At 33.5% G+C, this 69,766-nt stretch overlaps 7 protein-coding genes and 1 pseudogene across 18 annotated transcripts in view; 5 read left to right on the top strand and 3 right to left on the bottom strand.

Moving 5' to 3' along the window:
* Positions 1–2,149, top strand: part of LOC100786786 (pectinesterase 31) — a 3,640-nt gene extending 1,491 nt beyond the window's left edge. The window contains exons 5-7 of the mRNA XM_006587672.3: positions 141–328; positions 1,304–1,477; positions 1,756–2,149. Of these exons, the coding sequence (XP_006587735.1) occupies positions 141–328; positions 1,304–1,477; positions 1,756–1,918 (525 nt within the window). The 3' untranslated portion in view covers positions 1,919–2,149. The remainder of the gene's footprint in view (positions 1–140; positions 329–1,303; positions 1,478–1,755) is intronic.
* Positions 2,150–2,728: 579 nt separating this feature from the next.
* Positions 2,729–5,446, bottom strand: LOC100786259 (vesicle transport v-SNARE 11). Its single transcript, XM_003534385.5, has 6 exons — positions 5,324–5,446; positions 5,068–5,173; positions 4,804–4,862; positions 4,513–4,707; positions 3,195–3,371; positions 2,729–2,904 (listed from the first exon to the last, which is right to left on the bottom strand). Exons 1-6 carry the CDS (start codon positions 5,429–5,431, stop codon positions 2,755–2,757), a joined length of 795 nt encoding a protein of 264 aa, XP_003534433.2. The 5' UTR covers positions 5,432–5,446; the 3' UTR covers positions 2,729–2,754.
* A 2,197-nt stretch (positions 5,447–7,643) lies between these two features.
* Positions 7,644–10,391, top strand: LOC100777886 (CSC1-like protein HYP1; annotated as a pseudogene).
* Positions 10,392–16,327: 5,936 nt separating this feature from the next.
* On the top strand, positions 16,328–17,713 carry LOC100785744 (uncharacterized). The gene is made up of 4 exons (XM_003534384.5): positions 16,328–16,864; positions 16,929–16,982; positions 17,064–17,189; positions 17,271–17,713. The coding sequence occupies exons 1-4, from the start codon at positions 16,499–16,501 to the stop codon at positions 17,445–17,447; spliced, it is 723 nt and encodes a 240-aa protein (XP_003534432.1). The 5' UTR covers positions 16,328–16,498; the 3' UTR covers positions 17,448–17,713.
* A 300-nt stretch (positions 17,714–18,013) lies between these two features.
* Positions 18,014–31,147, bottom strand: LOC100777360 (phospholipase SGR2). Its single transcript, XM_003533480.5, has 20 exons — positions 30,754–31,147; positions 30,566–30,666; positions 30,125–30,466; positions 29,593–29,664; positions 28,901–29,053; positions 28,413–28,463; positions 28,094–28,264; positions 27,092–27,241; positions 25,466–25,531; positions 24,874–25,380; positions 24,254–24,332; positions 24,048–24,136; positions 23,767–23,839; positions 22,584–22,686; positions 21,943–22,036; positions 21,790–21,852; positions 20,957–21,005; positions 19,813–19,910; positions 19,060–19,106; positions 18,014–18,475 (listed from the first exon to the last, which is right to left on the bottom strand). Exons 1-20 carry the CDS (start codon positions 30,932–30,934, stop codon positions 18,220–18,222), a joined length of 2,745 nt encoding a protein of 914 aa, XP_003533528.1. The 5' UTR covers positions 30,935–31,147; the 3' UTR covers positions 18,014–18,219.
* A 3,122-nt stretch (positions 31,148–34,269) lies between these two features.
* LOC100784852 (TATA-binding protein-associated factor BTAF1) lies at positions 34,270–53,472 on the top strand. 8 transcript variants are annotated; one of them, XM_041005133.1, is made up of 31 exons: positions 34,276–35,210; positions 35,298–35,417; positions 36,014–36,024; positions 36,110–36,201; positions 36,287–36,381; positions 36,982–37,196; positions 37,728–37,782; positions 37,916–37,997; positions 38,558–38,892; positions 39,236–39,344; positions 39,474–40,080; positions 40,270–40,402; positions 40,601–40,669; positions 42,110–42,321; positions 43,556–43,778; positions 43,924–44,097; positions 45,156–45,581; positions 45,665–46,099; positions 46,240–46,359; positions 46,444–46,923; positions 47,968–48,506; positions 48,734–49,226; positions 49,296–49,364; positions 50,226–50,330; positions 50,405–50,632; positions 50,714–50,977; positions 51,071–51,120; positions 51,359–51,468; positions 51,565–51,647; positions 52,376–52,588; positions 52,968–53,472. In XM_041005133.1, the coding sequence occupies exons 4-31, from the start codon at positions 36,153–36,155 to the stop codon at positions 53,136–53,138; spliced, it is 6,144 nt and encodes a 2,047-aa protein (XP_040861067.1). In that variant the 5' UTR covers positions 34,276–35,210; positions 35,298–35,417; positions 36,014–36,024; positions 36,110–36,152; the 3' UTR covers positions 53,139–53,472. The 8 variants fall into 8 exon arrangements, with proteins under 8 accessions (XP_006587733.1, XP_040861067.1, XP_014617842.1 ...); XM_041005134.1 differs by having other exon boundaries at positions 34,288–34,416; XM_014762356.3 differs by lacking the exon at positions 36,014–36,024.
* Positions 53,473–54,488: 1,016 nt separating this feature from the next.
* On the top strand, positions 54,489–58,520 carry LOC100784319 (probable adenylate kinase 2, chloroplastic-like). Of its 4 annotated transcripts, XR_005886260.1 has the most exons (8): positions 54,489–54,847; positions 54,927–55,013; positions 55,108–55,236; positions 55,321–55,602; positions 55,696–55,770; positions 56,264–56,401; positions 56,831–56,883; positions 58,448–58,520. XR_005886260.1 is itself a non-coding variant. In XM_006586609.3 (7 exons), exons 1-6 carry the CDS (start codon positions 54,671–54,673, stop codon positions 56,366–56,368), a joined length of 855 nt encoding a protein of 284 aa, XP_006586672.1. In that variant the 5' UTR covers positions 54,489–54,670; the 3' UTR covers positions 56,369–56,401; positions 56,831–57,287.
* A 2,468-nt stretch (positions 58,521–60,988) lies between these two features.
* Positions 60,989–66,544, bottom strand: LOC100781647 (RNA-binding protein 24). 2 transcript variants are annotated; one of them, XM_003534376.4, is made up of 6 exons: positions 65,914–66,544; positions 65,546–65,678; positions 64,749–64,884; positions 63,970–64,006; positions 62,327–62,612; positions 60,989–62,250 (listed from the first exon to the last, which is right to left on the bottom strand). In XM_003534376.4, the coding sequence occupies exons 1-6, from the start codon at positions 66,094–66,096 to the stop codon at positions 62,225–62,227; spliced, it is 801 nt and encodes a 266-aa protein (XP_003534424.1). In that variant the 5' UTR covers positions 66,097–66,544; the 3' UTR covers positions 60,989–62,224. The 2 variants fall into 2 exon arrangements, with proteins under 2 accessions (XP_003534424.1, XP_006587725.1); XM_006587662.3 differs by having other exon boundaries at positions 60,989–62,230; positions 65,914–66,469.
* Positions 66,545–69,766: the final 3,222 nt, after the last annotated feature.

Below are 69,766 nucleotides of genomic sequence, written 5' to 3'. Positions count from 1 at the left end.
AAAAGAATGGTATCTTAAATTAACTTGGGACCTTGATCAGCAGACTAGCCGGTCTGACGTTGAATCCCAGAATTCTGTTTCGTTAAGGACATTCTATCAAAGTTACAAGAGGATAAATTTCTTCCATGATTATGGTGCAGGACACACTATACTTACATTATGGTAAACAATATTTGAAAGATTGCTACATTGAAGGAAGTGTGGACTTCATCTTTGGCAACAGCACTGCTCTTTTGGAGCACTGTCATATCCACTGCAAGTCTGCAGGCTTCATAACCGCACAGAGCAGAAAATCATCACAGGAAACAACTGGTTATGTATTCTTAAGGTGAGTAACTGATTACTTTCCAGTGTTAACAATCTCATCTACCACCTATTGCTGCACTTTAGTCTTTAGAAGTCTACAATCCAGTGTTGTTCTTAAACTGTCCAATGAGGAAAGAGTTAGTTCTTACATCATATGCTTTTATTCAACAATGGGAATTGAGTTTTAAATTTTAGGTGCAGAAGTCTACTGAATGGTCCTCGATTTAGGAGTATGCCGGAGGAAAAGAGAGAAGAGTGAAACAAGACTTTGAATAAAATTAAGATGTTATGGGGTGTGATAAACAATTTGTCTAATACTCATATGTATACTAATATCTTTGGTCAAGTAATAGTGCAGAGTAATAACTTTTGTATTCTAACATCAGTATTTAATGAGAAAATTAAGTTTGTCCTTTTTAGGTTTAGGAGTTGGTGCTTCTGTAAATTTACATTAAATTAGCCTTCTTTTAAGTTTGTTTTAGGACTTACTTTTGATATTGAATACAGGGCTAAAACTTTTCCATCGCCACAACCACCCTTCTAAAACTACTTCTCTGCATTTCTTTTATAGAAAAAAGGAATACTGAATTTAGCATTAAACTTGTTCTTTTCTAAGACTATATTTGGGAGGTGTGGTTTTGGAGGGAAAAGGAAGGCAAGACAATTTTTCTATTTTTAAATAAAGACAGTTATATAATGTTTATAAAAATAAATAAAAGATTAGGACATTAAGTTTATGTTAATTTATCATTTTATGTATTTCATTCATTCAAAAAAAGATTCAAATTTTTTTGGACTAAAAGAGAAATTTATTAAGAGAAATGATATTTGGAAAAAATTTCTTTTTAAATCGGTTTACTAATAAAATCTTGTTAGGCTAAGACTTTCTGTAAATTATTGGTTGTAGTCCTCCCTGATCAGGGCATCTTTTTCTATGTTCTGGACCATCTGGTTCCTTGTAAATATTTTACCTGAGTAGTCTCTGGTGCCATTGCAGATGTGTTATCACAGGCAATGGAGGAAATTCATATGCATATCTTGGACGACCGTGGGGCCCTTTTGGAAGGGTGGTCTTTGCATACACTTACATGGATCAATGTATAAGGCATGTTGGCTGGGATAACTGGGGGAAAATGGAGAATGAAAGAAGTGCTTGCTTTTATGAATACAGGTACTTCATTTTTGCATTGTTTTTTGCTTTGCAGGGTATGAAACAGTTCTAGATTTGTGCAACGATTATAAATGTGAGTTTATGTTATACTCAGATAGTGAACTGCTTCTTTATGTTGCCAGAAGATTCAAAATTAAGAAGTTTGATTTGAATAAAGAATGTTATGTGTTATACTAACACCGTGAATATGCTGATGGAAACACTATTTACTTGCCTTAAATTGCAAAGTTTGTTAGTTGAGTTGAAGAAGTTTAAAGTAATTTTTATCCTAACTATAGGTGTTTTGGACCTGGTTGCTGTCCATCAAAACGAGTAACGTGGTGTAGAGAATTGTTGGATGAAGAAGCTGAGCAGTTCCTCACGCATCCTTTCATTGATCCAGAACTGGAGAAACCTTGGCTTGCTCAAAGGATGGCCCTCAGGATTCCATATTCTGCTTGAAAATCACTTAGGGCAGGGATTGATGAGAATGTTCCAAACAGACAATCACAGTGTTTCTACGCTTAATATCTTGTTTGTTTGGCACTTTGGCTTAAGAAAATATGCCATGTTTGCATCCGTGTGAAGTGCTAGATGATGTGTTTTGTATGAAATCTCCCAAGAGGCTATATTTCCTTCATTGAAGAGTTTTGTGTGTGTGTAATAAATAGAGTAAGAGCTTCATATCCAAAATATAGATGAGTTAATGGTTAACATTGTAGGAATTCGTTCTTGAGACTCAGGTTTCATACTCGTATCGATGGAGTTGATGTTTATATACTGCAAAATCAATTATGGCCAAAAATGAGCATCAGATCAGAGTCAATTCAAATCATCAGTTCTTGAGTTTGGATGATCTAATGTTATTCAGACTGATTATCTGGTCAGCTCATTGGTTGAACCGTCTAGTTAGTTTAAAGCTAGTTTAAATCGGTTCATAATGATTTTTTAATTTGGTCGATTTAATTTTATTAATTCATTGGTCAAAGGGTCTGGATTTAATAACACAAGCATTAATATCTAGAGACATTAAGCTGTAAAACAGAAGGATAGATTGGTAGGTGGAAATAATTTCATATTTTTGCACATTTTCTGTTGGTAACAAATAGCTTAGAGTAGAATCGAATTGGTAATTGAGGAAACAAGGGAGCAAAACATCCTCGGAGTGTCTTTTCTAAAGGAACCATTCTGTCCCTGCTATTATGTTCGTTAGGTTATCGCTGCCAATTTATTTGTAATACAAAATTGAGTATGGACCGCTTCTCATGATCATGGGAGAAATGATATGGTATTAGCTACTAAGAAAGTTTGAAGTACACAATCAAGATTATAACAAAAATCAGGAGCACAGCAATGGTGCTCAAAATCCATTTGCTTTTGTCCATCCTTCTTGACATGTTAGACAAAATTTTCTTGCTCTTGTCTGTGTTATCATCCACTCCATGAAGCTGCATGATGGAATATAACCATCAGTGGATAAAATGCAATCTACAGGTGCAAATATATGTGCAGAAAATATTAATAAACCTATATGCAGAAAATTTTTAAAATATATGAAAAGCAATCTACAAATGATATAAAACTTTAGATAAAACTGAACCGATTTCTCGCATTACTCAGTCCAAAGGTACAACTCCAGAAACGCTGCATGCTAAAGAAGCTAGTAAGTTATCACTATAGGAAAGTAAAATCCTGAAAAGCATCTTATTAATAACTAACAGGAAAGAGAAAGAGTTACCGTGTCATGTGTATGCAGTAGAGATTGTCTCTGTGAATGCAAATCTTGAAGAATCGAAATGCCAAGGTCTTCTGTTTCCAACATTGTTCCTCTACTGTCGTTAATTCTGTCACTGGACTTGTTCAACCTTTCGGTTGATATCATTAATCTTTCTCTTTCTCTATGATCAGCTGATGCCTTTGTAATCATGTCAGCAATACGTGTCAGATATGGCGGTGTCAATCCAAAAAACATGAGTGTTCAGAAATGAAGATTGAATCACCTCAATACCTCTAAATTAAGGTTTATATTTTTTTGTTGTGTATGCTTCACTAGAAGATGTACAATGGAAAAAACACAATTTATTCTTTTCAATTTTTACATAATTAATAGATTACTCCTATTTTTCTCTTTTGGTCTTCTTGGTGTTGAAACCAATGCATATAATTGATCTTCTAGGGGATATAAGGTTGACCCAGTAATTGGAAAAGAGGAAAGGAAGAAGGGAGGGGGCAGAGGTCATAGTTCGAATCTCCTGACATTTCTAACAAAACTAATAAACTAACTTTTGTTAACAAAAATATAAATAAATAAATATAATTGATCTTCTGTTTTACTCCTCGAATAGCTGCAGTTCAAACATTAAAAAATTACTGCAGAATGTTTATAAATGTTTAAAACTTTCATTGAACATGTGTAGTCTTAACTTCATCCATTTTGTTGCATCCTTAATGAAAGGATGGCTGCATCTATAAAACAGTGGAATTCAAGCAAGAGCATACTTAACAATGCAAATGCAAATATAAAACAAAAGACAACAAATACAGACAAATTGGTTATTGGTAAGAGAGTATTAAGTATTATCTAGAATATAAACATGCAAATAGTTTTAAAGAAGTCCTTTAATTTATATAACAACTACAATATTTCATCTCAATTCTTATTGGCCGCGAGTGAAGGATTAGTAATGCTAGTGTGTCAGTAACATGGATTGCTTGAAAGCTGGAAAGGAAAAGCTACATTAGCAAAAGTAAGCAACTACTTAGTGCATGTTTGGTTTGCCGTTGGAAATGTTGAGATGCACGTTTCATTGCAAATCCACCAGATAAAAGAATAAACGCAAAAGCAAGAGTCCTGATGTGCTAGCAAAATTACTTTGGCCATTGGCCTCAAACATAATTTTGCAATGGATTCCCAAACATGCTCTTAACCAATTAGTGCATAAGCATAACAATAAAGGAAAAGGGGGACCAAATTGTTGCTTCATATAGTGGTTTCACAGGACAATGAATTGTCCTTTAACATCAGCAACAGATGTTAAATTAAAAATGAACCTTACCTTCATCATAGCATTTGTCATGGTCGATTCCAACAACTCATCCCTTGCAGAAGAAGGGTTTAAGTCAGCAGATATAATTTTCTTCACTTCTCTTTTAATGTTGTTCAGATCTGCTTTGTACTCCCTCACCTTAGCAAGAAGCACAGCCTTCAAGTCTGGCTGTAAACTTCTTGCATCAAGGTCCATTTTTCGAATCTACAAATTCATAAGCACGACCATATCAGAAAGCTAGAATACAGAAAAAAGAAAGGAAGCTTTCCAACTAAAAGAACAAAAAAGTGAAGAGGATACCAAAGCTTCTCCCTCCTCAATTCCCTCCTTTATTTCAGATTTTTTTTGTTTCTTTAGCTCTGTAGATTAAACAGAAAATATACAAATTAAAAAAACTATAGAAATAAAAAATAATATATATATATATATATATATATATATATATATATATATATATATATATATGTCTATACATTGCTCTAGCATGAAATCATAAGTTTCAATGATTCTTCTTATCTTTATAAAATTTTCAATGGTTTATTTATCATTTAGAATTTAGAGTACCTCCATTAAGAGGAGCAGCTACATTATCAATGCATGCTTTTGATAGATTTGCTGAAAGCTCGCAATACTGCCGCTCATATCCCTCAAACTCCCCACAACTCATTCTCTGTTCAACATCAAAATTTCAATGCAATCCAAAAAATGAAAACACAATGCAGAACCTTCTCATCGAAGGTTAGCCACCAATACAGAATTCGGGTAATTAATCAATTAATTCGAGTGAGACAGAGATGAAATTGAGCATGAATACATGCACCTGAAGTTGCTGGAGAAAAAATTGAGTGGTAAACGTAATAACAAAAGGAGCAGAGTTTTTAGTTGAAAGGACCAACAGGTTACAGGACAGGGTTATGTAGGGAACCATGAGGATGACGTGGATAGCGCTGCATGTTACTTTTCTACATGAATGCATATCTAGATAACACGTGCAATGGTTGAATATTTGGTGCCTCCACGTTCATTCTTTGATCATCAGCATTATTATATTTATTATTTAGTTTACTATTCAAATATTATGCTATAAGAAAAAGAGTTAAGTGTAAAATAATTCTAAATAATCATTAAATCACAAGTGAATTAATTGGTGTGGAATTATTTATCTTAAAATTGAATTTTAAATATGTAATTGTTGTATTAAATATTTGGTGGAAAAATTGTTATTACTCAAATAAAATTGTTTTCAATAAAAATTAAAAAATACTTATAGTGTAGAAAAAAATATAATACATCACAAGTTATCATATATAAAGTTAATTTAGCAATAAAAAAATAAAAAATCATGATCTTATCACTAACAAAAAAACTAACAACCAATAAACTACCATTTGTAAAAAAACTTACATATAATAAATTTATTCACATTTATGATACTTATATTAAAAATTATATAAATAACAATTTTTTATTAATCAAAAATTTAAAATTGTTACACTAAACTCTTGTATTATTGTAATGTTATTCATGTAAAAAAGTACACATGTCTATCTAACAAAAAATTAAACTTCACATGTTATCTCCCCAAAATCACGTATTGTCCCCAAATATGGCTTTAAGGAACTTTCCCATTTCCTCTCGAACACGTAATGTGTCAAAAGCACTGAATCAGTGTTTATAAGGAAAAAAATGACGAAACCAACAAAAACGAACAAACGAGGCATATATTGACACGTGGACGTGGGGTTTCATGATCACCACCAAAAAAGGCGGGAGAACAAACTCGATCGGTACGTAGTTTATTTTGTCTTTTGTTTTTCTTGGTCCCATGTTGTTGTTGTTCATGTGATCACACACACACATAAATTCCTTCCTTGTATCTGTATCATTAATTTTCCCAGCAACTGTACTCAGTGATGCTTCTCTCTATTGCTCCATAGTCAGGTTCTCTCTCTCCACAAACTCTTCAGTTTCTATCATTTGGCCTATACTCTATAATATATTTGATCTTTGTTTCATTTATGAATCTACCTAATTGATGCTTGTCTCTTGTTATCATCGTTCCTAACAAAGTCTTGTAAAGCAACGTTTCCTTGCATGCTATAAAATGCATGGTTACAACAAAGTCTTGTAAAGCAACGTTTCCTTGCATGCTACCTAATTTGGATTTTGATATAAATCGCATCCAAATTTGGATGTAGATCCGTTTCATGATATGTCAATATATCTGACCAAACCTGTTGAAATTTTTGAAATCGCAATCTTGTATCAACCTTATACAGTTCTACACCTTCACGCTGGATTAGTGGATGTGGATGTATAGTTTTAAGATTGCATTTGACAAAGATTTCTACATTTAATGGAGTTCTTGGGGTTTGTGACATGATAAACTTTAATTTCTTTTTGGTTTTTGGTAATCTATAATGATCATCGAATCATTGTGATGTAGTATTTGCCTAGAATGAGAATTTATCAAAGTTTTGTTTGTAGATTTTCAACCTTATAATTGAAGGGTTATGTGTAAGCTACCAGTAAAAGTTTAATAATTGATCAGTCCATTGCATTGCTTGTGTACTGTATAGGCTCAAATGTTGGCGATTAGCAAACGTGATAGCTGATGCACTAATGCTGTTTATAATACTCTAACTTCTGAAAGTCCAAAATTTCATCCATACCGAAATAAAATTCTCTGCTATCTTATGGACTTTGTCTATCCTCCATGTATAGCAGACAATGACTAACCCCATTTAAAAATGCCAGCTTTTTAACGGCGAACATCCTAGATTTACTGAGTTGCAAAATTACATACATTCAGATGACTGATGAGATTATCTCAGACTACCAGGTTTTGTGTTGAAAGCTCAAAATCCTTTTGCTCATAGTGCATTGGATAGCTAGCGTTCTTAAATTTTTTCTAAGTGACTGGTTGTTTTTTTTGGTTTTCTCCTTCTTCTGTGAGGTGACTTTGTCTTCTTGTGATTCCAGTTTACTAAATTGGATTGGTTCAAAGTGTTTATTTGGACATGCATTCCTGATTCAGATTCTATTGAGAGTTCTGTTTTCTTTAATTTCAGGAGTCAGGACTACAGTTGTGTTGTTAGGTGTATAGAGTTTATCTGCTGGTTTTGAACTAGATTTCAATAATGATTCTTGCTGCTCTTCTAACTTCACTTGGAACTAACCTTGGTCCTTGTTTTTTTATTTTTCACCCTCTACTCTATATTGAGGAAGCAACCTTGTAATATTACTGTATATGCACCGCACTTAGTTTCTGAACAAAAATGTCAAGAGGGTGTTGAATGTAACTTGGAACGTTTGTTACCTGCTGCTACTGCTGGTTGGGTGAGAAAAGCATGGGAGACCTCTGAAGAAGAGTTTTTATCAACTGCCGCTTAGATGCTTTTGTTTTCATGCGCATATTTGTCTTTAGGTGATTTAAATTATTCAATGGTTTCTAGATTTAAAGAACTATATATCATGTCATTTCCTTTTAAACTCAGATATATTATATTGGCTAACCAAGCCTCTTTTACTGATTTTGATGGATGTTCCTGCATTATGTATGTAACTGACCTATGTTTAGGCAAGTTTATATATGTCTATATATAAGTAAATATGCAAAGGTGGTTTCTGCAACAGAACTGGACTCCCTTTGTCATTGATTATACTCAATTGTAAATTTGATTCAAACGTATATTCATTTGGTTAACTTTTACTGAATTTTAAATAAATAAAAAATTGTCAATATGATATAATATATCCATCTTTAGCCACTGAGTCACTGACTACTTATATATCTGCATTTCTTCAAAATATATATCGGTCTTTCTATTTTCTGTCACCATGCTGTATGTTGTTTGAAGGCATCACTTTTTTTGTTTACTTATTTTTCCCCTCTTTGATATGTGCAGTTTAAAAATATTTACTTTTGGTAGAATCGTGGGGCTCCTCATTCTTCTTCCAATTAATTGTGCGGGAGTCAGCTTCGTGATAATTCTGAATTTCAAAACAAGTCTTTGGATTCCTTCAGTATTTCTAATGTTAACAATGGTTCAGACAGGTGAATATTATTGATCGAGATTATCTTAAATCTTTAGGTATTGTTTATTCATTATAAAGATCAGCGCATATATGATATATGAAATATTAATTTAATTTATTGTTTCTGTTTTGACATCAAATTCAAGAAGTCTCATTTTCTTATATTGATGAATATGCATATATGTGAAGTCTTTAGTATATATGAATTATTGGTCTTTGTGATGAGTAGAACTGACATATGATATATTTTTACGATCTTCAAGTGAATTACATCAAAGTATACTCAACCTTCACTTTTTTCTCCACTTATCACTAAATGCTGGAAGGTGAAAACTTGTAGGTATGTTAATGTCAAGCTTATTAAACAGCTATTTCAAAGCTTTTCTACTGTCCATACATATATTTGTCATCCCCAAAATATGCAAGCCCATCCTGGCACTTATGACAAATTTTCATTTTTTGCTGTTGTAATTACACAATTTGTGTGAATGGAAGATTTCCTCATGAGTGTTATTGATTTTTATCAAAGTTATAACATGGTAACTCTGATCGCTAGATTTGGCCTTTCTCAAGGTTATGGATCCATTTTTGTGCCGCATATGTTTTCACTGGAGTTGTCTGCATTCTTCTTTATTATGAAAGTTATTTTTGTTCAAGTTTGCTTCTTACATGCATCAGATTTTGCCAGCTCTGCTAAATTATAAAGATAGTGGATGAATTTCATGCTTGCTGTTAATGCCATATGCAGGAGTATGAGTATATTTCATCAAAAAGAATCGCCTGCTTCTATTCATCCAAGCCTGAGCCGCCTCATCACTTTACTATATTAGCTAGAGGTATTCCTGTTCCGAGTGGAAGCACCTGTAACGATATTGTAGAGCACTTCTTCTAGGAGTATCACCCTCTACTTATCATTCACATGCAGTTATTCGTCGAAGCAGCAAACTTCAAATTCTAACTGTGAGAAAAGTTTTATAGAGTTCTAAATTTCTAATTGGTTCAATCTCTTCTCTTGACATTTTCTTAAATTTCCATTGTTTATTTTTCTGTTATAGTACCTCAAATTCTTAATCTATCAGTGTGCATAAAAATTATGAGCTGAAACCTAGAAAGAAGCTGGGAAAACTGTTATGTCTCAGAGATGCATGTATGAGGATTTTTTTTTTTTGTTACAACATGGATGAGGATTTGCGACCAAGCTTTGAAAATATTTTATTCCAATATTCCCTTTCAATTTGTAGAAATTTATCTTAAATGATTCATGAAGGTTTTGGTAAGAACTTTAAGGATGATAAAGCAATCCACAGTTTATTCTGTCCTCTAGTATATATTCATGGAGTAGAATGGCAGCTTATTCAAGGCTATCTTTTTCCCCTTCACTAGGTATGGATAATTTTTTCCCCTTTGATTCTCACAGTTATTCTATTCATGTTAGCTTCAGTGAGTTTTAATTTCTGATTTGTTGCAAGGCTGGACAACTTTCTTACTGTTTTGAGTCTTTATCTCTCTGTTTTTTCAGTGGTCCATAAATTGTTGTTTTATTTACTACGACTTTGCATTACATGTATTCACTTGCAGGAAACATCTATTCTATTGTGCATAAGATATTATTGCTCTTGAATTGTAAAATAGATAATTCATATTTAATCTATATTTGATGTTTGGTGGAGGCATCATTCTTCATAACATATGTTGTGACAATCGGATGGACTAATATAGCATCAGAACTCTTTCAATTGATTCCATTTCTTTACAATTATATTAATATATTTTTTGTTGGACATAGTGACGATGATGATTTTGAGGTACTATCAATTCAATACCACTGGGAAATTCCCGGGGTTCTTTTCTTTGGTCTTCTTGGTGTTACATACTTCATCCTTGCTCCTCTAATACTTCCATTTCTCTTGGTCTACTTTTCTTTGGGATACATCATTTACCGCAACCAGGTTTGCAAATTGTTTTTGTTTTTCCATATATACTCTGATCTTCTTTATTTGTTGTATAATATGTATTTATTATAGGATGGCAAGCAGATTACCTGTTTATTAAAAGTGATCCCTTTGCAAACTTAAGATTACTTGAGATGCAAATAAATCTTGTCAAATTATTACAGTATAAGTTTGTCACACATATGGTCTTACTCTGGCAACTAAAAACTTATTGTTGCTTTTTTTATATTTTATTTTTGGTCAAAAGAGGGCAAGGGTGGGAAAAGTTTGAACACAATGTTTTTGAACTTGGTTTGAGGCTTTCTGGATTGTCCTTGTCTTTCTCACTATAGTCACCGTACAATATTATACTTTGCCTTTTTCAGTATGAACCCTATGTAACGGATCAATGAGATAAAATGATACTGTAAAATAGAACTATCTGTATCTTGTGATATTATTCATTGTTTGAACATTTTCTCTTGAACATTTAAGTTCTTCGATGGAAAAGAAATGGATCTTATCAAATGAGATTCTTCTGGGAGAAAATGATTTTATAGGGGCTACGTGTGTTATCAAACAAACATTTCATCCACTACTTTCCCTACCCTCAGTCCCCTAACTAATGCATGGAGGCTGACTGAAAAATAAACTGTGATTATGTGTTGGAAATCCACCTTAATTGCCCTGTATAGTTGTGGTCTCTTTGGACATTGCCTTAATTGCAACCTCAAGGGTGATGATTTAGTCTTACATTGACTAGAAATACTTGATAAAGCCTGCTCGTCCTTACCCATCTGGTTTTGTGTGATTGAGTTAGGTTCCATGTCCTAAAATGATATTAGAGTCTATCTTAGGTCAATTGTTAGGTCACTTGCATTTGTCTCTCCCTCCCGATTCAAGTTCAACCTAGAAAACATTTTAACGCATAGACTCTATCTATGAATTATATAAAATACACTACTCTTCAATTGTTTTCAAAATAATTTTAATTCATCGGGCCTTAGTGATTCGCACTCTATGATTCACCAATCATTGCCAAAATGTATTATAGGAAATAGAGGACAGAAGTCATTTTGATTTGAGTTAACACTTTTGTTTATTAAAGTCAATCAAGCGCGGTAAACCGTGGGAGTAACTATAACTCTCGTAGTCAAATGGCTCGTCACACACGAATGGATTAACAAGATTTTCACGCGACAACTTGCTCTCGCCGTCAAAGTAACTCGAACAGTCCACCAACAGTTGAGGGTTTGGGATTGACCCGTGTCCAGCCCTCAGAGCCATGCTCCAGACCAGTTGTCTCACATCAATCGGAGATCAAACTTAAATCGAGTTAATAAAGTTTGGACAGTCCTCACTTGAAAAACTGATTTCGTGGATTTGAATTAGGCCTTAAGTCTAAATGATAATAGCATGTTTAATTCCACCTAATTCTTATAGTTTTGGCCTACAGTGCACAACTACACAATTTTTTCATTGATACTGATGCATATTATAGTAGTTGGGGATAGTTGGACTGAAGAAGCTTCCAATAGCATCTGCCTTAACTTTGCCTTTGCCTATTCTCATGGGCTATGACTTCTTATGGGCTATGGCTTCACTTGTAACTAACAAGGTAGAGTCTAGGAAATGGTCTGTTGATGCTATAAGGCAATGTTACCTTCAGCTTCTCACTTGTTTCAGATTATATTTGATTATCCTCTGTGCTGCATGTCCTCTTGATATCCGCATGAATTCCAGCCCTTCTGTAAGTGCATTCTCAGCAACTAAATAAATATCATATCTATAATAATAAATACTACAAGTAAATATTATAATAATTGAGAATAGAAATATGTAACCACAAAAATTAGTACACTTTTCTCGATATTGCTCCTTCATTTGTATCTTACAAAGTTATAAAATTAATGATAGGGTATTCAAAATTAGCTGTTAGTGTCATAGCTACAGAATTCTCTCAATAATCTTATGTATGGAATACCAAATACACAGTACCATGTGCCACATACCAGGTTCAAAGAAGTCTTTTAATAATAATATAAAAAGTGACAAACCGTGTACTTGTACTCATATCACCTGCATGGGAAGTATGGTTAGTATCACACTGAAAGTAATAGATAAAGGAAGCATGTCTTTGAAAAATTCATTCAATAGTTATTTAGAGAAATGACAATAATATGGAGAACAAATTAAAGTGTAATTAAGTTACAAAAATCATGTAATTTAAACTTCTTTTGGAAGAAATGTAATTGATAAATTACATTTATGTTAATTATCAGCTAGATAACATTTTAGTGTTATTGAGACTTATCTTATTCTGAAATTTTCACTTTGAAATATGAGAAGAGTGGTATATATATATGAGCACAAATATCATGATTTTTATTTTTGTAAAACAGGACTGTCGACTTTCTTTGATATGATCGAAGAATACCCGCCAAATGTGCAGCACGAAAGTAATTATTTTCATTCATTTTAATGTGTTTGTTTTATTGTCCAACTTTCGTATCTGTTGCCCGTTGATATTAAGACCATTTTTATTCTTGCTAAGACAAGACAAATAAAATGGATCCAAATGGACCAACTTTGTCTGAAAAAAACATTTTCTTTTGTTCCTCATTAGATTAGATGTTCAAAGAAAACAAATACGAATAAAAAAACTGTTGAGACACACAATTACAATGTTTAGTGAACATGTGGTGAAGAGTGCGACAAGTCTTTTGGACTCAAGTTGTTCCTAAACTTTCTTAGTTAATAAAAAAAATGAGATTGTTGTTTGATTACTACATGTCTACGTACGTCCATGAAACTTAAATGTGATCTCATAACGTTTGATCTTAATTTTACTAAATTATAGTATTTATTTTCTCTTTTTATGTATTTCCACTTATATGTAATTAATAAAATTAAACGAACAAGTTTTAATATGACTTAAAATCTTTTTTTATTCATAAGAACGGAAATAATTAATAAACGATTTACAATAATTTATACATATTTTTTAATCAATCAACTAGATTAGACTCTCCATGTGTACTTTTTTTATAGTTTATAGATGTTTAAGGAAGATTTCCTCCTAGATACGTGTGATCACATACCAAAATATTGGTGCAATGGAAATAGAATGGAATTGACAAGCAGTTTTTGAGGTGTTAGGCCACATATTCTTTCCAAGATTATTATTTTTAATTAAAATTTATTAAAAATTATAAAATTAAGAAAAAAATAGTAAAAGATGCATGAAAATCTTTAATTTTCAATCAATTTCAATTAACAATAGGAACTGTGTTGTTTTATATGTTAATGGTGTATCATAGATGAATGATCAAAATGAGATAATTTCGTTTGAAATTTATCAAATGGGAATAAATTTTGAATTAATACTTGAATAGGGGTAAGTCGTAAGCTTTTTTACGACAACATCTGGTAATGAAGTCATAGACTAAGACAGCCAAATGACTTTCCTTTTTTCTTTTACTAAAGTTGTAAAAAGCGAATGACTACTGGTTAGTTATTTTATATGAAATTAAGAAATAATTAACGACTTCAAAATCGTTTAATTTTTTAAATTATTTATTTAAATTCATAAAATATCATACGACAAAGTCGCCCTAAATTTATTATTTTTAAATTAATTTTTAACAACTTTAAATCCTTTTAATTTTTAATTTCTAGCGTTTTTGTTTCAATCTTTTTAATATTTTTGTTACTGATAGTAACAAATAATATTAATTTAAAATTTATTAAATAATATTAAATTTTTTAAAAATATTTTTAATTAATTCTTACATTTATCATTGAGTAAATTAATAATTTCATATAATATTATTAATTAATTTTATTTGATAAAATTATTTTAATATTAACAACAAAAAATAATTTATTAATAAAAGTAGTTGTTAAAATAAAAATAACATAATACACTAATATAAAATAAACAATATAAATTAATTAGAAACATGAAATTGAAAAATAGAAATAATATTAGTCATTAACTTTGTTTTATGTAACATTATTATGATTATATCCTTCAATTCTACAGCATGAGCATTTCTTATGTCTATTTAGAATTTATTCGTTCATCTCATTATGTATATAATTAGTGATTGGCATTTCCGTTCTGTCTTGTCACATCGAAGGATCAGAAATAAAATATAGATCCAAATATTGAAACAATTTATCTTCGTTTTCAAGACCTTGTCGTGAAACATCATCCTACTATTAATATTCTTCTTAAACAAATAGATGTAATAATTTTTATTTAAATTTAAGTCTTTTGTTTATATTATTTTTCTAATTTACAAACAAATAATAATCCTTAACATCAATAACAAAAGCATAGAAAATATTAAATAAAACAATATAGAAATTATAAAAATATTAAATAAAACTATAAATTAAAACTAGTAGTTCAAAATTAAAAAAAAAATTAGAAGAACTTTGAAGTCATAATATTTTACAACTTCAAATAAATAATTAAAAAAATTGAACGATTTTGAAACAATTAATTATTTCATGACTTCATATAAAAAAATAGAAATGGTTCACTTTTTATGACTTCAGAAAAAAAAATCACCCAGTTATTTACTATTTCATTATTAAAAATCATAAAAAATCTTACGACTTATCTCTATTTAAATATTAATTCAAAATTTATTCTCATTTAATAAATTTTAAAAGGAATTATTCCCTCAGCTGCCAGCTTGAGACCTGCCCGTGGCATATACATATACCATACGTTCGTAATTTGAATTTAAATGATGATTGATTTTTAATTTTTTTTTGTTAATGAATGATGGTTGATTTTTTTATAGACAACTGACCAGAATGGTATTCCGTAAAGACAATAGTAGTAATTTTACTCGTGATCAATAAATTTCAACTCTGTTTCAAAATAAAACAATAATAAATTTCAACAGGCTACTAGTATTATTTATGAAGAAGAATAGTAGTAAAAGTATCAACATTACTTGTTAACTTGTCTCCAAGTTCCTTCTCCGCATGGTCTTGAAAAAATACTTTATAGTATTATTTTCTTATTAAAATATATAGAGAAAAGGGACTAGAGAAAAGGAAAGATTTTCTCTTAGAATAAGCTAAAATGTTTTCATTCTTAACTTGAAGAATATGAACATCCATTGAATTTTACATCTATTTGATTAAGTCAATACTCCATAATAAAATTATCATTCTATTTGAATGATGATACCTACAATATAAGTCAATAATTAATAAAATCAATTAACTTTTATACAATATTTATATTATAACGTTTGTTTTGTATGAGAATTTATTTGTCACATTAAATTTATTGGACTAAAACATAATATTAATTTCATATAGGAATAACATAAAGACTTGTTTGAAACCTTATTTTATGTCATTTAAAATTTTCATTACAAACAAGAATAGGATTATGTTTTGGGACATTAATTTTATTTTTATTTTTAAAAATTTATTTTTAGTCTCTAAACAAATTTTTTAATTATTTATATATTTAGACTAGTTAATGACATTAAGTAGTTGATAAGGGATTATAAATATAGTTTATAAAAAAAATAATTACATATAGTTGTCCAATCATATTAATTTGAGTGATGTTGGATTTATAATATTTAAGTAAGATTTCAAAGTTGAATATTATGGATAAAATATCATACTAAAGATGATGAATTCAGTTTTTTTTGGTAGAAATCAATTGTTAATAAAGTTAATGAATTTTTTTTCTTGTTTTTATTTAATTTTGAGATTTTTTATTTTTATTTATGGAAATGCTACTTTCTTTTTATTTTATTTTAAATATAAAAAAATTAATATAAAATGAGAAATAGAAGAAAAATATGAACTAAACAATTTTTGGTATTTTTATTTATTGGTTGCTGAAGCATTAGTGTGAGAAAATGGAAAGTAAAATGAGATGAATGGTTAATTTTGAATAAGGATGATAAAAGTGTTAATAATGGTCTAGGGCGACGGGAGGTGGGGGAAGGGAATGAGTGTTGTGTGAGGCGACGAAGAACAAAATGATGGCGGCAACGGCAACAACCGTGCCTGTGCGGTGGCAACCACCAAACACCAGGTTTAGGATTCAACCTCAGCCTCAGATGAAGAGACTGATGACAGTGAAAGCATTTGGCAATGGTAAGGGAGGCAGAGATATGGATAGGGTTTGGAGGGAGGCGTGGCGAAGTGCGAACGATGGATTTGAGCGCTTTGTCTTTGAAGCGAAGAAGACTGCGGAGCGCATCGACCGGCGATATTCTCTTTCGCGGCGTCTCTCGGCCGTGGCGAGGGCGGCCGCCGACCGAGCCCGCGAGATTGATCGTGAATTTGAGATTGGACAACGTTACCGCGCTTTCAGCATGGATTTCCAAAGAAACTGGCCCAAGGTCTGTTTGTTTTTGTTTTGTGAAACAAAGATTTTAGCATTGTGATTGAAATTGTAATTTGCAGTACAGGAAGCAGCTCAACAACTTTCTGGATAGTCCGGTCGGAAAGAGCTTTGCTGTAAGCATATGAATTTTATCTTTCTATGTCCTTCTGACTCACTTAATAATTTTAATTGGTTATCGCTGGTTGGCTTCTCAGACACTATTCTTCATCTGGTTCGCACTGTCTGGTTGGCTTTTTCGGATTTTGATAATCGCAACATGGGTACTTCCATTTGCTGGACCTCTTCTCATTGGGACTTTGGCCAACACCATAGTTATTAAGGTATCTGCTGTGTGCTGTGTGCTGTATCTATATCATTGGGGCATGCCTTGTAAGTCTAATTTATCATCATTTTCACAACAGGGAACTTGTCCGGCTTGCAAGATGCAATTTGGTGGTTACAAGAATCAAATAATTCGATGTACAGGCTGTGGCAACATTGTCTGGCAACCCAAAGGTAAAGGTAATGGAGGTGGGAGAACCAACTCCAAATCTAAGTCAGACCCCGACATTATTGATGTCGACTTCGAGGAGAGGTGACGCTCGCCCATTTCGCTTTGCCTTCTTTGCAAAACCTCCTCCTCCTATTCCATTCTTTACTTACAACACTTAGTTCGCTTCTATGCTCTTTGTAAATTTTTCTTCAGAAATCATACCACCAAACTAATTATAAAACCAACACTTATATGCCTTTTCTGGAGCCGTATCATATCATCTCGTTGTCTATTGGACTTGCTTTATGCTCATAGAATAGAACCACTGTTACCTTATTCATATATTTCACTACAATTTCTGTTTTTTTTGGATCTCTCATGTGTTCAATTTTCTGGCTTTCTCTCTTTTTCCCAAATCTTGGGCTTTATCCCAGAGATAATGTGAATTTTGTTACAGTAATGCGCCAATGGCCTATGAACAAAACGATCAAGGCCGAGGTTTTAAAATTTCCAAATTCGTTACTCTCGATGTGTATGGTGCATAAATGAATCTCTCCCTTACGTTCTTTTTCTCTATTAATCTCTTGCAATAGTCGTGCAAAGGTGAGACTATTTATTGAAACGCCACATGAAAAAAAATATCTCACTTCAACTACCCAAAAAAACAATTTATTTCGCCAACACCAGGTACTATGCGGTTCTCATATATTGATACTAAAAGATGTTTTTTCTTTAACACCCCTGGTTATGTACATTGGAGGAGGGTCTAATTGTACACTAGCGAACTATATGAAACAATCCTAAGATGGGGAACCCTTCTTCTACTATACATTCTTCCGTAGATTACACAATCTCTCGATTACATCGTGTATAGGCATTTAGAAATTAAACGCAGTGTGCTTCTGCAGAACCTTCTTAGCTTTGCTCGAGAAGCTTCTGGCCATAACCTTGTCTGAGAAAGTCAACGGAAGATCTTCCTCAACCGTGTCTCTCGGTTCATACCAACTAACAGAGGTACTCTCAGATTTTGAGTTGTCCCCAGTAAATCCAACCAACAAATCAGAATCTTCTGGTATTTCTCCATACAAGTGTTTCAATATGAAAAGAGCAGTATCATAATCCCGCCAATAGTTTCTGTCAACCAAATAAAAAGATTAAACACGGCAGTCATAAAAATAAAACGTGAAATCAATGGCAATTCAGTCAGAAATCACTCATTATGGTAATAAAAATAGTCAAAACCAAAGCTCCAAACAAATTCCCTCATCAAATATTATACTGTTAAGTATTAACCATGTATACTCCTACATGTTTTTCTGGCATGGTAGATAACAGACATGCTTCTTTAAGAAAACCACGCAATCACAATTCGCTAATCTAATAGAGTCGAGGCATAGTATATGATATTGCTTTATTGTATAACGAGAGGTAAATATACTAAAAGGATGGACATTGCATGAGGTTCCCACAATTGCAGGGTCTAAAAAGAACAAATGTATGCAACCTTACTCTCATATGCAGAGAGATTGTTTCCATGATTAGAATCCGTGACCAGAGGGTGCCACAATACAAGTATTAACTTAAAAAAGAAAAAAAAAACGCTAGACCAATGACCTAACAATATAACCTAATTACCTCATTTGCTCCAATTCCAATAACTATGATCTTGATAGTTGATAGTATAACTACAAGAATGTGAAAACTGTAAACGCACTTACGTATGAGCTCCAATGGCTTGCAGATATGGATGCTCAAAGGTCTTGTCCTGCATTACAATTTACAAAGAAAAAGTCAAATTAATAATAAAAAAAATACCATATCGGGAAGAAAACTAAATGAAAGAAACTAAAGGCAGCTGTTATTTGGAAAGAACCTAGGCATGACCATTAAGGTAGTTCCATTTCCTTTAAAACATGTATCGATGTTACTTTTTAGCTCCAAAAATGTCAATTTTTAATTTCTCTAAGTTTCATGTATTATTTTTCTTGCAAATACGAAGAACTCCTTGGAAAGAAGCAAAGAAGCACTTTGCAACCAGAATAAGGTGTGTGGTAAGGAAAAAGGACTGAAGGATATCGATAGCAATAAAATAACAAGGATTTCCAACACTTCTGTTTCACTTAAGGTATCTGACTTCTAGGGTTTGCACCTACTGAGGCAAATATGCATTTATTTGACCAAGTGACGGGAGACTCCTCACTCAATACAAGATGAGTTATTACGTTGACTTAATCTGTACGCCATTTGACGGATCCTGGAAAAGGAAGGCTGGATAGTACATATATCGAAGGACATAATGTATGCTTCATTTCAAATTGAATTTATACAGATACAATACAATCGTATACTTGGTATTTAACACCAAATCATTTATAAATCAGTTGTGTTGTGTGTTCTAATTTTTGCACAATTCTTGTGACATCAGAGTGCTCAACCAATAAGATCAGTAGCTAATTGGAACAACTTCATACCTGAAGCATGTGATCAATTCGTCCACTCATGCTTCCTGTCAACCTCTCCATCATAAAAGATCCATATGATGGCTGTTCTTCCTCTTCAGAACTCTCCCCTACAATACAGATAGGAAAGAATTTGGACAAAAATATAAGAGAACAATTGTCACATTAATATTGCAGCATTAATTAAGAAAAATAAATATTTTAACAAACTTGGCAGTTAAATCCACGTTAGAACTTTGATGGAAAATTTCACAGTTGAAATTGTGATAAAGTACATGATGTACATATATAACAAATTATGAAGGTAACCATTGGTTAGTCAATCAACAGTAATAACCCCCACACTTTCTGAAGCACACCACACACGTTAGAGATGCCAAATCCTTTTATACACAGAAGACTATTATAGTTGCAAAAATAGCATCAAAGATTAGGGACAATATATTTCTACGTTAGGAACAAAGATTAAATTAAAAGACAAACCAAACCAGTAAGATCTAATCTCACAAGTCTTTGATGAAAATGTTACAGTCTGAGTTCATCTAAGAACATTGTTAGAGAGTTAGCAAGGAATTTGGCAAGCACGCCCCTTAAGTTTTACAAAATATGAGTTCAGTACTATATTCAAGGATTATTAGCAAGTTATAATACGATCCTAACTTCAACATAAACAAAAGTATTACCTGTAACAGAATAATTACAAATATAAATTTAAAAAAGGAGAAAATTACATAAAGAGCACACCAATGTTCAATATCTTTGATTTTGTTTGCATTCTATAATATTTACCAAAAAGTCAGTCAATCAAACTTATTGCCTACTAGACCTACAACCTATTACCCTGTGCAAGTAGCATCGTTACTGCTTATTCCATTTTTATGGAAGAGGATGTACAGAAATAGATTCCTTATTAGAAGTAAAATGAGGCAAGACATAAAAAACAAAACAGATAAAGCACAATAATAAATCCATTCAAATGCCAGTAAAAAAAGCCTTTCTAAATCAACCACAAGTGGAAAAAGACACAGACTACGATATCCCTTTTAACAGCTACTAAATCAGTGATCTTAAAAGGGACAGTAGCATTCTCAAACTCATGAATTTGAAATTAATAAAATAGTTACCAAATTAAAAGGAACTTGGAAGACTATATTACCTTCTATGTTCTCCATTTTCCTCGACTGACACACTGTGATTACCTTATCCTGCTTAGAAAACATAAATTACAACCATCACCATGCACAAGACTAGAAAATCAAATATCACAAAGAGTGTGTGCCTTTTCTGTTCAATCTGACACCCATCATAAATTATGTGTATCTTCTGTTTCAAATTTCAATTTTCCATGTCAGAATAATATTACATTGTGTGTTATCCATAATGAGCTGGGCTTGTAACAACACTTATACCAAGCTTAGCTTGTTGGTATATTTCTATTTTCAACAAGAATTGCCAACCCGATAATGAAAACACCAGAGTCCTGAACACCACTCTAAACCAAGTAACTTGTAAAGCAACAAAAGTTAAACAACTAAAACAGTTCAAAATCATACTTAACAACCACTGCAGCAGCCACAATTTTATAAGTTATTATAATGATTATCCACTCCTTAGGCTTCAAGTTCCTGCTTGTTTCATCCTTCATTTCTTTTGCTGCTGCTAAAGGGGGGATATCTATTGCTCCTTTTTATGTACTTCTCTTATGATAAAATCCCTCTCTTTTTTTTATTCATAACAACTAACAACATCCACCATCTATATATATTCCTTGAGCAAGACACATGAAATATCAAAAACCAAAGTGTAATGATGCAAAATTCTACAAAAAAAATATTTATTAGAGGGAAAATTGGAGTAATTGCAGCAGGACAGAATAATATGAAATTGATGTATAATTATAATTGAAACCTTTAGTCTTCTCACTTAACCTTTAAACTTTTTGTCATCTCTTACACCTAGATATTCTTGAATACAAAAAGAGGAGCTCACCCTTGCAGATTTCATATAATTCTTTATTGCATGAGTTCGAACTGCTAGGTCTTCAGTAAATTCCTACATAAAGATTTAGGGCATTATTTAAGACAGATATCATGGTCCAAAGTCTAAAGGAGCCATGTAGTACTAGAATGTTTGTTGCCTCACCTGAAATCCAATATGCAACCTTTTTCCTCCTCTGTGATATGGAATCAAAACAGGCCGTTGGCTGATGTATTCTTTGCACACAAGTGGCTCTATCCTTTGGTGAATTTAAAAAAATAGCATGTCATACATTTTTTATGCAGAAGATACAATACTTAAAATATAAAAAAATCATGTTTGAATCCTGTGGTCAAGTACTACTAGGCAAATTCACTAACAGACTAAATAGTAGCAAGCTCATGGGAGATATAAGGTGGGTTGTATGATTAAGGAAGAAGGGAAGAGGGGAAAAGTCATGGCTTTGATCCCCTCTGCTAACAAAAAAAATAGCATTCTAACAAAACCAACATTTGCTGATTAAAAAAAAAAAGGATGCTTCTCATTTCCAAGTTCCAACAGTTATGGTGTATCATTAAATGGTATATGTTTATTTCTCAACCTTGATACTCCTCTTATCATAATCTATACATTAGAATGGATGTTCCAAACAGCATATGAATTTAATTAACAAAAAGGACCAGAGCACCAAAAGAATAAGGGGAAAACTATACAAATCAACTGATGTCAAGAAATTAAATTATAATGTTCATTACTCTACTCATAATCACTAGTGATACTTCATTGGAGCTAGAATTGTAGCAAACCTGTATGCTACGGGATCATAGGGGTGAAAAATGTTGAACATCTGCCGACAAGCCGGCATCTCCTCTCTTATATTTTCCTGCTCCCAATATTCTTGGCCTCTACCTGAAACAAACAATAAAGAATACATAGTTATCAAACTAGATGTATATGATTAAAAACTGGACGTTAGTAAGTGACTGGCACTTGTAATCATAAGTTCATAACCTTTTTATTCTGATAAAAGCATATAAAGTTCAAACATTAATTTAATAATGTCAAACAAAAATGAATGGAAGATTGGAAGTATAAAAGAGCACACAGCCAAAGCTGATTATAATGATAGAATACATGACAAAAATTCAATAGTATATTAATTATTAATTATACTTTACAATAATTTAGAATCTCTTCGGTTACCTATCAAGATTAGCTTCCATATTTCCTCATTATACCTATGATTTGTTTTCTTATTTAGTTAGGATTATGTTCTAGTATTAGTATAAATAATGGCCAGTGCTTTATGTTTTGTATCACATTGTCACACATTGTGTATTAGGATTTAGGAACCAAAAGGTTCCAATATTAAAGGTCTATTCTAGGAGGCAAAGGAACCAATGAAATGTAAGAGGTGACTGGTTACTGAGAAGCCCAGTTAGTAAAGGAGGTGGTTATAGTAGTTAGAGAGCTCTTTTTGACAGTTTGAGATGAAAATATTTCACATTTGTAGAAGGGTGTTTCCCTTGGAAGAACATAATAATAGAATTTCTCTGATTCTCTTCTCCCTCGTCTCTCTTTCTTTCTCTTAAACTCTGTCTTGATCTTCATAACATATAAAAACAATATCAACCTTACAGTATGCAGTATCTTTTATCTTTTCCACTCTATATACCAAAAACCCTATAATTTCATCAAAGTATCCAAGTAGCACCATCCTCTATGACCTGTAACTACTGCATTGCTGAGCTCCCTAAAATCTCCACTTTATTTCCAAGATTATTTTTGTCTTCCAACTAGTTGCCTCTCTTGCCAGGTTTCATTTCCAGTTTCCAGTCAACCTCAAATTCTACTGATTATAAGTACAGATTTTGTTAGATAGAATTCAACTTAAAGACACAATGAGCAATATTTTGAGAGGAGCCTCTTCAAAGAGATCAATGAAGATCAGAAATAAATTGTATAATTCCATATAAAAGACTTGCTTACCAATGCCAATTCGGATATTACGAAGTGCAAGAAATACACCAAGAGGGGATCCAACGGCAAAGAATGTATCAACCTGGCATATATGCAGTTTAGTCATATGAGCAATAGGTTACTATAGAAATAAAAATGACCCATTGTTTTAGATTTACTATGGAAATAAAAATGGCCCATGTTTTGTTTGTTGAATATGTTAAATGTTAAATGCAAATCTCAATGAAAACATTTAAGAGCTGTACATAGATGACAGAATCAAAGTTCTTAAATCTTAACTGTTTCCATACCTTAAATTGAAGCTTGGTGTACTTGATATATGGAGTATAACTCTTTGGTGCTTCTTGTATGGGAGGTAACTTTTTAGATAACTTTTTTACTGCCATAGCGCCACATGCATGTCAACATCTTTATTTGCTTTGTGTTATAAATTAAAAATCAAGATGAATATAGAAAACATCTCAACCTTCTAAAGGACAAGAAAACCAGTAATTACCAGAATGTAACTCTTCCTCAGTATAATTATTGCTATGACGTGATTCCAGTTCAGTTAGATTGGCTTTCAATGAATCAATCTAAACAAAAAAACTTTGTTAGTTACAAGCAAGCTTTAAATGCGTTTAAAGTTAGTAGCAGAGTAGCATAATGCTAAGAGAGTAAGAGGGGTATTTGTTAGAAACCCACAGACGGGTTGAGTTATCGGGGAGATATACAAGAAAAACAGGGAATGAAAGGCAACAAATATGCTTTGGCAGTATTTCTTGAATTGCAAAGAAACAAGTAGAGATTCTCCTTCAAAGGGTTTCCCATTCACAAAGGATTGGTGGTTGACATGGTATTAGAGCCTACATGATCATGTCACTGGAAATTTAATCCTTCTCTCTCTCATTCTTCATAATTAAATTAAATTTTAACACAAATATGATAGCCTCAAATCTTATGTTTTTTCTTAGAAGCATAAAGGACTTCAACATAACAGGGTGTGCTAGAGCTAGAAAAATGAACCATTCCTTATTACAGACTCTCAAAATCCCTCCCCCCTCTCTTTAAAGGGGAAAACTAGCTAGAAAGAACCACCAGAAACAAAAAAAAATGAAAGTAGAACTGGAAACTAACCTCTTCTCTGAGCTTCTTGATTACTTCATCTTCGTTGCTTGTAACTTTACATTCTTCCTTATCCATTGGCAGCTCAACATTCATGCTCTGAGGCATATCCAATGCACCACCCATTTTCTCAAAAAATGTGTCACCAGAATCGGCAAGGAACTCGGAAACATCACCCTTATTACTTGGTTCCAGAGAGATAGGTTCTGCAGTAAATTCATTTACACTTGATAATGCATGGCCTAAAACTGAGGACTCCTCAGAATATTCTGCCTCCATTTCTGAACAAGTCTCTTGTGTACTCTTTTTTTCTTCAGAGGGGCTCACCATACTGAATGTGTCATCCTGATTGATTGGTGAGTTCTGCACATAATGATCTTTCTTATCAGAGAGTGATTCCTCATTTTCACCATGTTCCTTATACACCCAATCCATTGGAAATGGGGATGATAGATTATCTTGATGGCAAAGGATATCATATGAGAGGACACTTCCCAGAGAATGACCATATAATGAAACCTACACAAGTTGGCATGAAGTGAACTACTATAGACATTGAAAATGTATATAGGGAAAAATAAAGCAAATTTTCTCACTAGCATACCTTTCCATCATATCCAGGATTTCTTTTGAGAAACTTCAAATATAATCGATTCAGTTGGTTGGATACCTAGAGAAGTGTAAATTCACTGGTCAAAACATGTGTTTTCTTAAATTCTATATTACTATAGCATAAAATCTAAGTTTTTAAAACAACCTATCGAGCTGCTGAGAAAAAGAAAACAAGAATATGATGCATCTAGTTTTTAAAAATAGATGTCTGCAGTGCAGTTACACATAATCCTAAAATGCAAAGGTTTCCTTTATCTTTGCAGCATAGATTTGAAATTGCAAATTATGTTTGGAAACAAGCATACATGTACAAGGGTGTTTCAGGCTTAAAATTCCCTTAAGCTCTTAAAATATGGAGTTTGGGGATTATGGATTCTAGAGGAAATTAAAGCAAGATTACAAGAATCAACCCAATGTTGTTTGAATGAATTTCTAATGCTGTCAGCCAAGAACAAACAATAGGACTGAAGAGGTTAGAAAATTAGAGGAAAAGAGAGTCAAAGTCAGGATGATTCAACAAAGTTTCACTCCTAGAGTTCTCAGGTATCACATGTGGAGGCAGCTAGGGTTTATTTTACATTTTTATTTATAGATTCTTTAAAAGACGTTTACACCATTTTAATTGGACTAGATAAGCATTGAGAGCCAAGTACATATATTAGGCCTTTAAAGTTAAATAATCATCTGCTAAACTTTATCATGGCAAAAAAAGTTAATATAATAACTATTTCATGAATGCCAGAAGGACTGAAAATACAAAAATAAGAATTTACTAAGCTTAACAACCCAAAATAATTGTGATTGACTAAGGCATTGAACTATTACAATCAATTGAAACCAAATTTGTAAGATGTGACCCATAAGCTTAAGCATTCCCAATGTCATTGCTGCCAAAGATCATTTATTCTTTGTTTAATCTAAAGGAGTAAAAAGAATGAAAGTGCTAAGATCCCATATCAGGTAGGAATATGGCTAAAGTACTCCTTATAAAACTTAGGCCCAATCAATTTCCTAACATGCTATCAGAAGAGCCTATTTCATCTTGAAGTTGGGCCACACATGGTTGTCTTATCCGACAATTCCCACTAGGACGTGTGGAGCGTGTTAAAATCTCACATCTAGTAGAAATATAGCCAGTGTATTCCATATATCACTTGCAGTCCTCTTTCTTTGAGCTACCTTTTGTGTTTGAGTCACACCTAGTCCATGTTCATTTTCTAATAAAAAACACATCATGTCCCTCCTTTTCTTCTATCTCTCTACATTACATCTCTCTTCTGTTCTGTTGAAATCCATCCAACCTAGAAAAGGAAATATGTAAACTATGCACAAATACTCTTCATTTTCTTTCAAACCAACCCAACCAAAAAAATGAAACAATAGACAAAAAGGTTCTCTAAAGAAAGAATAACAGAAGATACCCAGTTCTTTGAGTGTTGAAGACATTTTAGAGTAATGCTAGTTACACATAATCAGAAGCAAAATATTTCATAACTACTCAAGTAGTAGCATCAGTATTTAAAAGGAAGAAATTCACCTAGATCTGATAAATTTTAAAAGGAAGATTCAGAAAAACAAACATAAACAGTAAACACACACAAAAAAAAAAAAAAGATACCGAGTTAATTATGTCTTGACAGTAAATTGGGCTCATGTAGTATAACACATCATGAACAGTTGCGCTCAGCGTGACACGTAATCCTCGCACTCCATCCAAAGTTATCTTTTCAACAGCAGTTTCACCACTCAGCTTCAAACCTCTTCTCCACTAGATAACATGAAATCATCAATTAGTTAGAATCAAACAAAAAAAAATGTGACTAACATTAGAAAACACAATTAACAAGGCTATAAGGTTTCAGTGTGAAAATTGCAGTGTTCTCTTTACGTAGTTGTTAAAGCATTTGTTTGGAGCAAAATGCTCAAATTTTTAAGTTTTTAGGATTTCTATTTGCCCCTAAACATGTATGTGATTCGTTTATGTTTATGAACTTTCTTTGGTGTTTAATTTATGGTTGTTTCAATAGGATTGCTTTTTCCAATGTTGTGATAGACTGTGCTGCTTGCTAAAAGACAAAAAAAAAACAAATGGCACAAAAGTCAAAGCAAACAAAAAAGAAGCACACTTTGTAAAATTGCCTAGTTCAGACTAGATTCCAATTCTACCAAAAGTAATTCCACCACCCATTATATGTGCTATTTAATTTACCATGATTATTTTTAGTCTAAACACAATACATGACTGAAGGAAACTAAAATATAACAGCACCACAAATGCTCAAAACTGGGTAAGAAAGGAAAGCAAGTGAAACTGACAATCCAAACTCCTACGGAAATATTCAGGGAGATTTAGGGATCTATTTCTTACTGTGCACTGTGCAGCACAAGTCAATTCAGGAAACAGATCTTCAGAACAATAGTACATATCTCAATATAATCACTACAGATTAACACACAATCAGCTTCAATTTTAACCCTAGTCACAAAATATAGTCCAATGTGTAAATATGAAGCATCAGGGCAAGAAAGGGCTTAGTTTTATAGAGAAGGGGAACATTACAAACTGCCTCAAATGCAGCACACAAGGCTCAGAACACACACAGAATAACATATTCAATACCTGGCATGGGATAAAGAGGACCCTTTGAGTGCCACGTTGATGTGGAGTAAGGTGCTGCTCTGCAAGACTTGCTGTAATATGCCGGAAATTGCCCACATCATCAACCAAATTGGACTTTTCCAATCTTTGACCAATCCCATGAACCATAAATACCAAGTGTCGAACAGGGACCTACAAATAATTATTATCATGTAAGAAATTCAATTTTCTGAAAATTATAAAGCAAAGAGTCCCCCCAGGTGTCAGCAGAAAAGTATGGATGTAGACTAGTGAGAGACATCCATATAATAATGATAATAATCTTGATTTTGTTACATACCTGCGAACAGTAATCATCCATATCCTCCTCCTTCTGCTGCCTTAGTTCATCCTGTTAAAAGTTTCAAGTTAATAACAGAATTAATCTGTATTTGTGTTCTTCCAGAAATAATGCACATACAGTTTATTCAACTGTAGCTAATGACTATCCACAATATGAATTATAAAATCAAACACAAATGCAAGAGGAGAGATATTGGTAACCAAAACAATCATCACTTACATTGAATATGATACACATGATGATTTTTTTATTGTAAAATATGTAATAATGAATAATTGATTAATAAGGGCATGCTAGACATTACAATATGTATGTCAGCATAAACACACATTAAGAAACACATAAATACTTGAAGATAAAATTACAGGCAAAATCAGGATATTGCCCATGTCCTCCTATGAAAGAATGAGGTGTATTCAGTACTCTAATGGCAGACTATCTGTATCTATATGTTATAGCACTATAGGAGACAAAAATCAGAAAACCTGGGTTGGTTTTGGTGAATTTGATGGAGAGTAACCACGCCTAAGTTTAATTCCATTTCCAGCAAAACTAACAAAGCTAGAAAAGCCAGAAGCATCAAAATTTAGCCAGGCTTCCCAGGTATCATCTTCTCCCATGAAAAGGGCATGCAGGCCCTGCATGTTCAACACCAATATACAATAATGCACAAGATATTTCTAATAAAAACAATTTCTATCCATAAAACAAAATAAATAAATGAGCTAGATATGCTTTAGTTCCTGTAAATATATATAAAAAAAAAAATGTTCCCTGTTAGTCCCTTGAGAAAAAATCGTCTAATTTTGGAAATCAAGGTTATCAATGGTGGAAGGCCAAAATTCAACGATATAAACACACCATTGCGGCCTATGGTGCCATCATGTCAGACCTCCCTTCACAAATTGCCTATGGTGGAGGGGTCAAAAAATGCCACATTATAGCATTATGGCAGCGCTATAACGGTTATTTAACATTGTTGGAAATGAGGTGTGGTTCTTGTCCTTCACAAAAAATTATCTCTTTTTAGTCCCTCGTTTATAGTAATAGGGACCATACACATTTCTATAAATGGGGAACCAGAAGGAAACAGATTTTTTTTGAACTAAAAGCAAACATTGCCCTATTTACAAGGATTAAAAACATATTTAACCCTACATAAATTGTATCATCATACTTGGGTAGAGCCTTGCAAATCAACTCGAGCAGCAAAAAGTCCTGATGGTTGAAATGTTCTCCGGTGCCAAACCTATAGAAATCAATAAAAAATAAGCCTTTCACTTTCTGAAGCAAAGAACACAAATTGAAAACTGACTATCCCCTTCCCAACCCTAACCCAAACCCACAGTCAAAAAAACATTTTAAAAGGCTAAATTACACAGGAGAACCAGAGAGAACATTATTTAAACTGCATTACCTGACTAGATGCATTGCTGCTTAGTATCAGTTTTAGAAGGGAAAAGAACAAGATTTTTTTTAAGAAAATGGTTTTGGAAAGATCAAAAGGAGGGAAAGGTCATTTGACAGTGCAATACTTGCTGCTATTTGATGCTTATGACTGGAGAGGATAAAGTGGTTTTCTAAGTATTTTGTGGTGCTCCAGCGCACAGCTACATTAGAGAAGTGTCTTTGGTGGATATGCAACGAGACTGACGAGCTCTACTAAAGTCAAATGCTCTGAAAAAAGTAATTTCAATAATCATACAGACCTGACTACGATAAGCAATCTCTAGTTGTTCAGCAACATCTTCACGAAGTGGTAGCCAATCGAGGCCCCCTTTACGAGCAAACCAGTGGCCTCTGAGGACACGTCGGTTTTCTCCATTCCAATAAACAGGGAAACAATGTCTCTTGACCAAATCTACCTCGTACAGTCCTCCCTTTACAGGGACACCAACCCTCTCTTCCTCTATTTCATATAGTTGAGATGATTGAGTATGTCCCATAAAAGATTCAGTATCTGCCTTGGAACTAGAACTTTGTCGTTCTCTGGGGCCTTCACTACATTCGGCATACTCCCTCCACCAACTAGAAAGCAATTCTTCCTCTCTCTACAGGAAAGAATGTGGGTATCTAAGGATTACCAAGTCCAAAATTGAAATGAAAGAGAAATAGAAAGGTATACATTTCATTTCATATCATAAAATGACCTGCAAGAAAGATGCTTCAATAGCGAGAGAATCTCTCATGCCAAAACGAAAATAGTCACTCTTGCCTACAATCTCTGTTGGCGGGACAGAGGCTGCCAACTCTGTTAGATGTATGAAACAAACAATCAATAAATAATAAATGTTAGCAGAAACGTAATTGTAAAACCCTAGCTAGGAGACGTACTTACCGTTGGGAGCCAAAGAGATCTTACAAAAGTACCAGCGAACATCACCGCCATCAGAGGAGCTAGAAGTATGGGCGAGATACTTTTGCCTTGCTTTAGAGTGTTCGATCACGTCCTCCAATCTCGCAATGTTAGAAGGCGTGTTTTTCAGCAAGTCAGGCCGAAGCTCTTCCCCTTCCGCCATCGCCACCGCCACCGCCACCAAAAGGAAGAAAGAAGCCTTTGCTTCCACTCTATCTTATAATTCACCGAATAAACGGAATGATTCTCCAAACTGGAGACATTGACAGAGATGCGTTGAACGTCAGGTGAATTCAATCAACAACACCGACCGGTCACCGGTGTATCTGTCTCTCTCTCTCTCTCTCTCGCTGGCTCCTAAGCCAACGCCAATTTTACGCCTCTTTCCCAACAAATATTAATTTAAAAATCTATTTACTTTTTAATAATTCTCATAATTATTTTCTTAACAAAAAATTATAAATAAATGCATTTATCTAAAAAAAACCACAAAATATATATTAATCACCTTTAGATCTTATATTAAAAAATGTTTTTTCATTACTTGCATTCCGCATATTTCAATATTTTGTGATTGACATACTAGTTTAACTTTCAAATGATCTAACATATTTAAATTAAAAAGAAGAAATTTTATCTTCTAACAAAAAATAATGATAAAACCTAATACTATAAACTATCTATTATTAGAGAAAATATATGATAATATCTTTGTTTTTTTCTATATACATTATCTTAAAAGGGAGATTGAGATCTCATAATCTAATTTTAACTCTATAAAATAAGGATTACCACGACCATGAAAGAGTGTCACAGTGAAAAATGGCTTGTTAAATCCAATAAAAATATTTTTTTTTTATTTCTTAAAAGATAAGAGAGATTGTTCACCAAAGCACGTGTTGAATATAATTAAAATTTTTAAGTTTAAAAAACTTGTAATCATAAGTATTGTTCATAAATTAGATGGGTTATAAAGAAGAAAAAAAAATATTCAATTACTTATATTTTCCTAATTTATCATCTATATTCCTTTAACAAGTTCTGAACTATTCATGAATATGGATGTGCCTATTAGGTAAAGACAACTTAGCATGGTTTTAGGGAGAGGGTCTTGGACCTCAACTTTTGAATGTGGAGGAAAATTGGAATTTTATTTGGAAATTACAAATACTTCAACTTAAGAAAGACATTTTCACTTGTAGGACGTATAGAGATAATTTGCCCACACGAATCAACTTAAGAAAGTGACACGTTGGGGTCTGCACACTTTGTGCTTGCTATGACAAGGACTTGGAAAATGGTTGGCACTCGTTCAAAGATTGCCTTTTGGCCAAGTCGTGTTGGACTTGAGCTCATCTTTGAGTTGCTAGGTAAGCTTAGTGGAGATAATGTTGGGGGATTGAGGGGAGTAAACATCGAGAAAATTTACACCAATGGACCATGAACAACCATATAAATGAATTTGACATTACATTCTAATCCAAAACCTTAAGGCTTGGGTTTATGAGTATTCTCTTCATTTATATGGTGTTCAACTTTTTAACTTCTACTTGATGTGACACTTCACCTCATTTGTACTCCAACAGATAATACATGCATGATAATGATGATTTGTTGGAGCATCTATATAACTAAAAATTAAAAGGTATGGAATGGAATGGCCCCTCAGGCACAATGCTAGCTAGGGCTTACGATACCCTATCTCAATGGAGATGTGTTAAGCGTAAGGACGGATTCACTTACATGACAACGGAGACAATTGCCCTCACAAAGATTTAAGTTTTTTTTTTTATGTAATATACATGTATTATAAATTGCCCAATAATATGAAATGCAATCTATAACATAAGTTTATCCCCATAAATTTATTTATATGGATCCATCATTGGTTAAGCGTATCATGCAGGAACCACCTCAAAGATCTAACACACACTAGGTATAGGATTGGTGTGCCCCACCACAAGGTTATTTGAAAAGCAATGTAGTTGCCACTTATTTTAATGCTGACCATAGATGTTGCATTCATGATGTATGCAGATGCTTCAAGGGTGCTCAAACTATTTGTAGGGATACCATTCCATCGATCCCTAATGGGAAGGCTTTAGCCTTGCATGATGTTGTTTTGTGGCTTAAAAACCACAGTATCAGTAAAAAAACATCATAAAGGATGACTGCCAACATGTTTCAACAAATTTGTTTCAAAAGAAGGAGGACATGCTTGTGATTGGAAGTATTATTAATTCATGCAAGAATCTCCTTGCATCACAACCAAACTACATGGCTTTTTATATTCAAAGACAAACAAATTTAGTTGCTCACGAGCTTGCTAGGAGAGTGCAAATCTGTTGCAGTAGAGTTGTGCAGTGTTTTGAGTAGTAGCTCAACTCTGGTTAATATAAGTCTTAAATTATAAACTTTACCACACTAGATCAATTCTTTGTAACATCTATAACTTTTTTGTTGACCCATGCATTTTTGTATTGTTTTTAACACATGAGTTCTTCTAAATCTTATAAATTTATACTTTTTTCAAACCTTATAATTTCTTAAATGTGCTCATTGGTTTATGTTAATCCAACCAACTTGAGAATTTATTAAAAGTCAATTAAATTGGTTTGAAAATTTAGCCTAATATGATCTGACTTGAATAAAATAATTAAATCTGATGATAATTGGTTAAAGCATGTTAATGTGATGAACCTAAACTAAATCAATGATGTAAATTTTTCTATTATTAATTATTATACATGGATTTTTATGGCATATTATATATTTTAATTTTTGTTATTATTTAATTTATGTAAGCCAATTACAACAAAATATGTGATTTACATATTTTAATGATAGGATTGTGTGTGATTTTTTTCTTTTTCTTTTTGGAAAGTCTTATATTTTTCTTTTTTTCTCAATTTTTTTTACACATTTACAAAGCATGACATAATTAATCATAACTAAAACAATCCTTTCTTGAAATGGATTAGTTTGGTTGGATTAAAAAATAAATTTGTAAAATATGAACCAATCAAAACTAATACAAATCGGTTGATTCATAGTTATTTTTCTTTAAATCCAATCAAACCAACTCATAAACATCTCTAAATTTTTAAGATGTACTTTCATTGAGCTTCAAATCACAATTTTTAAAAAATCTATATAACTTTAAGTAGTTATATTCCTGTAATGTTTTTAAAAATCTATATGACTTTTTTTTATGGCAAAATAGTTTTTCAAAATCTCAATCTAACATATTCCCTTATTCTGTTAATCTTAAATATAATATCTAAATTAAACTCATCTGTAAAGTTTTTATTATATACATATATATATATATATATATATTATTTTTAATTTTTATTTTTATGGTTAGCCAGGTAGTCAGTAGCCAATTTTTTGGTCATAAGTCCTGGCCGGAAACGATGTGCAAAAAATTGACCAGCCATCTTTTTATTATCTATTAACAAATAACAACAATAAATAAATATAAAAAGGGAAATCAAATTTAAAGTGATACACATCTCTTCTCTCGACTAATCCCTAACTATTTACGGACTCTCTTTTTCGACTCACACACTCTGCCCTGCCGCCGGCAATTTCCTCGGCTCCGGCACCCAACTCTGCCGACGACCACTTGAATCACAACCACGGGTTCGTTTCTCATTCTTCCATCGCTCCTTCAATTTCTTATTCCCTGCACCGCATGATCTATTATTTCTCACCGTCTGCATTTTCGTAGCCAATCTGAATATTGTTTTTCATTATTATTTTCGCCATTAAACATCGCTGATTTGAATCCCACATTCTGGCTTATTGAATTCTTTAGCTTTTATTATTTCTCGGTATAAAACAATGGAGCCAATCCAAACTCACGATCTGTTTGCCTTTTCCTTTCAATTTCTATAGTCACGTGTTTTTCCCTAGGTGTATCCAGCTCTTCGCAATCCATTTTTACTCGCCCTGGATTGTTGAACTTGCTCTATTGTATGAAATGACCGTTTAGTTGAGATCACTGTATAATGACAGAGAAAAAACCAATCGGTTTTCGTGGTGGATGAACAGGCATAAAGATAGTGTACTCCTAATACTGGTGGCTGTGCTAAATAACCAATTAAAAAAACTATTCTGGGTGGAGGAATAGCTGGGCATTTGCTCGTGTTATTACGTCACTATTATATCATTGCCAATTTTATTTTATTTAAGAAGGATGTTCTTTTATTAGCAAAAGGCAGAAACAATTTACATTGGGCAGGGTAACATATTCTACTAAAATTTAAAATTAAAAGAATATAGCAAGCCACAGAAGCTAGAATATCTAATGAAGCAATCTAGACCATTTATACATCATTTGCGAGATTTACCCCAAAAACAACCATGAGGAGAGCACCACCAAAGAGAAGCCACAAACCTGATCCTACCCCCATTACACAAACTAAATGGCTAAGGTACGCCTTTGAAGATGTGGGCATTTCTTTCTGTCCATATGCACAATAAAATTGCAAGTTGTGACAAAACCTTGGTGTCTGTATCAGTGCTAAAGTCAAATCCTTAAAAATGCTTTATGGGACACTGTTGAAAGGAAATTGCTGTAATTATAAGCCTGGCACTAATGCCCTGACCTGAAACGAAATGCCTGCAGCACAACCCAAAAGGTATGGACTTACATAAATGTGTGCATATATATTGTAAAATCAGTAGTTGGGTTGTAGAGCATGCTGACAACATTAAGTTTATGGCTTTATTGAGCTTAGGGTCTGGGTGTTGCATGGTTACGACTTTGTAATCGTCATGGATCATATTAAAATTTCCCTCCTTTTACTTGTGGATGTAGACCCATAGTTTGCTATAGGTTGAATCATGTTAATTTTTTTAATCAATTTTATTTATCCCTAGTTTATTGTTAGACGCTCAATGTTAACCAAGATCCTCTGCTATATTGTTCCATAAGAAAGTTACTGTCTTACATTGCAAAATGCCAAAAAAGAAATCCTATACTAGATCTGCACACAAGAAGAAAGAGCTCTGTGAATCATGCATATTTCCATTATATCATTTGTATTCTTCCTATTAAGTATATCAGGTAGAGTCTGTAGTTATTTGGAAAATTGCAAATGAATGGTTGGCATTTCCATGATGTTAAGTGTCTAGCCCTAGGAATGATTACAGTCTGTATGGCCTGATTTTACTGAAGTAATTTACATGTCTTTGATAACATTCATATATAATGGTAACTTTTATGTCGATGCAGATTGGTGAAAGGTATAAAGGTATTTTGATGTGCTGTTTCAAAAAAGTAACTACAAATGTTTTTATTCGATAGCATATTTGTTGGTTGGTACTGTAGATTATAGGCAAAGGGAGCAAAAAAGCACTTGGAATGATTTGCTATGGCCCAGCAGTCATCTAGGCTTCAGCGTTTGCTTACTCTCCTAGATAGTATCCTTTACAATTTCCTTATCTTTACATTTACTTGACCTATTACTTAATTTTTCATGAATTTTCTTTAACCAAACTTTTAAAGCTGGGTCAACCCAAGCAACAAGGTTGACTGCTGCTCGTCAGATAGGGGACATTGCAAAATCACACCCTCAAGACTTGACCAGTCTTCTTAAGAAGGTATTGGTTTTTCTTAAGTTATATTCACTGTTTTGTTGTAATATGTTCAGTTTATGTCATATTTATGAACTGTCATCATTGTATGTCAATTATGTTAAGTACTGTGGTGTAAAAACAAAATTGGTAATGTACTCATACTCTTTCATCACCATCACTCTCTTTGATTAAAAACTTTTTGTTGGTGGATGGTTTTATGGTTAAATGTTGAGATAAAACCATTTCTTGACCTGCCCCTAATAGTTAAAGCTTTTGGAATATTCTTGATATGTTTTTGTAGCCTCTTTGATACACTAAACAAGATTCAAGAGTTTGATGCTTGCTTGCTGCTCCTTTTTTCTTAATAATATTATTTAAAACAAAATTTCAGCATAAGGTGATGACTGCCTGTTCTTGAATTAGGGTATGTTAGAATTGAACTGCATCCAATAACTTGATTTAATTTAATTTCAGCAAAATGTTTTGAAAGTTATACCTGATAAATATTAAATGCTAATGGTTGTTTCTTTAATCTTTCCTCTCTTATTTTATAATATTGATAATGATAATGCGTGAACTATTTGTCAAATTAATTTTAACACCCTGTTTTCATGTGGTGATTAGGTTTCTCAATATTTGCACAGTAAAAATTGGGATACACGAGTTGCAGCTGCTCATGCAATTGGGTCGATTGCTGAGAATGTTAAGCACATAAGTTTGACTGAACTTTATGCTTGTGCTGTATCAAAAATGTCTGAGAATGGGATATCTTGTAGCATTGAGGATCTGTGTGCATGGTCTTATTTACAATCAAAAGTTACTGGAAGCTCATTTAGAAGGTTGTACGATGAATGATTCTGGCATTTTTTTTTGTTGCATATAAAAAAGATATTTCTATTAGAGAAAAAAAAGGTGCAGCTAGGGGGAGTAGTCCTACAATATAGAAAATAAAAAGGATAGAAAACAAAAAAACCAGGAGTGCATCACCTGGCTGCCCAATCCTTTGCATATAAAAATTAATAACTGGAAATCTCTTGAAACAGCAGTTGGCAGAATACTGAAGAGAAGCATAAACAAAATCATATGAAACAGGTTCAAGGGCAAAAAACCTTTAGAAGTTGCAGTTTTATACTCCAATCTGATGGACCTAAGAATTGCATAAACTGAGCACTGCCAGAGTTTTAGCCCATTGTTTTTAACCAAACCTGTATACTGAACCACAAAAATCTGCTCCAAACTCCAAAGTAAAATGCATCTGGAGAGTACCATGAACTGAAAAATTATATTCTACTGTTGTTTTGAAAATACTTTTTCCTGCTTTTTTACGATGAATACATTTTTTGAAAGATAATTTACTCTGTTCTTGACAGCTTTGATATGAACAAGGTGCTTGAATTTGGAGCCTTGTTAGCATCTGGAGGACAGGTAAAATTATTTCTTGTTACTATCTAAACCTTATATTTTTTCTGGTCACACACACATGGATATATTATCAGTTGTTGCTCATATGTCGAGGTTGTAGCATAGCATAGATATTTTATGTCTTGTCCCATTTCAGGAATATGATATTGGAAATGATAATATAAAGAACCCAAAGGAGCGACTGGTTCGTCAGAAGCAAAATCTTCGACGTCGTTTAGGTTAGTAAGAATGCCCAGAGGGGTAGTATCTCATTGTCCAGTAAGTGCAAATGAAATGATGACTTCTAACTAAGTTGATGATTACTAAACATGTATGGCATATTCTTATTATCTGCTCTAGTTGATGCAAATGGGCACTTGTTGAGGTGATTTGGTGGCATGACATTGTATTTTGGGGTTTAATCAAAAGAGGAGTACATAGCTGCTTAATGCTTTGGTGCTCCTTCTACTTTCTGCATCTAAAGGAGTTGAAACAAGGCATTAATTTACTTTCTGTTCACTTGAGGGTCAACTTATTTAAGAATTTTCCCCTCCTTTTTAAAGATTTTTTTTTAATTTTTTATAAATGCATAATTATTTTTATGATTATTAATTACGTTTTTTTAAAAGCTTAAGCATAAAAAAAGCAATTGCAGTGCTTTCTATAGAAGCTAAAATGAGTAGCTTATGAAAAAAACTCTAGAAGAAAACTATATCATACTGCTCCTTGTCAAAGCTTATCCTAATGCACTCTAAGCTTATGTCCTCCTGATTCCAGAAATCCTTCTCGGTTAATGTAGGTTTGGATGTCTGTGAACAATTTGTGGATATCAGTGATGTAATAAGAGATGAAGATCTTATGGCATCCAAATCAGACTCACATCTGAACGGGATAGATCGTAGACTTTTTACTTCTTGTTCTGCACATAACATCCAGAAAATGGTTTCAAACATGGTTCCTAGTGTCAAATCAAAGTGGCCAAGCGCAAGAGAATTGAATCTTTTAAAGCGTAAAGCAAAAATTAACTCTAAGGACCAAACAAAAAGCTGGTGTGAAGATGGAAGTACAGAGGCGTCAGGTGCTCAAAATTTGACTTCGAAAGGCACATGTCCCGATTCAGTAAATTACAGTAAGGTAACATTCTATTTTGCTTGTTTGTTAAATGGTAATTTTTCGCCCTCTAGGGCATGTCTTGTCACAATTATTTCGTTGCACTCTTATAGTCATTGCTGGTAGCAATTAATTGTTAATTATTGATTATAATTATTAATCATCATTATTGCTATTGGTGATGCTATTCTATTATTATACTTTTTGTATGATGCAACCTTGTAAACGGTAGAACAAGCTTCATTCTGTTGTCTGTCTTTGAAAATGCTATCTTAAGTTCTAAATTGTTGATATGCAAATTGATTCATTTTCCATCTATGATCACAAGGCATAATTTGTAATTATTTTAATGCATCATTTTGTATAGGCATTCGTGGGTGTTAATCACGATGAAGATGGCCTTGAACATGATGGGGATGGACAATGGCCTTTCCACACTTTTGTTGAGCAACTTATTATTGATATGTTTGATCCTGGTAAACATTTCACCCGTTGTCACCATTTGTACAATTTGGAAAAGAATGTGTCATATTTATTTACTTGTGTGTTTTACATTCATTTTAGTTGTTTTCTTTGAATGGTTATTAATCAAATGTTGTTGCTAGTTTGGGAGGTACGACATGGCAGCGTGATGGCATTGAGAGAGATTTTAGCACATCAAGGTGCTTCTGCTGGAGTATTTAAACCTGACTCACGCATGGGTGGGACCTTGTTTATTGAATTAGAAGACAAAAGTATACCAAATATATTGAAGAGAGAGAGGGAAATTGGTTTAAATATGCAAGTTTCAACAGATGAGTTTGTTTCAAACTTGAAGAGGCCAAAACTTGAAGATGTATCATCATCAACCTCTATGGATAGTGTGATGACTTGCAACAATGAAGCTGATATTGAAATCAGCATTAGTTCTGAAACCCATGGATTCAATTTGGCTTTGGATTATGGGAATAGGCAATTTAATGGTAATTCTGTTGACATGGATTGCTCTGATGGCTTACATGATGCATGCAAGGAGCCTGCTAATATAGCAGAACAGAATGGTTATTCTGATGATAATAAGGTTCCCTCTGAAAATCTTAGTGTGCTGAGAAATCTTCCTCAGAATTGTGAGCTGATGCACTCGGTTAAAGTGGTTAGAAGTTCCTGGCTTCGAAACTGTGAATTTCTTCAAGACTGTGTGTTACGCTTTTTGTGCGTGTTGTCACTTGATCGGTATGATATTTTTGTTCTTTTATGTTTTTTAATGAATGAACTAGATCCCGCTGAACTTTGGTTTACGTAACTGATTGCCAATATGCTGCACTTCCATCTCTTATTAATGGTTCTTTTGTTAATTTGATACCTTGTAGCTGTCTCTTATTCTGCAAGTTTCTTTGTTTATTTTTGGTTATTTTATTTCAGCTTTGGAGATTATGTATCTGATCAGGTTGTTGCTCCAGTGCGTGAAACCTGTGCACAGGCTTTAGGTGCTGCATTTAAGTATATGCATCCCGCACTAGTTAATGAAACATTGAACATATTGTTGAAAATGCAGGTAAACATCATTTAATGCTGCAATTTGTTTCCTTTTAAAAACATGTAATTTACATTACTTTAAGATGCATGCAACCTTTTAGATTTCCTGTGCTTTTCCTTTCCATGGAGCTATTTCTTTTTTGAAGGGTTTTGATTTGAGTTCTCTTAGTGAGATTGGTTTTTAATCTTTATGCTTCTGTTTTTGCCTTTTGTTCAGTGTAGGCCAGAATGGGAGATTCGACATGGCAGTCTTCTTGGTATCAAATATTTGGTTGCCGTACGGCAGGTGCATATCTATTTTCTGCCACTTATGTTCTTGGTTTTACTCTCTCTCTCTCTCTCTCTCTCTCTCTTTAGCCATTGTTCTGTCTGTGTTTTTAATATTTTATCATATGCATTGAGATGATCGATGACTACAGAAAAAAATACTGGTTTCACATGCAGTTTGTTAGATTTTTATTAGTGCAGTAATTAATTATAGAAAATTCTGTGTCTTATCATATAGTCCGAAATTTTTTACTGCCCTTTTTCTTTTTGAGTGTATGTATAAGTTTTAGTTTTGTTTCTTGTGCTTTTGAAAAAGGAAGTAGTGCAAGGCCATTCGGGCTCCTCCTGCTCCTTGCTGCCACTGTTTTATTCCCAGCTTTGATGCATTGAAACCTAATTTGCGTCTTATTGGTGTCTGTAAATATTTTTTAAAGACTAAAAATCAGCAAAATGAAAATTAATGGCTTTCAAACTTTTCTAGCACTACCTTTTTTTGTCTGTGATCAATTGCTAATTTCTCATATCTAAAATAAAAATATCTGAAAGACTGATGATGTGTCTGGGGTGATTACTCAAATACAAAATTTACAACAGTCCTACTTTTCTTTTCTCAATCTAGATGGTCATGAGCATGAGTTAGAAGTTTCGTGATCTCTTATTAGAGTAGTAGAGCAGAATAGAGTAGAATTACTCCTTTTCTTTTTCTTCAGTCTACCTTAATTCTGGTTACCTCAACTAACTTTGGGTTAGTTGAAACTTATGTTAACAGCTGTGTACAGCTGTCTAAGCTCTAGTATATAAACTAGAGTTGTAACTGTTTTCAGTTGGGTTGTTAATTTCAACTTCGTCATTCTCTGTTTTAGAGTTTCTCTCTTTCGTTTATAGAAAGCTTTTATCTCTAATCTTTTACTGTACAGAAACTCCATGTTTTTCTTTTCTGTTAGTGTGTAGCTTGATGTATTGTTATTTGTATGACTAATAGCATTTTTTTATGTGGTAGTGTCGCATATGCATAGTTGTTGAATAAATCCTTTTTTGCTTATAGAAAAGAATTCTCTTTGTCCTTGTGAAATGAACAGGATGTGGGTTGGATTGGTCATTGGTAGCAGGCTAATAAGATTATACCATGGTCATTTTCAATTTGATAGTGATTAGTTATTGTCCTGATAAGTATATAAGAAATAGACTGCACACACCACTGCAAGAAACTTCTCAGACCAGAGCCCATTTGATTATTATTTTTGTGTTTTTCCAAGTACAAAGGTTGGTGAGTGTAGTAGGCAGCATTAAAAAACTGAGACTGAAGATAGCTGGTGTAGGGTGCTGTAGTTACATTTATGAAAACTCGATCTTTTCTTAATGATATGCTGCTTCTTTGTTTCTTTTATTATTACTTGGAATTCAAGGGATGTTGTATATATTTCTTTCTGGCTTCTGATGTATCTTTTACCGAAACTAGGAGATGCTTTCGGATTTGCTTGGATGCGTTCTTCCTTCTTGTAAATCTGGGTTGGAGGACCCAGATGATGATGTCCGAGCAGTTGCTGCTGATGCTTTAATACCAGCTGCATCTGCAATTGTTTCCTTGCAGGGTCAAACATTGCATTCAATTGTGATGCTTTTATGGGATATATTGCTTGATTTGGATGATTTAAGTCCATCCACCAGCAGGTAGTTTACTGGCTAAAGCTTTGGTAGTTAGCTTTACAATCTTAGTGGTGCATTCCCTTTTATAGACATAATGATTGTCTGTCTGATTAGTTTTCAATGCACCATCATTATAGAGCCACTTTTTTTTTTTTTTTTTGATCAGCTATAGAGCCACTTGAAAACTAAAATAAATTGAATTCAAGAGACTGAATTTTTATTTCTTAGTCTTATAATTACAAAAAAAGAAAGATAGGTTCTCCTATATATAGACTTTAAAAAACCATACAAATCTCAAAAGTCTTAGAATTTGTACATGCTAATTAATGATAAAAATAAACTCTATTAAATAATAGTTACAACACAACAGAACCTATATGTTGAAATTTTGTGAGCATACCTTAGCTTATATAGTTGACAATGTTGATTATTTCCAGCCAATTTCTTATGATAACCTTTTGGTCATAGTTTAATATATTATATAAAATGTTGACTTAATAATTGTGCACTCAATTTGTTATCCAAGTGATGAATATTAAAAGAATTATAATTTTTTTGGTATGTTATACTTTATGAGCAAAAGCCTTGGTGCAACAGTAAGTAGCGACTTTAACTATGGCTGCATACATCTACCCTGCCCAGTGCCCAGACCTCAATAAGCGGGAGCCTCGTGCTTTGGCTCACCTTATGTCATACTTCATGATTCAACTAAAGGCTAAAGCCAACATTTTGAACAATGAAATAGATTGTTTAGTTTCCCCGAACATTAACAGTTGTGTCACACCCACAAATGCCTGTCTTCTCCTGATCGTTCCCTTATCCAACATTTATATTTTACTAGGATTACAATATTTCTTTAATTTATCCTTTTTTTGGTGAAAGTTAGATGATGGAGAAGCTTCTTTATTACAATTCTACATTTACTGCTTGCTTTTGCTAGATATTATCTTTCGCTAAACTAATAATTTACCTTTGTTTGCTGATTAAATGTGATGCATTCTGATGTTTTATAACAGTAGTTCAATCTGGCCATCAATTTTGTAATAAATTCTTTGAAGTAGCTGAATCTCAGTACTGGCATCGATACACAATCATACTTCATTTTAGTTTAGAGGTTATTCAGAGAATAGATGGGTTTATAATTTCAAACAGCTTCCCACTAATTCTAGCTTTTGGACTATAGTTTATCTTGTAGAGAGACCAAACCAAAGTTTTGCAATGTTATATTAGTATTAATATGTTACTTATCTGTTTGCAGTGTAATGAATCTGCTGGCAGAAATCTATTCTCAAGAAGATATGGCCCCAAAGATGTACAAAGTTTTTAAATTGGCAGAAAATGAAATGGAAAATGGAGTAGGTGGTTGTGGTGATGTTGATGGAGAAGAAAATCCTTATGTGCTTTCAACATTGGCACCACGTTTGTGGCCCTTTATGAGGCACAGTATCACATCTGTTCGTTATTCTGCGATACGGACTTTGGTATTTATCTTTCTTCCTTGATGTTTATTGAAAAAATTGAATCTCATCTAATGCTCCTTGTAATGTATTTATCTAATGGTCTTTTTTTTTTTTTACAAAAGGTGGTACATGTCTTAATTTCTTGCCATAAATGTTCTATTTTCAGGAGAGGCTACTTGAAGCTGGATATAAGAGAAGCATGTCTGAGTTGTCTAGTGTTTCGTTCTGGCCCTCTTTTATATTTGGAGATACCCTTAGAATTGTCTTCCAGAATCTTCTATTGGAAACAAATGAGGATATTTTGCGATGTTCCGAGAGAGTTTGGAGTCTCCTTGTTCAGGTATATCATCCTATAAGAGGGACTTAGAAATGTTTCTGACTAATGTCTTTCATTATATGCATCTCTTCTCAGTCAAAGCAAGCTGTACATCAACCCTATATTTTATCATGTTCCAGTCTGTATTATGGCTTAAAAAACTAACTATTTGGGACTAGATTTGATGTTGTGCAGAGGCCAAAAGAAGATTTATGTCTTGTTGTTTCACATTCTGTTAGCTCTATGTGATGCAGAGATAAACATATTGTTAGGACTCTATATGTTGATTGTTGAGATGAATTAGTTTTAAACTTTTAATAGCTACAGAAATCATGTACAGTAGTACTATCTTATAATATAATCTTAAATTACATGCGTACACATCATTGCAAATTTAACATTTCAACAGTTATCAAGACTCCATCAATATAATATTCATGTTTTCCTATCTTGGAGAAGTGGTTATTTTTATCAGAATGTTGTTGAATCTGTTGTGGATTGCTTTACTAAAACCATTTGGTATATATGTTGTGTTTGTTATCCTGTAGTGACTTAGTGATATTATGTAGCTATTATTGCAACAATGGCTTTCAATCTGGAGCATATAAATAATATGTACCATGTTTCTTAGAACTGTAGCTAATCCTGGACCTCTAAGAGGTTTTGTAAATATGTGTTTTAGCTGGTCATTTGAGTTGATGAAACTAGTAGAAATGCACCTTGACATGATCTTTTCTTGGATCTGATGACAATCCACCTCTACATGTCTGGTTCTGCCGTCCTGCTAATATAAACATTGGTCGTTTATTGTACAATTTTTGCATCAAAATATTGAGTTGAAGTTGGTTTTTTTGTTTCAAGTCCATCTTCCCACATCTTTATGTCTGTAACCAGTCATTGTTTTTCTTTCAGTGGTAAATGTCCACAGGGGTTCATTTTTTCTAAAGAATTTCCTGCTAACCTCTTACCTAATCCCTAGGCCACAAAAATCGATTGTTTTGTCTTCCTCTTGTGGTCATTGTTGTTTAAATATTTATATCTCTATTTTCTAATCCATCAAGTTGTCTACTAATTAATGGCAGTGTTCTGTGGAGGACTTGAAGATAGCTGCGAGGTCTTATGTGGCTTCTTGGACAGAACTTGCATCTACTCCATTTGGCTCAGCATTAGATGCCTCAAAGATGTATTGGCCTGTTGCTTTTCCACGAAAAAGTCAAATTAGAGCAGCTGCTAAAATGAGAGCTGCAAAAATTGAAAATGAAAGTGGTGTGGATTTTAGTCTTGAATCTATAAAAGGAATTATTCCACCAGATAGAAATGGGGATGTTCCTATGAATTCTGTTAAGATAGTTGTTGGTGCTGAGGTAGACACGTCTGTAACTCATACCCGGGTAGTTACAGCAACTGCTTTGGGAATTTTTGCTTCTAAGCTGCCAGAGGGTTCTTTAAAATATGTGATTGATCCACTTTGGAGCTCTCTAACCTCGTTGTCTGGTGTCCAACGCCAGGTATGTATTCGTATACAATGAATCTACAGCCAAGCAATCTTCAGCCTTCTTTTCCTGACTTCAATATTTTCTATTGTATTTAGGTTGCATCTTTGGTACTTATTTCTTGGTTCAAGGAGATTAAGAACATAAATTCGTCCAAAAACTTTGATGGTATCCCTGGTGCCCTCAAAGATTGGTTGCTAGACTTATTAGCATGTTCTGACCCAACATTCCCAACAAAAGATTCACTTCTTCCTTATGCTGAGCTTTCAAGAACTTATGGGAAGATGTGCAATGAGACTGGCCAATTACTAAATGTGATCAAGTCTTCTGGTATGTTTAATGAGTTGCTGACAGCTACCCAAATTGAGTTGGATCGCTTGAGTGTGGATGATGCCATTGGTTTTGCATCAAAAATTCCAACTTTGTGTAATGATAGTTCTGCAAATGAATCCTTGGGAAAGAACATCATGGATGATATCGAATCCTTGAAACAGAGACTCTTGACTACTTCTGGATATTTAAAATGTGTTCAGGTATATTTCAAAAAAATTTATTATTATTATTTTAAACTTTCTTGAAGTGGATGGTATTACATGATTTGTATTTCATTTGTTTTAAGTCACCCTCAATGATTTTTGACATGCTTATTTCTGGTTCCTGTGTTGATTTGCAGAGTAATTTGCATGTTACAGTCACATCTGCAGTTGCAGCTGCAGTTGTCTGGATGTCTGAATTTCCTACACGACTTACCCCAATCATTTTGCCTTTGATGGCTTCAATCAAACGAGAGCAGGTGCTAGTTTAACCTTTACTGTTTTTCTAGTGCTTATTTACATGATTAATTTATTGATATTGAATAAAATGTCTTATCTTTCAGGAGGAAATACTGCAAATGAAGTCAGCTGAGGCCCTTGCCGAGCTAATGTATCACTGTGTTGCACGAAGACCTTGCCCCAATGATAAATTAATTAAGAATATATGTAGTTTAACTTGCATGGATCCCTCTGAGACCCCTCAAGCCAAATCCCTTTGTTCCATGGAGAGTATTGATGACCAAGGTTTTCTGTCTTGTAGAACTCCTGTGAGCAAACAGAAGTTAAAGGTCCATGTGCTGGCTGGTGAGGATCGGTCAAAGGTGGAGGGATTTTTAAGTAGACGGGGATCTGAGCTAGCATTGAGGCATCTATGTGAGAAGTTTGGTGTGTCATTATTTGATAAGCTTCCTAAGCTGTGGGATTGCCTTACTGAAGTGCTTAAGCCCAGCTCCTCTGAATCTCTACTTGTCACTAATGAAAAGTCAGCTACTCTGTCTATTGAGTCTGTTAGCGATCCTCAGGCCTTGATTAACAATATCCAGGTTGGTATTATAAATTTCTACCTGTGGATTTGGTTCATTACATGTAAGATTTTGCATCATTAGCTGTGAATTTGTATGAGTTAAACTACAGTATAACAAGACAGGATGAAATTGTCAAAAAGATCTCCCTTTTTGAGCAATTGGGTATTGTTTTAATTATTTTTTGTGATGTAGGATTGAACACTCGAAAATAAAACACAAAACATATGGATTTCCTCCTGACTTTTCTCAAGCCTTCCCTATCTGTAGGTTTTCAAAATAGAAGAAAGGTTTAGAAAAATTCAGTTATTCAAATTGGAATGTTATCTCTCCACTAGACCTTGTATATTTTGAATTTCTTTATGCATGTGTTTAAGTAGAGTATGAAAGCACATTAGAAAATTTTGGTGGTGCCCATGATTGTCTAGACACCAGTGAGCCAGAGCATCGTGGAGATAGACAAGCAAATGTGCATTTTTTTGTTGGGTTTTGATATTTTGAGATTGTACATAAGTTCATGTAGAATAACACTTTCTGTTAGCTGAATGTATTTCAATTTCCTCTATTGGTGTGTATATATGCAGATAGCACTGTAGTGTACATATTGAAATATCTAAGAACTAAGAACTATATCTATGATTACACCCTTGTCTTGATTACCTTTTGAATCGTGTCTAGCTTAGCTTGTACGCTGAATGGAAGTTCTTGAACATTATTTTGAATTCCTTAACAGGTTGATTAACTAATATAAGTACACTATTGGTTATAAACCCATTAAAAAAGATTGCTGTGGTAAAATTCTTCAGATTTTTTTTTTAATTATAAAGAACCTTCCCTCCTTTTCTTGGCATTACTACCTTTATGACAAGAGGTGCAGAAAAAAATTGTCAGTCTCTAGTATTTTTCAGGTGCAAAATTTCGTGTTTGTGTGTTGGTGTGATCACATGTTTTTGTATTTGTTTGTTTACTGGTTTAATAAATTCTTCCTGTTCATCCTTATTCATTGTAACTTTTTTAGTGGTTCATATAGTATTCTGCTTAATATGCAACATGGTTTTCTTGTAGGTGGTGCGTTCTGTTGCTCCCATCTTAAATGAGGAGTTGAAGCCAAAACTGTTGACACTTCTCCCATGCATTTTTAAATGTATTCAGCATTCTCATGTTGCAGTTAGATTAGCTGCTTCACGCTGCATCACTTCCATGGCACAGTCAATGACTGTGAAAGTTATGGGAGCTGTGGTTGAAAATGCTATCCCTATGTTGGAAGATGCATCATCAGTTTATGCTCGACAAGGAGCAGGCATGTTGATCAGTTTTCTTGTTCAGGGGCTGGGTGTAGAGTTGGTCCCTTATGCTCCTCTATTGGTGGTTCCGCTTCTAAGGTGCATGAGTGATTGTGATCAGTCTGTCAGACAGAGTGTGACCCATAGTTTTGCTTCTCTTGTACCTTTACTTCCTTTGGCACGAGGCCTTCCTCAACCGATTGGATTAGGGGAAGGTGTATCTAGAAATGCAGAAGATTTGCAGTTTTTGGAGCAACTACTTGACAACTCTCATATTGAAGATTACAAGTTGTGCACTGAACTGAAAGTAACATTGAGGAGGTAAATTGGACTTATTTTCACAACTCTTTATTTATTTATTTTTGGGGGGTGGGGGGTTGAATATTCCATTATATAGCTATATACTTATTTTCTTAACTCTTTTTTCTCCTAGTTACTTGATTCATTACTTATGTCTATATCCTTATTTATATTCTTAAATTTCTGACCTATTATTAGTTTTACCTTCTATATTATATTATTTATTATTATTGTTCTTGTGTTTCCAGGTATCAGCAGGAAGGCATAAATTGGTTAGCTTTTTTGAAACGTTTCAAGCTTCATGGAATTTTATGTGATGACATGGGACTTGGAAAGACACTTCAAGCATCAGCAATTGTGGCCTCTGATATAGCTGAGCATCGAACTTCAATTGGGAATGAGGATCTTCTGCCATCTTTAATTATTTGCCCATCAACTCTAGTTGGGCACTGGGCCTTTGAGATAGAGAAGTATATTGATGTTTCTGTTATCTCTAGTCTTCAATATGTTGGTTCTGCTCAGGAGCGAATGCTTCTTCGGGATCATTTTTGCAAGCATAATGTCATCATAACATCATATGATGTTGTCCGTAAAGATATTGATTTTCTTGGACAGCTGCTGTGGAATCACTGCATCTTAGATGAAGGGCATATAATCAAGAATGCCAAGTCTAAAGTTACACTTGCCATAAAACAGCTGAAAGCGCAACACCGCTTGATATTGAGTGGGACACCTATACAGGTTGGTAATGAGTTTATGTCTCATTAAAGTTACAATCTATCAATCTGATAAATGTGTTACCCTTTGCAGAATAACATAATGGACTTGTGGTCCCTTTTTGATTTTTTGATGCCTGGATTTCTTGGAACTGAGAGACAGGTATCTTTTTGCTGCTCGTCATTATAATTGATGTTGTTACAATTCTATAATTGTAACTCATGGTTGGTATTTTTTATAATAATTTGGAATCATGATACATTTGGTGCGTTAGGGTCTTAAAACGCTGGGACAGAATTATGTTTAGTTTTTGTAGTCATTGTTGAAATAGTTGATGTAATAAATTATTTCCCTTCATCTTATTTGAATGCATGTATGGATTAGCTCAATTTGCACTAAAAAAACGTTTTTCAGCTTAAAGTTCACTGTCTCAGACCCTCAACTAGTTTTTTTTTTTTTTTTTTTTGGGGGGGGGGGGGGAGGGGTGGTTTCCTCTTGATACAACATTTTTGGTTCCAATGTTTTTCCCCTGTTAACTGCTACATGATAGAGTGAACATGTCATCACAAATCCTCAACCAAAGCCTAATTAGAATGTCAATTCATGCTTGCAACAAAATCTAGTTTTTATGGAATGTTTTGAATAAGTATTTCATTCATTACACCTGAATCAGACTTAAAACACATAATTTGGGATGAGAAACTTGCTTGGGAGATGTTCTATCACTATCATAATGTTGTACAACAGGTTTCCAATAATTTGGGGATAAATGTTACAAATCTACAAGATATTCAACCTTATTACCCTACACATATACAACTAATAAAAAGGAAATAACTACAATAAAATCAATCAAATATTCTAATGCTATTTCAGCATATATCATAAAATCTCACTACAGTCTTATCATAATCGCAAAACTCCCCCTCAAGTTTATCATTCTACAAAACTCACTGCAATACATTTTAGCATGCTTTTTTTCATTGTTGCCACCTGGCCATTCATTTAATGTGGCTTTAACAGTTCCAAGCCACATATGGAAAACCACTTTTAGCTGCAAGAGATCCAAAATGTTCTGCTAGGGATGCTGAAGCAGGAGCACTTGCCATGGAGGCACTGCATAAGCAGGTGATTTTCTCTTTATCATTATTGTACTACAATTGTGTTTTTGCCTTCTAACTAGATGTTCTTTTGTCCTCTAGGTAATGCCTTTCCTCCTTCGTAGGACAAAGGATGAAGTCTTGTCTGATCTGCCAGAGAAAATAATTCAAGACAGATACTGTGATTTGAGCCCTGTACAATTGAAACTTTATGAACAGTATTCTGGTTCTCGTGTAAAACAAGAAATATCATCTGTTGTAACATCGAATGAGTCTGCTGCAGCAGAAGGAAGTAGCAGTTCTACTAAAGCATCTTCACATGTTTTCCAGGTAATTAGATTTCTTTAATTACTTGTTAATTGTTGTTCCTTCTATTTTTTTTAACACCCTGAAATCCATTCCATGTTTCAGGCACTCCAATACTTGCTAAAACTCTGTAGTCATCCATTGCTTGTCATTGGTGAGAAGATTCCGGAGTCACTTTCTACTATCCTCTCAGAACTGTTTCCTGCTGGCTCTGATGTTATTTCAGAACTTCACAAACTCTATCACTCCCCAAAATTAGTTGCTCTTCATGAGATTCTTGAAGAATGTGGAATTGGAGTTGACAATTCAGGTTCTGAGGGTGCGGTTAACGTTGGGCAGCATAGGGTCTTGATATTCGCTCAACATAAGGTGATGATTACCTTTTCTTTGGGGCTACTTTTTTTCCCCTGATGATTAATAAAAGCTTTACTGATGTGTCTTCTAATGATTGCTTATTTGCAGGCTTTCCTGGATATAATTGAAAGAGATTTGTTTCAGACACACATGAAAAGGTTAGTTCCTGGACCTAGTCATCCACTTAATAAATTTATAGTTTAGGTTCCAATGCCTGTTTCATTGCATTCAATGATCTTAGTTGAAAGCAATGAATCAGGCTTTGGAACTATGATTTGGTTTCAAAATGCTTGTTATTGAGCAGTTTCCGTTTGTTTTTGCATGGAACTACAATGCTCTAAAATGGTTATTTTTTTATTCTGAGCTTTCATCTTGAATTTTTCGTTTGTGTTACAGTGTCACGTATTTGCGGTTGGATGGATCAGTTGAGCCAGGAAAGCGTTTTGAAATTGTCAAAGCTTTCAATTCAGACCCTACCATTGATGTCTTACTGCTTACAACACATGGTAGAATTTTTCACCTTGTCTTAGTTGATCTACCCATTTATTTCTCTTGTAGTTGTAGCTTAATATTTTAAATTATATAAAATTCTTCATCTGCAGTTGGTGGGCTTGGTTTGAACCTGACATCTGCAGATACCCTTGTTTTTGTGGAGCATGACTGGAATCCGATGCGAGACCTTCAGGTAATTACGATCCATTTAGTGATTTCTTTGGATTTTCTTTTCCAGGCCAAGAAAATTCTAATTTTTTGAGCATAGAATTTGATATTAGTTGTGGGATTGAATTTCTTCTGACAGATTTTTAACCAGGTTTTCCGGATTCTACTCTAGTTTTAAGTACTAGATAGTAGTTTGTTACCAGTCTGGCTTTAGAGGCTTGGTTTGAAGGTTATTTTGTGAAGAAATCACTTCTTTTTTTATATAAAAAATAAATATTTAATTTGTTTGGGTAAACTTTTGACCAAAAAAGTCTGAAAATAATCAAATTTCAGATTTTTTCGGGAAGCTAATAGGAATATAGCTTGTGGACATATAATCACTTGATTCCTTACTGAACTTTAAAAACTACAAGTCTTGTTCATTTAGGTTTTGAGAGAAAAAAATATTTTTGCATTGATATACCTGAAAACCCAAAATCACTTTTCAAAATAAAAGGGCTTTCATATAATTATAGCCACCAATTGCAAAATATGTTCTACTCGTATGGAATCTCCGAAAAGAAATCGTTTCTTTTTTCACAACCTTGTAATCACTTTTTTCTAGAGCTCAAGCTAACATCTTGTGTTGTGCGTATACTGTTTTCTTGCATGCCCTTTCTATATTTGAGGCCTAACATCATGAAGCTTTTCTCATCTTGCATTTAAGGGAATGGAATATCTAATATTTGTTTTTGTAATGCCAATAACCTGCAGGCTATGGATAGAGCACACAGGTTAGGTCAGAAAAAAGTAGTTAATGTCCATCGGCTAATAATGCGTGGTACTTTGGAAGAGAAAGTTATGAGTCTACAAAGGTTCAAAGTCTCAGTGGCTAATGCTGTCATTAATTCTGAAAATGCTAGTATGAAAACAATGAATACAGATCAGTTGCTTGATTTGTTTGCATCAGCAGAAACCTCCAAGAAGGTATGAATACGTGTTTATATATGCTATAGTTTTTTTCTAAATGCAGAGTGTTAGGATTTGAATGAGTTTGACTGGGTCAGTTGTTTTGTGAATGAAGATTGGGCATTATGAAATGTGTTTTTATATGTCTATGCTTGCAATCTTAAGTTCCTAGAAATTAGTGTGTGCCAATTTATTTTATGCATGGGGCTTTTGGAATTTGTATGCCACATTCTTCCGAGGGATGACCTATTGTAATATGAGAGAACTCCCAGATGTAAAGAGAGGAAAATTTGGATATAAGTTTATAACCAACTTTTTGTTTTTGTTATTTCGGTGAATATTATTTACCATGGTTTATGTTTCTTTTCTAATGATTTGGACGTGATGATTTATATAGGGCGCATCTGTTTTGAAGAGTTCAGAGAACAACTCTTATGGAGACGCTAAGTTAGTAGGCTGTAGGAAGGGATTGAAATCAATACTCGGGGGATTGGAGGAGCTATGGGACCAATCACAATATACAGAGGAGTACAATCTGCGTCAATTTTTAGCAAGGCTTAATGACTAATATTCCAGATTCATTTCAGAGTCAGAGTGTACATATCCATGAGTACAAATTTTGCCATTGTAACATCTCAATTTTTTTCCCACCATGCCCTTCAGTCATTTTTTGTCGTCACTTTTTGTATACCCCAATGCTGGCTGGCATCTGCTCGTGTGCATGCAGACCAGGTAAATCAGTGTCTGTATTTTACAGGGCATTTTAGTGACTAGTGGAAGCCCTTGGTGGTGATATGTAGAGAAATGAATCGGTGACGGCTTCAGGAGGGATGGAGTAATATTTTTTGGATTTTGTATATATACAGTCAATCCTAATTATAGCTATAATCGTTGCTAACATATAAAAAATGCCTTGCATTTTGCAATGTTCTTCGGAAAGCTACTAATATCAAAATACCCAAGACCTCAATCCCCTGATATTCGTTAATATGCTAGGCCATTTGAAGAATTGTTTAGTTTGGATGGTTGGTTTTCTACGCTAATGACATCAAATGGAATAAGTGGTGGGTCAAATAAAGTATATTTGGTTTGCATTTTAAATTCAAGGTTTGAGTTGTTTATTTACCAGTTTCTTCTCTATGTTATTTATTAATAATTAGTCTGATTTAAAAGTTAATTAAACTTTATTTTATAAATGATTTTTAAATAAATTAAAAATCTTATTTTTAAACTTTACTTTTCAAATTATTTTCTAAATGTCTCTCCGATGCTTCACCCTGTATTAGTTTTTGACAGATAAGAAATAGGGGGAGAGGAAGTAGGTAGGAAAGAAGCAATTTACTGTTGATGAAATGGGAATTAGATAAATATAAATGTTTGATCGAAGAAAATAGTAAAAAATAAACAATTTATTGTTGATGAAATGGGAAATGGTCGGAAGCATTAATCCTAGATTTTAAATTTCAACAATCTGTAATATTGTTAAAAAAATATTTACAAATATTGACAGTGACACACTAATTTATCTATGTATTTATAAAATTATTTTTAATTAGACTTAACGAAATTATTATGATTTTATAATATTATATTATTTATTTAAAAATAGTAAATGTATATTCGATTTTGATCTTATTATAATGTTCATATATATCATAATCAATAAAGTTGGCCAAGTAATTATTTGAATAATTGGTAAATATCTTCCATGTGTTTTAGCCCTGGCCTTTAAGGAGGACCAAAACATATAAATTAAGTCAATTATTAGTTATAAGGAGCAGCCACTTGGAGGGCATTCTTAATTATGAGTTTTAATAATAAAAAAAAGTAAGTTATAGAGTAGATGTTTAAATATATGGATTGATTATAAGTTAAAAAAGGATTGATAGAAATATAAAAGAATAAAAAAGATGTAATATTGGGTAGGATAGCAATGTTAATTACTGAATGAATGAATGAATAAGGTGGCTGGCGGCTGGGGCACATGATGGTTGACGAAGTAGCAGAGAAGTGCTATAATATAAAAAGGAAAGTAAGGGATATGAAAATAAGAATGAATGAAAGGCATTAGAAATCAGTGACCGGCGTGAGAGAGCAAAGATGGTGGTTCTTGGCACCACCTCACCTTCAATTTCCTGCTTGCCGTCTTCAACTCAAACCGACTACAAGGCGCGTCGATACTGTTCTTTTCCGCAACGCCCACGCCCACGCCCACGCGCTTCACGTTTCTTTTGCGGATCCCCTTTCGCTCCAAATGCCATCCATTCTCCTTCTCTGGTTCGTTCCTTCCTTCGTATTTCAATTCGATTTTACTAATCATTGATTTGATTCACAATTCACCATTACATACATACAGTCTGTGACGAATGAAGCACTGAATGTTATGATTTCTGGGGCTCCTGCTTCTGGTAAAGGAACCCAGTGCCACCTCATCACCAACAAGGTTAGCTTACCTTCTCTTTTTCCTTCCTTCAATTACTAAATAGATAGATAAGCTTCTTAGTTCTTATTTATGAACAAACACAATTCAAATGCAGTACGGTTTGGTTCATATTGCTGCTGGAGATTTACTTAGGGCAGAAATTGCCACTGGAAGTGATAATGGAAAGCGAGCCAAACAGTATATGGAGAAGGGACAGTTGGTCCCTGACGAAATTGTTGTGATGGTATGTATGTATGTATGTCGTGACTAATTTCTCTTCAATTCTTGTTTCTCATATCATATCCTTGTTTTTTTTTATGCTATATAGATGGTTAAGGAGCGTCTCTTGAAACCAGATTCGAAAGAGAATGGTTGGCTTTTGGATGGATATCCCAGGAGCTTATCACAGGCCACTGCACTTGAGGCTCTTGGCTTTCGGCCTCATATTTTTCTTCTTCTTGAGGTTTCTGAAGATGTTCTTGTGGAGAGAGTAGTTGGACGGAGATTAGATCCTGTTACCGGCAAGATATATCACTTGAAGTATTCTCCTCCAGAGACACAAGAAATAGCCGCAAGGCTTACCCAACGCTTTGATGATACAGAAGAAAAGGCATTCATCAATATATCCCTATATGAAACTACAATCCCTTCTTTCCACTAAGATATCTCATTTCTTTTCCTTTGTTGTTTGCTTTTGACTTAGGTGAAATTGCGATTGAATACCCATCATCAAAATGTGGAGTCAGTCCTTTCCATGTACAAAGACATAACTGTTAAGGTATGCTCTATAATCTCTCCCTCTTACATGGCACAAGCAATCCTGAGGAGTGGACATCATTTATAAAGCACTTTTACCTTACCAATTTAGAGTGAATAATCCTTGCCACAACAGTATAAAATATGGATATCCACAAGTTCATACCTTGTTCTTGTAGACAAGATGCCAAGTGTATCACTGTCTCCTCAGCATGAACAATAAGAAAAAAATGGACTTTATACATTTGAACTAAACAATGATTAATAATATAAAACATTTGATGTATTCAGACAATGGAACATTTATATTGGCTGCTTAACTGCTTCGAACTTGAATGTTGTGTTTCTTCAAGTGTTTTTTGTAGCTGGTATCTGTCAGTTTATTGTGTTCAATAAGATCCTACTAATGCAAAAGCTAAGATATACCTCTATAGGAAAAATATAGTTAGGATTTGGACAGGTTCTGCTTCATATAATTGGGTCAAGCCCAGCTAAGGTGCTTTTCTTGTCTTCAGATTAACGGAAATGTCTCAAAGGAGGAAGTATTTGCTCAAATTGATAGTGCACTGACAAGTCTTATAGAGGAAAGGAAGGCTGCTTCAGGATCTGTGGCAGCATAGAAGACCCATCTTTTGACATTTTGATCTAGCATGGTGCGTTGCTGGTGGTAGTGGATTTTAAATGATTTATTTATAGAGTTAAACAAAAGAGTCTTCACTCAAACTAAGCTGCATTTTCTCGTGAAGATTGTCTCACGGCTTATATCCTCCCATTTGGAAAGCAATGTGATGATTGGCTTGGACCATGCATGAGGACCTGTGATAGTGTAGTGCGCAGTATATTTTACAAATTTATTTTTTATGAGAAAATGATTACCTTAAATTAAAATCGTTTTTATGTAATGACTAGCTTGTAAATGCAGGATTTTGTGAATTATCGTTTGTTGGTTTCCTGTTACTGCTTGGTCCGTATGTGGTGTTCTTTACCATTTTCTGTCCGAAAATCAGACATTAGATCTACCATAAAAGAGAATAATCTATTCTATGTTGTTGATTATACAGTTTACTTTGATGTTGTAACAGTGTCGTGGGTGTGAAGAATATTAACTGCGAATATTACTGAAGAGAATATTGAGGTACTTTTAAATCGTTCGAAGGGTGAGGTTAGAGCAGTTAAGCATTTTTATATTGAAAACTTACCAAAATGTTATTTTCTACCAACTTTTAAGTTATTATAACAAATTTTAAATTGAACAATTGATCTAGATGGATTGCATTGTTGATGAATCTTTGACTTTCTGGTGTCTGTTGTAGGTCTCTCTATTTAGTCAGCATTCACATATTGAGTAATTCTGTATCTTCTCAACAAACCTTTTTAATAATCTTTCTAATCACTAGGCACTACTGTGTGTGTATTCATGTTAGCTTTGTTGACTTCCATTCCCGTGTAAGTTTGGTTTGCGCAATCGAAGTTGAAAGATCAACGGTACTAGTTATTCGTACATCTTATAGCTATGGACGGATATGGAAGTGAATAATATGGTATTGATCGCAGTCAGTCACGAATCCAGGACTCATCAAATCAGCTTGGGCCGTAGCAAATTACTGGTTTTCTGGACGTGATCTAATTTTCATGTGCATGCATTTGATCCGGTGAACAGGCTAAAGGACATTAATTAAATATATTTTTAAATGTCTTAAATTATTTTAAAAGTTATATTTTAATTGTCTTTACCTTTTTTTTTTAACATAATAAATATTTTTAATATTTTATTTATTTATTTATTTAATGCACTTAGTGCATATGATAAATTGATGATAATTACTATTTTCATACAGTTGCTTCTTCTTTTTTTATTCAATTGGATTTTTGGCTTTAAATATAATGATGTGTCTGTTTTTTTAGGAGAAATTTATCTTCAAATTTGAATTATAACTTTTTTTTTTAAAAGGATTTGAATTCTAACTTCGAGAGAGATTGTAGTGTCGATACTTCTAAATTTCTCTTATTGCAACAAGCATGATCTGATTGATTCATTTTGAATCTTTTTTCACCACAATTTGACATCAATGAAAGATTATAGTATTATTATGTTTTACGATTTATAATCAAATTGTGGCACTTATTTCGAATCAATTGTGGCAAAGCGAACTGTTTTCTGCGGAGTCGTGTCTAGTAATTATTTCTTACTCTGTTGGGATTTCCAAATGTTTGAGTCAGACAACAAAGTGTTTGGAGATGTCCTGCCAGGATTAGTTTTTGACCAAAACTTTGTATTATGGGAGGTCCAGTGGCTTTTTTCATATTTTTGTTTAATCTGTCTTCTAAAAGGTTTGCCAATCTCTGTGCTTATGTTTTATTCACCCAACAACAAATCTGAGGTGTTGCATATAGGTAGTATTAACTAATGAAAATGGAAGAAACACATTAACACACGTAACATAAGTAGTACCTAGTATATTAGTAGGATATATGATTTAGTGATTGATAGTATAATTTAAGCACCCTAGCCTGTAGTTGTTCTTTAAATGTGGTATTGAAGTGTGTTTGTTCAAGTGCAATGTTTTAATTGTTTGCTTCCTGCATGACAAACCAGTGTCATTGTCAAGTGGAGACAAGTTTCCAACATTCTACCATATGTGATGTTGTGATAACTCATAACTACTATTCGACACATATTATGGACTTAATTCATGCAGGTTTTATGTTGCTGAAGTTCTCCTTGCCCAGGAGTATTTGCACATGCTAGGAGTTGTATATAGAGACTTGAAGCCAGAAAATATCCTGGTACGAGAAGATGGCCACATTATGCTTACGGATTTTAACTTGTCACTCAGATGTTGGGTCAATCCAATAGTGGTCAAGTCATCTTCAACAAGTGTGGATCCAACAAAGACGTCCAGCTCATGTTCGCAGGCTAACTGCATGCACCCTTTCTGTCTTCAACCAAATTGGCATGTCTCATGTACTCCTATTTTATTACCAAGTGGAGCAAAATCTCAAAAAATTAAGGCTGAAATAAGTGGTCAGGTTGGTCCACTGCCACAACTTATAGTGGAGCCTACCAATGCTCGATCAAACTCGTTTGTTGGAACCTATGAATATCTTGCTCCGGAAATCATAAAAGGTGAGGGTCATGGGAGTTCTGTAGATTGGTGGACTTTTGGTATACTATTGTTTGAACTTTTATACGGTATAACTCCATTCAAGGGCTCTACAAATGAGGATACATTAGCCAATGTTGTGTCACAGAGCCTTAAGTTCCCAGATACTCCCATAGTGAGTTTTTGAGCAAGAGATTTGATCAAACCATTGTTGATATAAAAGACCCTCAAAGTCGATTAAGTTTTGTAAAAGGTGCTGCGGTGATAAGGCAACATTCCTTCTTTGAAGGCCTCAATTGGGCTGTTGTGCACCACCACCCAAGGTCCCCAAATTTCATGATTTTGGAACTAGTCTTCAATCCATGGAGAATGCCAACGATTCACAACATTGTAAAGAGTTTGACATGTTTTAGTTAGTCAGATTCTCACTTGGCTTGCTTTCAGAAGTTGTTGTCATCCGTGTAACACTTGAGGCCACTTTATTAATGACAAAATGTTTTTTTTTTTATTACATTTCCTGTTATCAATACTAATTACAAATATACTATTTTATATCTTTGAAAAAAAGGTGAAAATTAAGCAATACTTTTGTAATCATTAGTGAAAAGGAAAAAATAAAAATATATTTTCAAATCTTTCCTCTTAGTTTTCTTTTTTCACTATTATATTAAAAAAATTCTTTTCATTTTTTAATAAAAATCCAGGCCTAATTCAGTATTCACAGTATCAACAACAAAACCACACACACACAAAAAAAGCAATTGTGAAAAGGAAGAACAAGGGTTTATATCTCTTGTAGGTTGTTGCAAGCATCAGGATTGAAATCATTGCGAAGAATAATTGATAGATGCTTTCAATGTCCAACCAAAAATTCTGCGAGGATGGCAAAATTTTCCGATATAGAGAAAGACAAATTTTTCATTATATTGCACATAATAATATAATTTTTTTTTACCGATAGGTCTTTCGATAAGGCTACTTGAGCCAAGAAACTAATTATCCGTCTTTTTATAGGTCTTATAATAAAATAAAATAGGCTTTTAAACAATTTATAGTCAAGTCCAATTTTATATAGGTCAAACTCTTAAAAAAACATGATAAATAATAAATTCAATTCAAACTTTATCTTTTTAACAAAGGCCAGACTCGAGCATACTAAAGTTTGGACTATTTTCACTCCTATCCTCACCTTATACTCACTTAGATATTTTTTTTTCTCTCTCAATGAGATTCCTGGGCATTTATAAGTATCCATTAAATTATAAAAAAAATAGAAAAGAAATCTCAGAAAGAAATAATGACTTGAACAAATTTTATCCACACATATATTTTAACAATATAATTTATAATAAATTATGCAATGCAAAGCAACATTATTTAACAACATAAATATTTATAATAAAAATGTGAAGAGGCTGTTTTCTTAAAACAAATATTAAATGGTTGAGAAAAAACTTATATTAAATGCATCTAAATTTAAAATTAGCATAATCAACACATTTGAAAATTAAAGCATCTTTGTATCATATCATATATGGTTTTTTTAGGTAATAAATTATAAGTTCCATCAAATAACATTTTATATGGTGAAATTCACATGCAAATGGGGCAATTCACCAAATAATAATGTGCTGAAGTATTACAGAATGTATCATGAGCATTTCACATGTACAAATTAGAACTACTTAAATTTCAACAAATTTTCATATAACAATTATTTAGAGATACGTTTCTAAACCACTATTCGTTGAATTAATTTAAAATATTAGCATACGAATATGCTCTGTTCAATAATAAACGATTTTTTCAAATCTTTATAAGCTCTATAGCTTGGATCTATAACAGAAAAGAAAAGAGTCTCATAAGTACAATTCAATCTAGATCTACCATTTATGCAAAGGGACTTGGATCATCTACGACGGCCTTGAAAGGTTTTTTATGGTGGGTTGGGAATGAAAAAGAAGAAATTTTAATGTTTGAAGTTGATTACATCAACAAGATTTTGCCAGTGTAAATTTCACATTTAGCACAAACCAGACCTTGCCATAAATAAAATATCCTTGATTGAAATATAACAAAGAAGTTGAACATTACTCGAAGCATTAACTTGATTTGCTTATCTTGACATAGGTTGAATAGAAGCAAGCATAATATCAAATTAAAGGCATAGTAGAATGAGTAGCAAATCCATTCTCATCCAGCATGGACAGAGAATGAAATCCTCCTACTTTAGTATTCCTAATTACAATCCAAACCATATAGGCTTAATTAAACATATAATTAATAGAGTATCAAGGTCCATCTCGATGTAAAAGTTGGCAGACAGAAAGCAGGGAGAAGAGAGATAGAGAGTGATGAGATTCACCTATGTCCTAACCATGGTTGGTGAGTAAGTGAAGTACCCAAGGGAACCAAAATATCTCCCAGGGTTCCATGCAAGTGTTTTGAGTTCCACATCCATTGACGTAGTCCTCAAGATGATGATGAAATGTACTACTTATGCTAAGCGGGAAATTAAAACACTATCCCTCCTAAAGATTAGTGGATTGGGCTTAAACTCCCATAGTTTAGCCTCTTTGAATTTACAGGATAAAAAAACAGTAGTTAGATATTGCCTCCCCTTACCCAAAGGGAAGATTGTTAATTGGTTGGCTGGTTAAACCCCTTTTTGTGAAAATTGATAAAATAAAAAATAAAAATAAAAACATATTTATGAAGACATGACTGATCCTAACACTAAAGCCTAAGACTAGCTAGATGTTACCATACAAAAAAGCTGGGACATCCAATGTCCATGATTGCTAAAAGTTCCTCTTCATCCAGAGGTGATTAGCATAGCTTGGAGGGAATACCTATTTTTGTAGAAGCAACTTAAAATTTCTAGTTGATGAGCTAGTTATCGATCTGTGATCTGCCATTTACAAATTTTGAAACCATTCTGTACTTTTACCTAGCCCGTCTTGGGCCCAAGTTAAGAAGATGGTTCTTTTGAGCTTGGCCTTTCCAGGGCCAAGCTTTGCTGTTCTTAATTTTTTTCCAACAAGTCAGCTATATCCGATAGCTTTTGTGTTGGTTTGGTTCTCTTCTTCCATTGAAGATGAAACAGATATTTTTTTGAGACAAAAGGAATGCATGACTCTCCAAACATGGAGAAACATTTGAGCCCCTACGGGAGGCTTCTTATGCTGGAAAAGCCCAAATGCCATTGATGGACTTTCATTTTGGTGTTAGTGAAAGAGTGGGTGTGTGTGAGAGAGAGCACCATGGTTAGGGCAAAGGTTGATGAGTGATGAGAGACTGGGAAGTTTTGACATAGCTAGTTTGAGATGAGTCTCTAGCGATGAGGAATTGGAGCTTGAAGAGGAGGCATGGTCACGCCTGCGGCACAGCAAAACACACTGTCAAAGATGTTAGCGCCTCTTTTTCGTAGGGGAATGGGAATGAAAAGGAAAGGAAAGAAAGAAAGAAACCAACCTGATTGCAAGGCAGGGGAAGGAGCAAGAGACATAGCTGGTGTTCCATAGTGCTGGGCATAGCCAGCTGTGGCGGCTGCAGTGGAAGCAATGGGAGAATACTGAAAGAGGTGAGCCTGAGGAGGGTAGTTCACACCATAACCCTGTCCGGAACTGTAGCCGCCGCTAGTTCCGCCACCGCCACTCCCTTCTCCGTACTGCAGATATGGGTAGAACGCTGCAGCAGCAGCTCCACTTCCATAAACCGGGTACTGTGCTGTTGCTCCTCCATACACACCATAGTAGCTCTGCACCATTTTAACATTATTCAATACATACAGCCACCATAATTCATTCATTCATTCTATACATTCAAGTCGTAGTAGTATTTTTAATCTAATTAAAATAGAAAAAGGTGGACCACTAGCATACGTTTGATTAAATAATTTCGCGTGTGCAGTGTACAGAACCACATGAATTTTGAAGACTGTGAAAGTATAGATGACATGACTGAGAAAATGGACCACAATCGCCCCAAGGTGGAACACTTTGACTAGTGCTCGGGGGAGAGAAGGGAATCAATCAATTAAACAACAAACATTGTGAATGCCACCGACTTACCACGTTCATTTCCACATTCGGTAGGGTACAATAATGTCTTGTCCAACAAAAAGTTCATCCCCACATAAATAGTGAAACTTCCATTACAATTACCATCATACCCCCTTTTTTTTTTTTATTGTCATCAACAGATTTTTCTTTTCTTTAGTCATGCATGTATTTATGCAACTAGTTAACGAGAATATTATTTTTATTTCAAAAACAAACAAATTTGAATTATATAAGCATATATTAATAATTAAGATTTTTTTAAAAAAAAACCATAGGATTGTTTAAAATAATTACATGACTTATGTGTTTTTGTTTTGATTATTTATATATAATAAATTTAATTATAAATACTTATTTTTTTACTTTCATATAAAAAATACTATTATTATATATCTACCAAAGTCTAAATATATGTATCATGTATGTGAATCAAATTCATTATATTTACAATACTAATAGGGAATGGATCTTGGTAGTTACGAGATATGATATTTACTTTTGAATAGTCCAGAAGATATGATCACTATTTTATTTTCTTTCTGATGATAAAATTTGTTGACATGCCAAATTTCAAATATTGAAAATTTTAAGAAATTCGATCTAACGTGAGGTAAAAATAGAAACGCAATCCAATGTTTTTACTAGGTTTGTTTTTTTAAAAAAAAAACATAGCTAAGGCTATATCAACTATTTCTTTCAAGCAAATTTAAAAAGTTCAAGCGGTTCAAGTTGCAACTGTACTCCTACAAAATGTGAATAACCAATATGATCAGAAAAGACAAGAATAATTGGTAACTGAAAGAGAGAAAAAGAAAAACATTCAGAGAATATATCTTATACGATTTCGGAGATTGTTTAAGACGATTTTTGTTTTTAGATATCTACCAATTAAATATATTTGAAGGAAATATAGAAAGCAGGGGAAATAGTTTGGTTTCATGAAAGTTCAAAAGCCAATGCGTCCTAAAAGCTATGCTTGAAAACGCATCCTAGGTAAAAGATATAGAGTAGACAAAGAAAAAAGTAAAAAGTAAAAGTAAAATATGTACAAACCGTAGGGTAAGTGTAATCCGGCGAGTAAGGAGAGTACCTGAAAATAGTAATCAAAGAAAAACGATAGAGAAAGGTTAGAATCTGAATAGAAGTTAATTTAGCTAGCCAAAATTTTTACTGAAGAAAGTAAAATGCATGAGACAAACTAGGGCAGGTATGGTGCATGAATTACAGAATGTGGAGCCTTCATGCATGTGGAGTTTACACGCGTGTAATGGTAATTATACCACTCAGGCATTCACTCTTTTATAACTCATTTTCATATTATTTTTTTTGCTATTTCTTTTTTCTTTTTCATCACACAACATATTATACCTATTATTTTTCTTTTTCTCTCTATCTTTCTCGTCCTTCCACTCAAAATAGTATTAGGTTGGAGGTTTAACATTTCCTTTTACATGCAGGAGCTAGGACTCCACCTTGATGAAATTAAAGGCGTACATTAAATCTGGACAATTGATTAATTAGCCAACAGATAAAGGTCAAAGATGATTTACAGATATGCATCGTCCTTTTTCTTTGCCCCCAGCACATGAGAGAGAGAAGGTTGACGGAAAAGCTCTCTCTATCTAGCTATAGGTATCATGTGGAGGTGGAGGTTGATTCTGTTATAAAAGAATATAGATGAACTGGCAAGGCAAGGCAAGGCATGCTTGGTTTACCCGTTAATGATATGTTGTGCATGAGTTGGCATTGCACGTGCCATGATCCCACCTTAATTAGTACGAATGTAGAGGAGAGAGAGAGAGAAGAGTAAAAGCATATTCAAACATACATACCCATAAACATTATAAGGTATCCCTTGCTGGATGGCATAATGAGGGAAGGTTGCTGCTGAAGGAAAAGACGATCCCACTCCCCCTCCAAATCCTGTCTGGAAAGAACCCATTACTCTAAAGTTCCTTCCTCCTCCTCCTGCCAATATCGTTACACCAATTAACTTAATCAATACAACCTACACTCTAATTAAGTCATCATTTTTTATTTATTTATTTCAAAATATATGATGAAGAAAAGAAACGCTAGCTAGCTTGTTTCAGTTAAATATGTAATCAGAATAAATGATAATATACAATGCATATATAAGAACATGTATATATAGTAAGATGTACGTATTTCAGTTAGTGAAAAATAAGTAAAGGGAATAAATGCAGTGGACGTACTGCTTTGGTTCCATGCTTCTTAGGGACATTTGTTTCCGAAAAATATACATGAAATAAAACTCTCTCTCTCTCTCTTGGATAAAACATAATAGAACTTTCCACTCTGGAAGAATATTCAAGCAGCTTAGCTGCCATTTAGCTGTGTGTCTTCCATTTTTATCAAAGAATATTTCGACACAGATATCATGACTTGGATTTCACTCAAGCACAATAATAATTTGCGGGAGGAATATCCATTATCGAGCTTATAAGTGAAGTACTATATGGTTTGAGAAATGTGATAGCATCTTTAACTAGCTAAAACGAAAAGATTTTATGTAACTTTTGTGAGATCGATCTTATACATTATGTCAATTCAAATCAGATGAGATTATTAATTACATTGTGAAAGCTAAAATAAAAGATATACGGACCATGTTTTGGGGTTGAAGGCTTAGATCTCTGGACACCCAAAGAAGCAAGGTTGCAGTTAGCTCTCCTACCGTCGATTACAGGAGCAGGATCCACACAAGCTCTCATGGCAGCTTCTGGTTCACGAAAAGTAACCTGAAATGGAAATCATTAATAAACATGAATTCATATATAGTTAGCACAAGAAGGAAGATGAATTTGACAAAGCCAATGAGAGGCTAGTGAAAAAAAAAATGTAATATACTTCATTTAGACGTGAGATCTAGGTAGCTAGCTACTGGTATATAGTAATAATTCAAGAATAGAATTTATGATGCTATATATATAGAGAGATAAGGGATAGAGAATAAAAGAAGATAATTAAGCATACAAATCCATAGCCTTTAGATCTTCCAGTGGCTTTGTCAGTGATGACAACAGCCTCCAAGATCTCACCAAATTGCTCAAAATACTTCTTCATTGTCTCCTTTTGAGTCTCCCAGGCCAAGCCTCCAACAAACACCTTAGTGTATGTTGTGTCACCAAACTGGCCAGCCAAATTAACTGGAGTCATCTTGAATTTTGTGGATCCAATCAAAAACACACTTCCTCTTTCTTGTTGGATGGATGATCTTAATCTTATTATTATCCTCTAGCTAGAGTCAGCTTTCAGCTATGACTAAACTTCCCAGTGTTATTTTCTTTTTTGTCAAACAATGAGTGTATAGACAGACAGATCTAGGTGATGGGGGCAGAAGAAGATGAGAAATACCCACTGAATTTTGGGGGGTGTTCTCTAGGTTGTGGCTGGAGATGAGTGGTAATATGAGAAGAGAAGAGAAGAGAGACAATTAGGTCAGAGATCAAAAAAATAAAAAGAGAGAGAAAGAGAAAATTGGGAGGGAAGAGAAAGCAAAAGTTGGAAAAAAGAGGAAAGGGCCTCACATAATAAGGACATGAATTATATACACACTGCCCCCACCTGCTTCCATTATTCAATGTTAATTTTAAGAATATCATATCATTTCTCAAACCGGATCACCAAGACCTTCCCGACTTATGCTTCTTCTGGTTCGATCCGAACCATTAGGTGATATGCATTTAATTATATTAATTATGTGCCGCGAATTTACTTTATTTATTTATGTTGGTAAATAATTTAGCTTTTCCGGTTTACCCATTATGGATTAAAGTTACATATTATTACAAATTTTGATTCAAAAGAAGGTCACAAGAGACCAATTAGAACAAATATATTGCATAAAATAATTACTACTATGTTAAAAAAAATATAAAATTATTTAATAAAGTATACTGCAAACATAGTGAATGAATACGATAAAAAAAAATAGCAAGGGGGTTGGGTCGATGAGAGAGAGGTAGACCGGTTTTGGAGCATAAGGGAACCGGAGTGTAATCCACGTGGCTATGATTAGGAGTAAATAGTGAATGTGTGTGGGTTTGTGTCCACGCGCAATCATGGGTGCGTGAGAGTGGATGATGCAGCAACTATTATTATGTTCCTTCGTCTTTGCACTTTCTATTATTTTGAGGAGACATGAGGTGTGGTGTGGGGTGCATTATTACCCTCATATCCTTTCCTTAATTACCTACTTGCCCCTATTCCAGCTACTCCAATCTCCACTTTGGTTTTGAACCGCAGCGCCAAAAAACGGAACGGAGAATGGCGCCAACAGTGTCTTGTGCTGGAGGGAAGTCAAAGGTCAACTATCCAATGGCCGTCTCTCATTAACAAAACACGCCTGTAACTACCTACCTTTGCCTTTCTCTGTTGGATAAAATTTAGATTTAGTGTTATTTTCTTAGATTTAAGTTCCATTTTCATAATTCCAATAATACTAGGTTTCTTTAGACTAATATAAAAGCAACCCGAACTTTATTGATTTAAGTGAGAAGTTTGTATTCTTATGTAAGATTTCTAAGTTTGAATTTTTTGCATGAAAAAAAATTAAAAGAAATCATCAAACAATTCAACTCATATTAGATTAAAGACAATCTTTGAATGTCAAAAGTTTAAGGGAGGCGGTGGGGAGGACTAAAATAAAGAGAAATAACAATGTTTGATGTAATTAATGGTTAAAATAATTGGACGGTGGATTAATATTTTTATTTATTTATAAAAATTAAACACAAGATTTCACACAGCCTGAATCAATTGAATTAAATCTCTTGATCACTATAACTAATTCCGGATTAATATAACTTCAAACAATGCACAAAATGATTGAACTCAATTTGTAAGGTCACTTACTTTATTAAAACTTTCAAAATAAATCTTACTAGCTGGTTTGTAAATTATATATAAATGTTTTTTCATTTTAAAATAACTTTATTAAAGTTTACAATACAATCCATTCGATTCCATTGTCTATAAGGAGACTTGCTTTTTTTAACTTTAGAAACATATTTGTTAGTTTTAAACTATAAGAACTTCCTAAAAGATTATAGAAAACACTCAAAACAGTTTCATGAACTGTTTAAACCGTATTCTTCTTCTTTTTTCATATCTTTACTTCTTTTTTATGAATTTTCATATCTTTCCTAGAAAATTCTACTGGAAATGTAATTAATCACCGAATATGAGCATTTCTCTTTCTCTTAATAAATGTTCAAACTGTAGTTTCTTCTGCTAATTAACTCTAACTTCCGTTTACAACTATAATTTTCGTAAGTTATCTTCCGTGATCACGTTGTCTCTCTATCTGTGACCCCTCAGAACATTACAGATGTTTTCACGATGTCGGATTTTTGAAACACGGCGTGCTGACTTATCTCGTATTAAAACGGTGATTGTGGATAATCAATTAATAGTAAAAGTTTAATCATGCGAGTTGCTTTTATTTAATATCAATCTTAAAGAAAATGCCCTGCTTTATACAATTTCGTGATCTTATATAATAAAAAAAACGTGATATTATTGCAGATAAGTATAATCCGTAGTGTATTCATTATGAATGTATACTTACCCACTTCAGTTTTTTGTTAATGAGTAAAATAAATAATAGTAATAACAGTAAGTCTTTGAAGTCAATTTTTTGTATAGAAAAGCCTTTGAAGTCAATTAAAATTATATATTGAGAATTCTAAAGTATTTGAAGTTAACAAATAATAATAATTATTTATAATTTTGTGTTGGCATTCAGAAAAATAAATAAATGGTTTTTAAGACATATTTAATTTTAAATAATTAATTGATAAGATATTTTAGCAGTTTTATTCTTTGTAAATTTTAATAAGAATATCTATCTAATTGTAAACTATTTCATAGAGTAATATTATTGATTTTTTCAATAAATAATCTTAAAATTATATTTAAATCATCTATAATCAATTGATACAGATAACATATTAAAATTAAACACTCTTCTTTCAATCGATGTGTGAATGAATTATTATCTGTAAGAACTATGAGATCGAATTGAAATGATTGGGCCAAGTTACCCATATATCACGCTGGATCTGCAGCCTGCAGGGTATTCCGACCCGACTTTAAGTTATCTCCCCATTTACTAGCAAAGCATTTGATGATCCATCAGCATCATGGTCATGGTCATCACTAATAGGTAATAGCCCCACAAGTCACCTCTCATTCCCTGTCCATAATTTTTTTTTCAACTCTGTATCTTAGGATTGGTTAGATAGAATAGAATAAAATGAAATAAAAATGAATTATGATAAAAAAAATTAAATTAAAGTGTAAAAATATAAGTTTTTATCTCCTTTTATTATTCATTTCTAACTATATTTCACAGAAAACAAACGAACAGATCCTTAGTCAAAGCCAAAAACTAATTCTTCATGGTAGTAATATCCATTGAAGGGAAGATATCTTTTCACAAATATTTTTCATACTATAAATATATATCTAACATCTTATCACATATCTAAGAGATAAAATTATTTATCTACTCTGAATGTCCTGATAACGTGACTGTCTTAGAGATATACTGATTCTAAGATGGTCTATGTGACTGTCGTAGAATAATTATCCCTTTTTACGATCATACACCAATGTAAAAAGTCTCATTTAACTGATGTAGAAAGCTGCTGCTATAGTAGTGATGCACTAGTTGGCAAAGAGGATTCTTGGCTTAGGTCTTCTCTTGTGCATGAATCACTGCCAACTCAGCTCTTGAATACCTTTTATAAATGCATTTTCCATATACACCAGCAGGTTGCGTGCCAAAAAACCGTCTTCCATCTCCGAAACTTTCCTACTCTAA

Source organism: Glycine max, chromosome 9 (assembly GCF_000004515.6).
Source record: "Glycine max cultivar Williams 82 chromosome 9, Glycine_max_v4.0, whole genome shotgun sequence".
Lineage (NCBI taxonomy): Eukaryota > Viridiplantae > Streptophyta > Magnoliopsida > Fabales > Fabaceae > Glycine > Glycine max.
This window is presented reverse-complemented; position numbering and strand designations above follow the sequence as displayed.

Excerpts from the sequence above, each read along its gene's own strand:
- LOC100784319 (XM_006586609.3), top strand. The coding sequence starts at position 54,671 with ATGGTGGTTCTTGGCACCACCTCACCTTCAATTTCCTGCTTGCCGTCT. Across the intron at positions 55,237-55,320 it reads CTGACGAAATTGTTGTGATG|ATGGTTAAGGAGCGTCTCTT; the intron begins GTATGTATGTAT and ends TATGCTATATAG. Across the intron at positions 55,603-55,695 it reads TTGATGATACAGAAGAAAAG|GTGAAATTGCGATTGAATAC; the intron begins GCATTCATCAAT and ends CTTTTGACTTAG.
- LOC100785744 (XM_003534384.5), top strand. The coding sequence starts at position 16,499 with ATGATGGCGGCAACGGCAACAACCGTGCCTGTGCGGTGGCAACCACCA. Across the intron at positions 16,865-16,928 it reads TCCAAAGAAACTGGCCCAAG|TACAGGAAGCAGCTCAACAA; the intron begins GTCTGTTTGTTT and ends TGTAATTTGCAG. Across the intron at positions 17,190-17,270 it reads CCAACACCATAGTTATTAAG|GGAACTTGTCCGGCTTGCAA; the intron begins GTATCTGCTGTG and ends TTTTCACAACAG.
- LOC100777360 (XM_003533480.5), bottom strand. The coding sequence starts at position 30,934 with ATGGCGGAAGGGGAAGAGCTTCGGCCTGACTTGCTGAAAAACACGCCT. Across the intron at positions 30,667-30,753 it reads GATCTCTTTGGCTCCCAACG|AGTTGGCAGCCTCTGTCCCG; the intron begins GTAAGTACGTCT and ends TACATCTAACAG. Across the intron at positions 25,532-27,091 it reads GTCAAGACATAATTAACTCG|GTATCCAACCAACTGAATCG; the intron begins GTATCTTTTTTT and ends ACACTTCTCTAG.
- LOC100786259 (XM_003534385.5), bottom strand. The coding sequence starts at position 5,431 with ATGGTTCCCTACATAACCCTGTCCTGTAACCTGTTGGTCCTTTCAACT. Across the intron at positions 5,174-5,323 it reads TTTTTCTCCAGCAACTTCAG|AGAATGAGTTGTGGGGAGTT; the intron begins GTGCATGTATTC and ends GATGTTGAACAG. Across the intron at positions 4,863-5,067 it reads AGCTGCTCCTCTTAATGGAG|AGCTAAAGAAACAAAAAAAA; the intron begins GTACTCTAAATT and ends TTTAATCTACAG.
- LOC100781647 (XM_006587662.3), bottom strand. The coding sequence starts at position 66,096 with ATGACTCCAGTTAATTTGGCTGGCCAGTTTGGTGACACAACATACACT. Across the intron at positions 65,679-65,913 it reads GATCTAAAGGCTATGGATTT|GTTACTTTTCGTGAACCAGA; the intron begins GTATGCTTAATT and ends TTTCCATTTCAG. Across the intron at positions 62,231-62,326 it reads TTCCCCTGCCTTGCAATCAG|GCGTGACCATGCCTCCTCTT; the intron begins GTTGGTTTCTTT and ends GCTGTGCCGCAG.
- LOC100784852 (XM_006587670.4), top strand. The coding sequence starts at position 36,153 with ATGGCCCAGCAGTCATCTAGGCTTCAGCGTTTGCTTACTCTCCTAGAT. Across the intron at positions 37,783-37,915 it reads TGTTAGCATCTGGAGGACAG|GAATATGATATTGGAAATGA; the intron begins GTAAAATTATTT and ends GTCCCATTTCAG. Across the intron at positions 48,507-48,733 it reads CTGAAAGTAACATTGAGGAG|GTATCAGCAGGAAGGCATAA; the intron begins GTAAATTGGACT and ends TTGTGTTTCCAG.